We start from the raw sequence: 72089 nt of genomic DNA on the forward strand, positions 1-72089 counted from the left end.
GGTAAGTGCCCTGCCCCCTCACCACTGCACCTCCCTTTCCACAGATGTCCCTCCCCCTACGGCCCCATTTACCTTCCCTTTTTATTCCTTTTTTGGCAACGAATGCACCGGGTACACTTCTGTCCCTGGCGCGTCCACTCCCAATCTGTGACACACCGCCATGGAAAGGGAGAAGAAACTACGTTCCATGGTGGCAATTATTTTGGTTTACTTTAATTTTAATGGCCACCATGGAAAGGCAGAAGGGACTACGGGTAGTCCCTTCTGCCATTTCATGGTGGCTATTTTCTTTGTTTACCTTTTTTTTCTTAAACCTTTAATGTATTGACAATTTGGAGAGTATATCAGAGAGCTTATGGAATCATACAAATATAAGCATACACAGATAATCATAGAGTTTCATAACAGTGGACTAGCCACAGCCTTTGTGTTCAACGTCAACAGTAATACATCTATTATTCATTGCAGTCCATTCTCATACTAATCTGCAGTTGCAGCTTCAGCCAAGTAGGAGCGATACTCAGACCAAATATCGCTGGGTATAGATGGTGGTGGCAGTGTGCTCACATATTGGTCCTTGTTTTCCTGACCCCAAGTCAGTGCTCGTATCCATTCCTTCTCCCCTGTTTTTTTTTAAATCGTTCCACTTCAAGATGATGGTTCTTTTGGCTCACATGGAACCCATATTTACAAATGATCTGTACCTTTTGCACTGTAGATCTGACCATATACCAAACAGCGCTGCATGTGTGTTCGTTCAAGTGGGGAGTTCACCACCCTGGACAGGGTATTTAAGATTTTGCCCCAAAAATCTCTTAAGTGGCTGCCCTCTCAGAACATATGTAAGTGGTCAGCTGGGGCGTGTTGGCCTCTGGTGCAGACATGCTCCATAGATTGGAACATTTCAGTTAGTCTGGCAGGTGTATAGTACAATCTACTTAATATTTTTAATTGCATGAATTTAAACCTAAAATTTAGGGATACCCTCCTGGTGTGGGTGCACATGTGTAACCACTGGACATCCGTGAGTTCCATACCCATTTCTTTTGACCAACAAATGCGTGCTTGTGGAATTGGGGGAACCATTTTGTCCAATACCACTTTATAAAGGGTAGAGAGGATGTATCTGCAATCCCCGGAGTTGGCTATGTACGCCAGTACGGCGTCTCAGGGGGTTCACTGCTGTATCCTGGCCATCTGGCTGCCATTGTTGAATGGACCCTGTAGTATTGGAGCAGCTCCCCTCTGGTATCCTCATGCCCAGGGTTCCATGTAGTAGGTGTAATGAATTTCCCATCAGTGAATAAATCCGCCAGTGCTCCATAGCCCAACCCCTCCCATCTCGATTGCACCGCTAAATCCCACGTTGGTCCTAGTTCAGGGAACTTCGACAATGGGAGCTATCGATAGGGCGAAGGGCGGTCAGCTCATGTAAGGGCAACTATTGCCCTTCAGGCTTTCATCGTTGATGCGACTGGGTCGTATGGGCAGTTGTCTCTGTAGTGTTCATCCAGTAGTATGTCTTAAGGTCTGAGTATCCCGCTGCTAACATTTCTAACTTGACATGGGGTGGGGGCTGCTCCATCAAATACTAAAATGTGGCAAATTGTGCCTGGGAAGCTATCCAATATAGTTTCCGGTGTGGAGCTGAGAATCCTCCCTTCTCATATGGGAAAGTCATCGCCGCCCATTTATCCCAGACCACTGCTGAGTGCCACAAATATTGTGCAAATAGTACCTTCATCTTGGCAAAGTAAAACTTCCCCGGCCATATTGGGACATTTATAAACATGTACAACATCTTGGGTAGTTGTGTCATTTTGACCAGGGAGAGTTTAGCAACGGCGGAGAGTGGGAGAGATTTCCATCTATTGAGTTTGTTTTCCATGTAAGACATGGTTGCGTCATAATTGTCATGAAGCAAGGAGGTGCGTGCTCTGGATACCACCACCCCTATAAATTTAAAGTGGTCGGCAGACCACCAGAGAGGGAAGATACTGTGACTTTCATGAGTATTATCTGTAGGTGGGAAAATCTCTGATTTGGAAAAGTTAATGGTGAAACCGGAGAATTCCCCAATGTGTTTAATGTCCTGAAGCATAGGGTCCAGATTGATATGAGGGTCTCTAACATAGAACATCACATCGTCAGCATTAGAGAGATTATTTCGGGAGGGCTAGCAAAGCAGACACCATGTCGCCCATGGTGCTCTCTGATAAAATCCGCCATGGGTTCAATGGCAAGAGTGAAAATGATAGGGGAAAGAGGACAACCCTGTCGGGTGTCTCTTCCCAGTCGGAACTGTTCAGATGTGCAAGAGTTCACTAGTACTCTGCCCAATGGCTGTGCATATAGTCATTTAATGCGCTGTATCATGGCTGGACCAATCCCCATCTTCTCCAACACCACTAGCAAATATTCCCATAACACCAAATTACAAAGTGATTCCTCCCATACCGAAAGGAGGTTGGGGGCCACCACTGTCGCATATTCCTGATAGAACTCTGAAGTGAGACCATCTGGGCCTGGAGCTTTCCCCTTGGGTAAACTGACAATTACATCCATGATTTCTTCTAGCGTGATGAGGTCCTCGAGTTTTTCCCTGGTCTGGGCATTAAGGGGTGATAATGGGATATTATCTAACAAATGAATGGCCTTTTTTCCCACGTGGCGGTTCTGCAGTGTATAAGGTTTGGTAAAAGTCACGGAATGTCTCAACCACTTTTGTATCTGTCAATTTAGTGTTACCCTGTTCATCCAGAATACAGACCACATGGGCTGCCCTCTCTCTGTCTAAACAAGCCTCGCCAATGTTCTACCTGGTATGACCCTTCCCCGTAGCTTCTGGACACCTGTGGGCAGGAAAAGTAACGAATTTCCCTCAGAGCGTGTGCCTTGATTTTTTCCAATTCCGTTCATATTTGTAACAGCATCTGGGGATCTGGGGAATGGGAATATTCAGTCTCGAGCTTTTAAGTGCAGTTTCAGATTTCTCCAGGTCCCTCCTCATGCTTTTGAGAGCACCAGCTTCCCTTGATATCACCATAACCCTAATGTAGACCTTAACGGCCTGCCATCTAAAACCCAGGGAGGTGGAATCAGCCGCACTAAAGGCAATAAGGTCTCAATATAAGCCTTAATCTCTGCTCGGATCTCTATATCGTTTAATGCTGCTGATTTAAAACTCCAAGCGCAACATGTGTTCCTGTTGCCTAGTTTCAATGAAAGTGTCATCATGGGGTGGTCCGACAATGTGTGAGGTTTAATGCTGACATGTAGTACTTTCCCCACTAGGAAGCTGGATATCTGGAACATATCGATCTGGGAGGACATATCATGCACTGAGGATTAAAAGGTATATTCCCTCGTCTGTGAGTGTGTTGTGCACCATGTGTCGCACAAGGCTAATGATTGTATAAGGGACAGCAGTCAGCGGGCAGTTCTGGGTTGGGGTCTAGATGCAACATTTGTTCTGTCAAGTGCACGATCTAGCAGCAGATTCATGTCCCCTCCCCATAATATATGTATTCCTCAGTACCGGATATGATCACTCCAATAAGGTAAAAAAACTTAGGGGAGTCAATGTTGGGGCAGTGTGTGTTTGCAAGCACGAGTTTGGTTCCTTCCAGGATAAGGTGAACCACCACATATCTCCCCCCAAGATCGATGTGTACTTTTTTTTTTCAAATAATTTTAGGGTCTTGCGTATGAGTATCGTGACTTTTCTGGACTGCGAGGAGTAGGAGGTAAAGTACCTATGCTTCCCCCATATAGGGGCGATATTGGGGCATATACCTGCTTTAGCATGGGAGTAACACATTTGCCCCTGTGTCTCTGTACATAGGGCATCACCTTACGTGTTATAGTAAAATCCCCAGGCCATGAATATTCCAACACATTATTTTCAGTTGTTGTGCCATAACATATGTGTTATCCAATAATGTACACTGTGTTTATAAATAGTCCAGCCTGCTATACAACATAAAAACATCCTGCCTGAGCAATCAATTGTCAATATTTTAAATGTTTCCTCCCCTCAACTAGCCTGAACTGTGAAACTGGCACAGAGCCAAACTACAAGACTCATTATAGCACAAGAGCATCCCCCCCCCCACTCCCACTGCCACCCACAACCCTACAGTGTACAGAATCCCCCCTCGGCTCCCTTCATAAACCCCCACTTCCAACTGGGCCCAAGGGGGCATACTTCTCTCAATTCACACAAAGAAACTGCAATGGGGCTCACAGTTGCCGCACAGCACTTAACATTGGACTAGGGATGTCACATCTGTTATGTATAGAGTGATGAGGCAGCGGATATGCATATTTTACTACTATCAACTCATATTAAACCTGGGATTATCGACAGGAACACTGGGCAATGGACTCTTTCAGTGGGGTATATTCCCCCTGACAGGATCAATGATGGGACTGTTTATGGGGATCTGAGCTTCGATAAACTTCACTGCTTCACTCGGAACTGTGAAAAAATAGAGTTTTCTACAGAACTGGAGCTTTGGTCGTGCTGGAAACAACATAGCATATTGTACATTGCGGTCTCGAAGCATTTTCTTTACACCAATAAACTGTTGGCGCTCCTGTTCCACACAGATTGAGATATCCGGGAACAAGCGGATGATTTGGGATGCTAGTCTCAGTTCTTTCTTCTCTCGAGCCAATCGCAGCAGATGATCCCTGTCTCGATAACTCAATATTTTCATGAGGATGGGTCTGGGAAAGTCCCCTGGTTTGGGTCTGGGGGCCAGAGTATGGTGGGCTTGTTCCAAAGCTAATAAGGGGGAAAGTTTTGGGTGCCCCAGAAGGTCCTTGAGCAGGTTTTCCACAGCCAATTTCATGCTTCCGGTTAGGACATTCTCCGGGACCCAGACTATTCGAATGTTATTCCATCGAAAGCGTGATTCTGGATCATCGCATTTGTTTTTTAGATGTTTCATGTCTCTGGTGAGGGTAATCACAGTATCCTGGAGGGCATGTACATTGTCTTCAGTGGCCTCTATCCTTGCCTGTGCCTCAGTGATCCGGGCACCCTTCTGAACCAATTGGGAGCGCATGGACTCCACATTTGCCATTATGTCGTCAAGCTTTTCGTGCACTTAGGCAAATCCTTTCGCCATTGCTTTCGTCATGCTTGTCAGATCTGGTGAAGGGCCCGGGGTCGGAGGGGGCAGATCGAGCTGGGCTTGACTTTGGTTGCCCCTGCTCGCCCCAGGGAGTGGATCTTGTGAATTTGTCCATAGCACCAGATTTTTTTTCCCCTGCCTGTTCCTTTTGTCATGATGATTTATAGGGATCCAGTTCCCGGGTTTATGCAACCAGTATGGTCAGGGGCAGTGTTTGTTCTCAGGCCGAGGGGTAGCTGGTCTCCTCTCCCACTATGGGGGAGCAACTCTGTTGTGAAAGTTGTTCTCTGGGACGTCTCAGAGGTCCCAAAGGCAGGTAGGTTGCCAGCCCAGCGGTGCCCCCAGTTATAGTATCCCTGCCTCACTCCTTTTAGTATTGGAATGTGCGTAAGGGGGCAGGGGAGTCAAATGGCATCCAGCGTGATCCCTGCTCCAGCCGCCAGGTCACACAAGTGTGTTGCTGTATGTCTGCAATACTCCACCTAGGGCCTGCTGCATGCGTGGGTCAGGGGGGTTGCTATTCCCACCTGTACGAATGCTTCAGGTCTAGGAACGTTCTGTCAGCTCTGAAAGTATAGTCTATTCTTTTATATTGAGGGAACCCACCTTCCCGTTGGATGTCTGTGTGTAGCACTGGGGCACGGCTGTGAGAGTTTGGACCCCACACAGTTCCATGCAGTCATGCGGTCCCTCCTGCCCTGTTGCTGCCAGAATACAATGACCAGGGGCCCCAGGGGGCTTTCCAGGGTAGCTAAAGTCGCTCAAGGGTATGCTCTGTGTGGTAGGGGTGGTGCTCCTCACCTCAGATTGACGTTATGTAGATAAGGCTTCCACTCCCTCACCGCCAGTCAGGTCACTGCCGTTCAGCTGTTGCAGCAAATCTTTCCCCACTCCTGGGCCGGGGCAAAGGCAAAACGTTGGGGAGATGGGCGGGCCTGCCTCACCAGTCAAAACCGAGGGGCAGGGCCAGGAATGACCATACGGCCCGGCAGGGACCCCTGGATGCAGGTTGCTTTACCCCGTAGGTGCTTGTAGGCGGGCAGCGGGGGCTGCCCCGGCCACTCAATCAGTGCAGCATGGGACGCAGATCAAGGTGTGCTGCGTGGGTCTTCCTTTTCTCATGTGTAACGGCCGCCTCCAGCAGTTGGTCATCCCTGCAGCAGCCCGGGCAGCTAGAGGCTTGTAATGCTGACCATATATGCACTAGCGTAGCAGAGGCAATTTTGTTTCCTTGCAGCTAAAAATACCTGCGGATTGTGCCCCTCATTTAAAGATATCTGCGCCCGCGTGCAGAGCACTTGGGCTAGGCAGCCATTTTCCTTGGCTGCTCAACAGCACCACCCTTGTTTAACTTTGTTTAACTGATTTAAATCGCTGCTATGAAAAGGGAGAACAGACTTTGTTTCCTGATCCGTGATAGGTATTTGTTTTTTTCTTTATTTTTCTGTTGTGAAACACCAGAGCATCTCGCAAGAGAAAAAACATTATTTACACCCCGGTCTAACGTGGCGGGGGACTCATACCAATAAGCCCCTGGCCGGGAGGAGTATTACCTGATGCGGTAATGCCCCCCACCCCGGCTCGAGACTTTTTGCTTAAATAAGGAGACACATCACATTGAACACACAGTTGCTTCCAGGATGTACACATTTAGAGATTCGCCTTGTTTATGTCATCTGTTTATTTCCCCCTAAGAGTAAATATACATGTATCTGCCTATGGGCCCCATTCAAATGGGAGCAGGTAATACGGCTGAGCGATCCTGATGGATGGTGCATTTGGGCCATTGCTGGCACTCTTCCAGATTCTGATGGTTCACTGCCTGCTCCAGCGAAAGGCGCAGGAACTTGCCATCCACTTGGGTTTCCGTGTCTTTCATCACAGCCTGCAATGAGTCACAATTGATCTATGCAATATTTGCATGTGAAAGTTGAAATTTTGCAATGGAGTTTACAATCAATAATGACACCTTTTTTTTTAGTTTTGACATGTGTAATGTTTTATTTAAACTGTAATTGCATCATTTACATAAATAAATAAATTGTGGTTATTGCAAACATGACAGCTTTCCTTGCTGTGTTCGTTTCAATTTACTGCTTCTACTTTTTTGGGCAGATTCTGCAGAAAATCCAGTTATTATGTGGAGATCAGAATACTCACCGACTACCAGCTTGAGTGGGGGCCACAGGGTGAGGGACCTCTACACAACAACTTTGGTGTCCTGCATAGGGACAGCATGCAGCACACAGCAGCTCCTCTGTACCTTTATCAGAATGGAGTGGACGGGGTGAAAAGCATGATAATGCTTTCCCGTGTGGTTTTCCAACAAATCCGCCCCACACAGAACGAGTCTGTATATCTAATGTTAACTTTCTTGGTCGAACAACTTTCATACATCTCTTTGAAAAATGAATAGTTGTTCTTTTAGTCATGCATGATCCTATCCATGGTTGCCAGTTGTTTATAGGTACATCTATGTCTCAAGCGTTCTTTTCTATGTGTAGAATCTGTAGAGCTCTAATCTGTCTCGATGCTAGGTTTGTGTTTTTTACCTCAGTGGCCTGTACCTCCTTCCCGGGCAGTCCATACACTTGGTTTAACATTTTAAAGAGCCCAGTAGTGTTTGCAATTTTCCAATAGTCCTACGAATCACAAGTCATTGAGGCATTGGTGCACATTGTTGAGGATCCTGATATCCATACCAATAGCATTAACTGAAATAATTCTATTTTAAACCCTGCTGCAATCCCACAACGAACAATGAACAGGCATCTCTTCCAACAGTCACATTTTGTCCACCTCTTTTCCTAAACTTTGAATACGTCCCGCACCTTTGAACACACAACAGATGCCAACGCCATCACGAAAGAAACATATGGGTCTGTATGCACCACGTTTTCAGTATAGTCCATAACAAATGAACAAATGCTCTGCTACAAAGTTCATACAATTCATGAAGATAGATAATAAACACGTTATTGATGGTTGCCCCTGCTTACATGTCTTTCTTGGCCATCAAGTTTATCAGCATCGAGTTCTGCCTCAGGCATTCATTGGTCCAGAGTGTCTTATAAGGCTCAGCCCATTCATCTAGCATCCCCCTAGCTTCATAGATGAACATATCACTGGTATCCTCTTTTACTACGCCCACGTGCATGTACAGAGCAGCTTCATGGTGAAAAGACACCCTGGCCATTGTCTTTCTGATGGTGCTTTACCCTCTCCTGTGTCTTTGTTGCAATGGCGTCTTTCAGAGATATGATGCGCTGTAAATGGAAGATACTGTTTAATGATACCCATCACACCATCGAATGCATGGCTTGCTTTAATCTCGTGGAAGCTGTTTCGTGTCGTTTCCCAGGCATCTCCTATCACTTTAGAGGGACATGCTTTTCCGCAAAGTTACTTTATAAATGACCGCAGCTCAATTGCCTCTCCTAATGTCACACTCGGGCAAGTGCAGAACAACACTGCGTCCTGTTCTAACCTATGTTTCATATAGCCCTTGAAAAATATATCATCAAGTGGTATAAACTGGTTGTGTGCATAACTTTGAAATTATGCCTTCTTAAAGTGTGGCACAGCCTTCACCGTTCCCCTTTGACCTGTGCACGGCCTGGGGTCAAGGCCACCTATCACTTTTAACAAAGGTATCCTGTGGTATCTCCTCACCCAGTTGAGGAACCTTTTTCAGCTAAGAACTTGACCTTAAAGTTTTAACTCTGATAATATTCAACAGAAACTTCGGAACACAGAGGAACAGGAAAACCTTTGAATTTAATATGATGCATGACATTGTGACACTGCAAACTGCATTAAATATGGGTTGGGGGTTTAAATCACACAGCTCAACCTAAACTCCTTTCATTCTGACTGCCACCAGGGTTGGCTTTAGGTTTGGGTGACCTGGGCGGTTGCCCGGGGTGCTGCGTTAGCCCCCTGCCATGCTAGCTTGGGGGAGTCTTTCAAGGGCCCCCCTGAGCTGGTGTGGTTATGTTATGTTATGTTATAGCAATTTCTAAAGCGCACCACCACCCAATCGTATCTTGGTGCAAAGAGGCAGGCAAACCATAACCACAACACTCCTAAGCCTAAAACAGATGTTTTAACTGCCTTTCCAAAGGCCAGGTGATTGGATCCTTTTTTTATGGCCAGCGGGAGCTCATTCCGTAGCTTAGCAGCTGCTATGGAAAAAGTTTGCCCTCCAATGCGCACATGGTGGAAGGAAGGAGCACACAGCAGATCGGCTGAGGCAGAGCGCAGACAGCGCATAGGGCAGTACAGAGTGAACTTTGTGCAGAGGCATTCCGCAGCCGGGTCATGCAGCGCCCGATGGACGTTGCATAACGCTTTAAACCTGATGTGTTGGGTCACCGGGAACCAATGAAGGGCCCGAAGCACCGGTGAAATATGAGTCCCATAAGGCGTGCCTTTTGCAACACGAGCTGCAAGGTTTTATAACTATTGCAGATGCTGAACCAGCTCCTTCGGTTGAGCCAGATAGAGAGAGTTACAGTAATCCAGCCCAGTAAGTACCGTAGCCACCACAACCGGGGGACGGAGAGCAGCGGGGATCATGGGGAGCACCTTTTTCAGTACTTTAACTGAAAATGATCGGCTTGGCAGACAGCTGCTACTTGGGTGTCCATTGATAAGGAGGCAGACAGGACTACACCCAAGTTTTTTTACTTCACCGCCAGAGCTGGGCGAGGGCCAAGAGAGTAGGGCCAGAAAGAAGACACCCAAACTGAAGGATCAGGGGGACAGCCCACCAACAGCACTTCACTCTTGTCTCTGTTCAGTTTAAGCCAATTGTGGTTCATCCAGTACCCCATGGCCGCCAGGTACCTCCGAAGGCACAACAACTCCTCAACCTGATCAAGATCTAAACGGATCAGGATCTGGGTGTCATCGGCATACGAATAGCACCTGACGCCGAAGGAGTGAATGAGACACACAAGTGGCAAGATGTAAATATTAAATAGAATCAGAGACAGCGTGGTGGGTGTAGGCACCCTATTGAAAGGAAATGCGCCCCGTTCTCGTGATGGCGCCGGGCATGCCAGCACAGGAGCGGGGCACTTTTCATTACAATAGGGCACTGATGCTAAACCTGCATCAGGGTAGCTTTTGAAAGGTTGCCCCAGGCTGGTTTAGCATCGACACCCTATTGAAGTGATTAGCTCCCTGCTCCAGCATGGGAGCAGTGCGGTTTTCATTACACTTGGGCACCGATGCTGAACAAGCATGGGGCAGTCTTACAAAGGCTGCCCCATGCTGATTTAGGAGGCTGCCCCATGCTGGTTTAGCATTGGTGCCCTACTGAAGTGATGAACTCCCCGCTCACCGATCAAGCATGGGAGCGGGGAGTTAATCACTTAAATAGAGTGCCGCTGCTAGGCGCCCCCCCTTGTGTCACCCCCGGTTTGGCCAGAGCTAAGGCCGGCACTTACTGCAAGCCTAACTTCAAACACCTTACACCTTGATTGGAAACAACAGAACTGGGCCTCTCCTGCCATCATGCAAGACAACCACATAATCAGTCGCGCCGCTCACGGGTAGGGTCATGCTTATGTATATGCAGGGCGAATAACAGAAGTTCAATTTGACCATCATTAGCTCCAGTTTGTGGGTCATTTCCTTGAGGGGCAGATGAATGCTGAATTTGACTTCTGTGAAAACACACACAGACACAGACACACACTGGAAAATGGTTTTAAATTGAATGGACATTCGCACTAAACTTATAGTTCTCATTGTCCCAAGCAACAGCGCTTCCTCCTGAGGTCTACAAGGCTATTAGCACATGGTGGAAATAGTAATAAAGTTTTTGAAATTGTGGGGGTGGAGTAAACATGTTAGTTTAATAGCGAGTAAAGCACACAAAATCTGAAATGTGTTATTAAATGTAATGTGGTTTTATTTTGTGATATTTAAAAAACTTAGCTGTCTTGATAAAGCAGGCATTTAATTATAAAGTTAATATAAGAATTTCCAGTGGTTTCAGGAAATGTGGCATGTGGGCACAATGTAGATACGCACATGAACAGACAACTACATTCAAAGATGCGAATGAGAAAATGTGGTTAACCAAACAGGGGATTCATTGTAAAACGAAATGTGTTGTCTATGGTATCATTTGTGTTTGCAAAAAGAGTTATATTGGGAGTACTAAGAGAGAGTTAAGAGTACGTATCTGAGAACCCTTGGCTAAGATTGGTAGCCAGGACACTTCCCTGCCTTCCCTGCCTTTAGCGGAGCATTGGCAGACCTGTTATCAAATGAACAACAAGTCTGAAATCAGGTTCATAGGTTTGATGCATGTAACGCTTAACAAAAGAGGAGGAGATAGACTCAAGGCCTTAAGGCAGTATGAAGCGCGTATGATATGCTTTTTCAATTCAACATTGACTGGCATTAATAGTGATAAGGAAATGGTGTCATTCCTGTAGAGTAATCCATTAATGACCTTTTTACCTTATTATATCATCAGTCTTCCTTACTATGTTATAGTTATAGAATGCACTTCTTCAGAGACCTATGAGTAAATTTTAGGTATGTGGGGGAAATGACTAATTCCATGTGCTCGGGTTAGTTATACCCGTAAGTGCACGTATATTGGAATCATTAACGGACCGCCATAATGTACTTAAATGTACTTAAATTGACCTGCTATTGACACTAAGACGTCCATTATGATCGTGATAGAGTAATTAAGCATTCATCAAGACCAACTGAAACAAAAATACTTACCGTGGAACAATAAAAATATATAATGATACGATATCATTTATATCCTCATTACACATCACAACACGCATCAATTACATGTTTTAAACATAGCAATACGTTTGACACTAGGATCACTGTAGAAACAATAGAACTTCTGTAATGGCAGCCGTTTTGACCAGCAAAACGCTGTCAGGTTGTACGGGAGTCACTATGACAACGCGTGACCACGTTGCCATGGTAGCCGCGAACAGCCAACGCGATGTTAACATGAACTAACAGGGTAAGCTCGCACTTTCTACGCATTGGTGTATACAGATACCCATGTACTGAATGGGATGGGCACTGAAGGCCCATTCTCATAGATGCAATTTTCTTTTAAAAGAATCGCGAATTACACTTTATGTATACGCATGGATTTCACTCTTAAAATGATTGTTAGAAGTATCGCTTTCTCTCATTTACCATTATCATTTTGTCCACATTTAGTAGTACACTAGATCAGCATTTGATTTTGGCCAGCCACGGACGTAGCCCTTATAACAAGAACGCTATGATGGGATATTAATCTCATCACGTTGAGGATATTTTTGACGGTTAAGTTGTTTAGAGAACACTCAATAACACATTCTAGACTAGGACGGAATCACGCTACAGAATGTACAATTTATAACCATATATTGGACTAAAATTGGTGCTTAGCGTGCCATGTACACATGTTTTGTTGCAGAATATTGAACTGTGGGGATTGGTCCCAGTGATTTGGCATGCTGACAACGTTCTTATGGACTGTACCGTTACAACAATGGGTAAGCTAAAAATCCTCCAACAATTGGGATGCTTTACTATAGACCCATTAACAGTGGAACTACCGTTTCTTTTTCTTTCTCTTTTTGTGTTTTTGATTATTATTATTATTTTTCTTGAGTATATACAATGATTTATTCTCTTGATACCATTGAATCCCTCCCTTCACCAACCTTTCTTTCTCTGTCTTTTTGGTTTTTTGATATTACATGAAATATGATGGTGTCATGGCTGTCTGGTATATTAACGTTGGATTTTCTGTATGAAATGTGTTTGTTTACATTGATTGGGACTATCATATGATTTTTGTATCTATATATGTCTGCCCAGTTTTGACAAATAACCATGCTTGTACCTATCTGTAATATGCCATTTACTGATACCATGCCTGTAACTAAGCTCATGCAAGTAACAGCGCCTCAATGCCCCTGGGCTGCTTGCGCGCTATACAAATTTAAATAAATAAATAAAATAAAGGCTCATAGAAAGCCGAAACACGTGTCAAAGAAGAGGGCTAACGGTATAATGTTTGGTGATCTATTAAAGCAACAGTTACAATTATCCACTGGCACAGAGTCCTGGAATTATCTCATTTTTACAATAATTATAAAGTTGGTTGAACTGAAATAGTTTTAGCATGACCTTGTATTAGGTACAAGGTTAAAGCGAGTGGGTTTTCCTTAAGCAAGTGAAAGCATTCTTCCATGTTTTAGCTTTCACTTTCTGCTGATTCCCTGGTTGTTTCTGAAGTCAGAATAGTCAGTAATGTTAACATAGCAGTAGTTATTGATTACATTCTGATTGGCTGAGAGGAGGTCAATAACGATTTCTATGTGATAATACACATTATAAAATGCAAACATGTTTCCTCCTTTACCGTGTTTGCCCATCACACCCAGTGATATGAAATCTGGATATTCTCCTCCATGAATAAAGCTTCTGTTTCAGGGGTACTGAGGAAGGGACCCGTGACATCCTAAAAGCTAGCTGATAAAAAATAAGACTGTCTAATAGGGGTGTTTGCCCTGCAGGATCAAGTGTTTTTTTGCAAACATTGAACATCATTCCGAGTATGGTGGTAAATCTGTCATTTTCTGTTGAATTTCAACCAAACTCTTTTACGGTTACTGCCAACCGGGCCTCTGTTTTTAGCAAGGGATTACGAGTGGGGCAAAAGTGGTGTAATTCCCCACTTTGAAGTCCGTAGGACTCTATTGGGACTCTGGTGGCCTTACCATAAGCGGTAATTCCACCTGTGCTAAATGCACCGATTTTTGGCCTTGAAGTGCCACTCCACCATGTTGCTGGAAGTGAACCCTGCACTTCAATCTCAAACCCATAATTCAGTGGTTAAAGGTGCAGTATTTTTACCGGTTTAGGACGAAATTACCTAAGTAGAAAAGTCCTACCACCAAAAGTCTGACCCCCATATAATCGCATATGTATATGTGGGGTGATAAAGTTAATAGAAATGTATAGGTGTAAGGTGGGGGGGCTGTGTTGCGTCTCCCCCCACATATATATATGCGAAAAAATGAATAAAATAAAACCGGACTTTTGGTGGTCAGACTTTTCAACTGCCTCATTACGACCCCGGCGCTAAACCATGGTCCATGCCGGGGTCCGCCATGATGAATGGCGGAATTACCGGCCCATTCCAAGGTTGGCGGGGCGGTAATTCCCCATTCACCATGGGCCCTTCCTCATTCCCATTTTTGGCCCATAGGGCTCAATGGGAATGGGGAAGGTGCTAATTACGGCACCGTAAATTACGGTGCCGTAATTAGCTCCTAGGTCCCTTTGCGGGTTGGTTTTTTAATGCCTGCTAAAAGCAGGCGTTAAAGTGCAACCCGCAAAGGGACCTCGTAATCAGGCGTGAAGGGTTTAACGGCACCGACACCTTTTACGGCGCCCTTAACCCCTTAACGCCTGGGTTGTAATGAGGCCCATTTCACACAGATCCTTCTTACCACACCACTGAACCTGTAGGAAGGCCCAGTATCCTGTTCTGTTGCATTATAATTATTTTAGAGAATCAAACTGTTACCAAGGGACACTTTGTCCATGTTTTGTCACTGCACTCCTTTCGTGCCCAGCCTTCTTATCTGGTTGCATCCTTCCTCCGCCCCCTTACGTGTGCCAAAGGGCTATCTTCACAGTGGCCTAATTGGAAGACAAGCCTCTGTACAGCAGCCTGGACCTTGACTGATGTATAGAAAAAGAATTTACAGCTTCAACCCATCCACCACCCCTCCTCCCCCCCCCACATCTTTTGAAGCTCACGCTGAGAACCATGCAAATCAGAGGAGAATTTGAGAGCATGCAAAGCAAATTCCGCTTAGGAAGATGAAAATCGGGTTCAGGCTGGTGAAATGTCACAATTATAATGAGCATCGCTAAATCCCATGATGCGCGGTGACTGAAAATAATGACATGCCCTCCGCCAAGTGACAGGCCTGCGAAATAATATGTAAATCTAAGAAGCAACTTTGCCAGACAGTGCAGAATCGCCTTTTTCCGGTTGCAATGAATTGTATTACACCCCTCTGTACTCCGGGAAACAGTGCAGGGCCTTGGAATTAGGAAATTTGGAGTCCAAGCAGGCAGCTTCTCGTCCGTAGATCCAGAGCTCATGGAATTGGGGAGTTATCCTATGGCCCAGTTTAGGATTGTTTTTCTGTGAGGAGTGGTCTTGAGAGGTGGTTTTCTCATGCGCCTCATTACAAGTTTGGTGGTAAATTGGCTGTAGATCCTTTGAATTACTGCCAAATCTGTTTACCATTTTCACCATTGGGTCCAGTGCACTTATCACAGGATTAGAAGGGGTGGAAGGTCGTACTCAGTATTTACCGCAAGTAGCGGTAACAGAATGAATGCCACTTTTTTACCACACCGCTGAACTTGTAAAGAAGCCTAATATGGCCAACAACATGTATGGGTATTGTTTCCAGATTGGGCCACCATTATTCATGTGGGTACATTCCATTAGCCAGGATGTTACTCTTCCCAGACAACCCAGTATTACATTATGAATGTTGCTCTGCGCAGACTGCATTATTCACCAATATGTTGTCATCTCGCCTGTAAATCTCACTCTGCTCCCACCACCACCACCATACCTAGACCGATAACCCCTATATATAAGTGTTTGGACTTTTGGAACACAATATTTAACTATTTATTTTGTTTTTTGCATTTATTTACAGCGCACATAACCCGTAGCGGAAATATAACGCGCTTTTTTTTTCCAAGACCCATGCGTTGCCACAGAGCTATCCTGCCGTCCCGATTTATCTGTTGATTGAATGTATTGCAAAAGCACTGCATGCTGGCATTCAGCCACCTCAGTGGGATCTGCATAGGTGTATATTAGGCAGTCAATGGGCAGAAAAGAAGGATGAGAAGCCACGGGGAGTCCACAGTTAGCCCAACTAGGCTTAACATGTCAGCCCGCTGGATCATCCTCTTGGTGCATGAAGACCTGGTAGGGTAGATAGTAGGCTATGGGCAGAAAACCGCAAAGACCCACATTTGTCGAAGGGAAGCTGTGGGGCTGGTTTTTGACATCTGGCCCAAATATGCTGGATTGTGTCTGGATGCTGGATGCTGATGACTGGACTCCTGGTATTATCCCGAAACCCACTGATGCTAGGAAGACTCGTGCATGACTTGTGAATGAGTTAGCAAATGCTCCCTGCAACACTGCAAGATTAAAATCTCATGTTCTTATCTCTAAGTAGGGTTATTTGAGCCTGAAAATAGGAAGAAATATTGCAATCATTTCTTTACACGACCTTTCCAAAATGTCCACCATCAGAAAAGAACCAACTCTGACTTTGAGACCCTTGTTTTAGTACCCCAGCAAAGACAGAATCTGGCATTCCTCTTGAACCAAACCCAAGGAGCTGACAGTGGGTGCCACGAGACCCTGTGTCACTCATTTAATTGGGAGATTTGGAGCACTCTACATACTGAGAAAACCGCTTCCGAGTACATGGATGGAAGAAAAGAAAAGGATGGGCAGGTCTTGTATGTGGAGATAGGGAGACCAAGTTGACTGGGGCAAAATGCCAATTTATATTAATTAAAATTACACAGATATATGATTTAGGTTCTTGTATCTTGCATTGGCATGGCTCTAATTAAGCTGATGGGCACTGAGGGTTGCACTAAAGTAACAGGGCTTTTAAGGCGTTTCAAAGCAGCAATAGTTTCTTTTTCCTTGTGGTTTACTGCCTTCCACAATTTGTGGACTAATTGTGCAATCTCCCTAGTGCCAGATTCGATTTCTTCTGGCTTGAAGGGCTTGATAACTACTGACCTGAGGTCCCGCGATGGGTTGTAGGTTAGGATGAGGCCAGACAGGGATAGAGGACCACCGTCCCAAATGTCACAGTGTCTTGAGACCTACTCTTTCTTAACGGCGAGCCACAGTACGCACTTTAATTCTGGGGTAACATTGCTGAATTTCTTTAGCTCGCTGATTACTAGGAACTCTCTGTGATAGATGCGTTAAAGTTCATTTATGAGGATCATGGGTAGGCTGATGCAAAGGTTATTGAAGTACTCAAAGTATGAGAGGACCACAACTCTCACCTTCTCATTCTTGTCTCAGAAGTCAAATAGGTGTGTTACTTTCCACAGCAACTGCAGCTGAAAATGCCTGACTCTTGTCACAGCATCTATATGAGGGATGAAGGTTAGGTTTGGCTCGAAGATGGTGGCCACTTACCTAGTATTCCCAGTCTGTGTGAGGGGTGGTGGACCCATAGATGAAGGCCAGAGAAAGATGGGGTGCCACGTTCTTCTGCTCTTCGCTCTTCAGCCAACTCAGGCCTTTTCTCTTGAGGTTGCCAGGTACAAGCCACTTTTTAGAGTCTCTGACTTGCCCTCTGCCCTATTTGCTCCCATACTCACACAGTGTACTTTAACCAACGGGTTCACAATGTACTTGATCAAATCGATAAAAGTAACATCTTTCCAATCCACAGATAGCGATGAGAATGAAGCACAAACATAGAGAGTTATGCTCAGGTTTGGGTTCCTAGTCCCCTACTGTGTATTCCTTAGGCCCCGAGAATGCAGCGCATCACTAGAAGTATGTGACCCATCCGTTAAGTAATATTAGCACATGGAAATCGCTATTGACATCCTCTCAGCCAATCAGAATGTTTACAGTGCAGTCCATAACTCCTGGAAAGATTTTGTTTCGACAAGACAATTCCTCTCTTTGAGCATCTTTTTTTTGGCTGCAACATGCTATTTAACACAGCAAAGAGAAAACATTGTCAAATGGTTTAATTTTCTAAAAGCGAAACAGTTTATTTTTACACGACACATAATGCATGCTCATGTTAACCCTATTCTACTACAACCAAGTTGCAATTAAAATGCTTAACAAATGCAGACAATCGTGTTATTTAAATACTACAGAATAAAACCACATTTAATCTACCAAATCAGTTTGTCTACAATTTTTGTATTCACCACAAGACCTCCAAAACATGTATTGCTGCTACCACCATGTGCTTATAGCCTTATAGGCCTCGGGAGGGGTCATTATCACTTGAGATAATGACCCTTCCCCAACTTATGGCTCTCGACTTTGAGGCTATATTGTACATCAACTTTGCCAACTTCACCTCTTAAGCACCCTCCCCTGCCACCCCCCACACGCACCTTCGCTCCTTCTGGAAGCAACTTTAATAAGTTGAGGGCCACCTTGTTTACTGTGGCCCGTTGGTAAAATATATAGGGATCCAAATTACAAGGCGTTGATGTCCTTCTTGCTAGTGCCATGCTCTGAGTTTTCACATGCAGAATCAGCGCATCTAATTTGAGAAGGGGATGCAATCCTGCTTTCCTGTGATTACAAATGGAATGACTGACATGAGGTCGATGATTGTTGAACTGTCAATGCTAAGGTACCTTAGAGTATTCCGAGCTGATCTTTCTAGAATGTATATGCAGGAATCTGCACAGGCAGCAAAGGAGGTTGTGTATTTTCTCCCTGTTGTGTGCACCCTTTCTTGAGGTTTTATGCTTTTAACAGTCCATACACACAATTTCCACCATTATTCCTGAAAGGATATTCATGGCAAACTCATGTTCACTACAAAATGTGCTGGGGTAGGTGGGGTGCTAGCATTGGCTGTTATTTAAAGAAAAAAGTGAAGAGTGGGTTCTGCCATCATAAGAGAAGCAGCCATCCACATTCATCTTTACACAACTCCCTAAGCACCCAAGTGGGCCACCCGACCCCTCTGTTCCCCCTCAGTATAAACAAACCTGATGGCAGAGGGCAAGTCAGAGACTCTTACATGTGGCAAGTACTGGCAAACTGAAGAGAAATAGCCTGAATAAGCGGAACAGTAGAATGGTAGAATTTTCCAAAATGGCATCCACATATTTGCTCATCTGAAAGATAGAGAGGTTTTGAGTCCAGTCATCAATGACCCAGAGAGCTATATCAGCATCTCCTGCTGTCGGGATAACCCAGTGGCCTGACTGGAAGCTCAGACCAAGAGGTTATGATATGTTATAATAATGTATAAAGTGTTGAGGAGTTGAGGATATTAAAGCCTTAATGAACTGGATAAACAGAATAGATGCTGTAATGATTAATGAAGGTGTGGCTAAAAGGATCAGAATCAATGTAATGATGAGGTGAAACAATGTAGATGGTTTTCTTCAGTTTGTTAAATCTAACAAAATGTGTTTGATGTCACAAGTAATCAGGGAGTCTTCTCCAATGGAGGATGGAAGAGCAACCAGGCTGGCAGGGGTACCAATCACAGAGGCACTAATGGTCAGCACCACCATCAGAAGCCACACTGGGTAGAATGGACTTGCCACTCTGGCTGGTGGCTGACGATTCTCCGAAGTAGAGCAGCAAGAACAGGGAATGGTGAGGCTCTTGTCACCTGGGGGTGAATTGTCCCTGGACCTTCTACCTGGTAGGCTGTGCCTTGGTGGCTGGGAAAGACACTCTGCGAGTGAGTCTCTGTGCCCTCGCTCTCCACATTTGTAACAGTCAGTTGTTTCACCTCTCCAGTAGGGCATGCCGGAAGTGGCAAAGCTGAAGGCCATACCACCTCTTAAATTCTCTTCATAATATCATGAAGTTATGGTCAACTGTGACTTATAGCCCTGGGTTGTTATTATGACCAAATGTTGATGCATCTATTGCTCACTACGTGTTCTATTTTCTCTATTTCTTAATGTTGTTTGACTTTTAGTGTTCATTTTTAAAAATGTCAACATTGTATCACCTTGGACCAAGGTCTTTGGGTTCACTGTTTTTTGATAATCTAATTTAAATACTTGTCTGTTTTCTCCACCAATTAGTAATGTCTCTTTTTCAACTCAATATGTTCAACAAAATTTGTTTTGTAAGAAATGTTCTATTACATTTATTTTAAGAACAAGGTCTGTTTTCAGCTATAAAGGCTTAAAATTATTGTGATATCTGTTTTTGGATACACACCAGTCAAAATTAGTCAAACTAATTACAAATTCGTTTCAGCACAGTGGATACTATTGATATATATATATATATATATTTCCTTTGAATGGCCCAAATCGCCTTTTTGCCTTAGGGGCTCTCCCTACCATATTGTCTGTGTATCAAACCTATGGATGTATGACAGAAATGTAAGAAAGAGGGAGTCCAGGCATTCTCTCATCCTTTAAAATCTGCTTGACAACTGAAGCAACATTATCCTAATGTGATCCATGTACTACCTGCCAGACTGGAACTAGGTGGAAGAAAGAGACACTATAAACGAAAGGAGGGAAATCAGGTGTAGATGAGCATAGCGGGGGGTTTTAACCTGACATATATAAACCTTCTTTGCACAAAGTTCGTTTTTTTCAATGTTGAACACTGAACACTGTCTGTGAAGCACTTGTCACTTTTTGGTAGTGTTGTATGGTAATTTTTATGTTTTTATATGAAATTGCTATTTATATTAAAATGTGTTTTTAACAGAATTAACGTTGAAGTCAGGTTGCATTCTCCTAGCACTTCTACTCTCTGTTCATCAGTGTGAGAATCCCATTAACATCCAGCTAATCGTATGTTTACAATCTAAAATAGCGTGGGGGCCTCTTTTTTGTTGAAAGAAGAAAGAGACACATAATTGTGTCTTAGCTCACCATCCACCATTCACACCTTGAAACACTTGTATATAAGCGCGTTATAAATGCCATATCATATCATCCATTCATTGACTGGTTTGGGGGTTTGGAGTTAGATTGTTGTCAAAGGCGCTGAAGTCCCTGACCCAATCCATCAAATTGTGAAAGGATAATGAGTAAACAAAAAGGGGGCATGCAAGTAAATACTGAACCCAGACACCAGTGGGTCTGATGCACTTAGTAGATGCTACAGTGACTGATAGACTTCTTTTGGCACTAAAAGAGGTGAAGGTGGACTCTTTAGGTTCACTGGCTGTAAAGCATAAGGCCTACATTCATCATCATTTTGATGGCCTTTTAAACAACTGACAGATATATATCATTTTGAGTCCACAAAGTAAATACAAAGGTGAAATTCACAAGCAGTCTACTAGAAGACAACAAACTATTTATGTCTTCAAAGTTGAGCACCGTCACAGTCCTAAACCTAAGGATCCTGCACTGGTTTCAGCCTTGTCCAATTGGGGACTGGTTTTCTTCAGGACTGGAAACAAGAATTTAAATTGGGCACCACGGTATTTGTTCTTGTATGTGAAAATGACTCCTAGTGACCCTTGGGCAAAAACACACAAAGAAAATCCGTGTTTAAGGGAAAATTAAATAGAATGTATAAACATCAACCTAAAATAAATGGGATACTCACAATTTCAAGGCTGTTCTGAAAGAATTGTGCCTTGTGAGTATTGGAAAGTACCTAAAACATATCCCATAAAGTAGGGTTTAAAAGCCAGAGTGAACTATTAAACCATGAAAAAGTTAAAATAAGTGTTCCAAAAATAGATTCACTTACAAAATAAAGCACAGTCGTCCACGGAATTTATGGCAGAGTGCTGGTCTCAAAGGGTCAGCATGGTGGCACTAGATGGTAAATCTGTGGAAACATAATCAAATAGAGCATATGAGGAAAATATGCTCAATGCTCTTCTGACAGACTGATGTCGTTATGTTCGCATAGCTACAGGTGATGAAAAACAGAAAGCAATAGGTCCTGTCGCACTAACCTCGAAGCCGTAAGGTTATCGGCACGATAAGGGGAGGCAGGATGCTTGGTCATGGAGTGCCCCGCAACGCATGGATCTCATCATGAATATCTCAGTAGCAATGAGAAACAGCCCTGCGGCAGTGGCAACTAAGTAAAACATTGGAGCAAAGGACAATGGGGTGCAAGTCTGTTTCCTATCAACCCATGTGCATTAGGCTGTGGGGTTGCCCATGGATACCCAGAGGCGGCTCCAATTAGGCAACATGGATGAATGACTGTATGGTACTACTGCGGTGTTGCCCATAGATACCAAGAAGCAGCTCCAGCAAGACAACATAAATGAAAGACTGTGTCGTGTCTAGGCAACCAGCACGATTTAGCATATGGTATGGCACAAAAGTAACAAGATGCCACTCCAGTTAAAAGCTGGTCCATCTGGAAGGGAAAGAGTCAACATGACTCGGTACAGAAATTGTGGGATCCCCTTGTTGAGGAGCACTGGGAGTGTGCAGGGAGAGCAGGGGCACACACAAATGACGTCAAGGTCAGAGATCATGCAAGTTGTCCCAGGCAGTGATGAACTCCCTGCCTGCCTATTGGAAGAACAGGACCTAAATGCCACACAGTGGGGACCATTCCTCTCTGTCATTAAGACCACATATGTTGCTCTGTAAGGTAAACATATAAAATGGTTCTCTCTTGGCTAACAGAGTTTCTTTCTTGTTGGTGTCCATAGTCTCAATTTTATCGATGTTCCACCAACATAAATAATCCTGGCTATGTATATGTTCCAGAAAGTGTGTCACCAGCAGGACTGTGCTGCCATAACATGGCCTTTGAATAAACATTTCCCGCAGAGAATATATAAAGATCTTCAAATTTGGCCATATAGAGTATGGGCAGATTCAGGGCAAAGGAAGCCCCCATCGCTGTCCCCTTGATTTGTAAAAAGCATTTTTCTTTGAATCTGAAAATGTTTTTGTTGAGTGCCATTTACAAGAGAGCTTAGATGAAATTGGTTGGGACCATGTGCAGAGTGGGTCTGTTATCCAGATAGTCACTACAGACTCTGATCATCTCTCCCTGAGGTATGTTTGAATATAATGAGATACCAATTCAATACAGGTGACACTCAAACCGAGTCCCCTCAATCAGGTCTATTGCACAGACCTACTGATTTCCACTGTTTGGGGACACCACGACAATGTTACACTATAGTCATACAAAGAAATCAGTCTCTATTATTTATGTTTTTATATATACACACACATGATGGTGCAAAATGGCTTATTTATAAATATAAAAACCACAGACATATTTTTTTAAAAAATCAACCATATATGGTATCAAAATTTCAATTTTTTATTTTAAATATACACAATTTCATACAAAACATTTCTATGTAAAAAATGTCACAACCCTAAAACCAGGTTAGAAAAGATGATCACACATAACACATACATTCATAGTACAAGACACACATTACACATTTGGTTGTAAAACCCAACAACACTAAACATCAAAAAAATCCTTTAAAACGTTTGTTGCGTTTTACATATGGCCCAATATGTTTCTGTCCAATGACTTATTAATGTCTGACATTCATCAGGGGATTCTCTTTTTGGTCTCAATTCTGTGAAAAACCGACCACATCCTGGTAGGCGTAGTTCTTGATTGAGATTCTTTATGAAACTCTTCAATGGACCATGTTCACAAGCTCCATTAATGGAATATGCAATATCCAATCCGTACACATCGGACTTCAACGACTCCTCACACAGCCTACACATGGGCACCGGGTAGATACACTCTTAAAGCACATAAGGTACTTCATGCTTCAGCGCTAAATAACCACGTGAAGAAACATATTTTCTTTAGGTTCCCAACTTCTTAACAGAATTTTTCTGTCCTGTTCCTTAAGAAATCGGCATGTACAACTTTCCGTGTCCACATGAAAAACTTCTACTCGCTGCTGCCACAAAATGCTATATGAATTGGATATTGCATATTCCATTAATGGAGCTTGTGGACATGATCAATTGAAGAGTTTCATAAAAAATCTCAATTAAGAACTACCTCTGCCAGGATACAAGTGGTCTGTTTTTCACAGAATGTCCGACATTAATAGGTCATTGGACAGAAACATGTTGGGTTATATGTAGAATGCAACAAACAATTTTAAAGGTTTTTATATATGTTTAGTGTTGGATTTTACATCCAAATGTGTAATGTGTGTCTTGTACTATGCATTTATGTGTATGTGTGATCGTCTTTTCTAACCTGGTTTTAGGGTTGTGAAATGTTTAACATAGAAAGGTTTTGTATGAAATTGTGTATCTTCAAAAAAAAAATTACATTTTCATACCAAATATGGTTGTTTTTTTAAAAAATATGTCTGTGGTTTTATAAATAAGCAATTTTGACACCTGACACCATTATGTGTGTGTATATAAAAACAAAAATAATAGAGTCTGATTTCCTTGTATGAATATAAATATAATGAGATGACATCTAGGGTAATGAGCAAATGAAATTCAGGATTGAATTGAAGACCTTTGAAAAAAAAATGTATATTTTCATACCAGATATTGTTGTTTTTTTTTAAAAATATGTCTGTGGTTTTATAAATAAGCAATTTTGACACCATCATGTGTGTGTATATAAAAACAAAAATAATAGAGTCTGATTTCCTTGTATGAATATGAATATAATGAGATGAAATCTAGGGTAATGAGAAAATTAAATTCAGGATTGAATTGAAGACCTTCGATTTCTGTGATGACATCCCTGGTGTCTGCTAGGAAAGTAGGGGTATTCATGGCTATTGGTCCCAGAAAAAACTCTATATATTTTCCAATGGGTTCCAATATGGATCCACATAACAACACAATTAATCTCCCTGGAGGATTGGTGAGATCCTTGTGTATTTTAGGCAAAATGTAAAAGAGAGGTGTCTCCAGTGATTTAGGGTTAAGAAATGCAAATTCTTGTTTTGGTTGCAAACCCTTGTTCCAGGCCTAAGTTGGTGATACTAAGTATTTCCTGGGTGAACATAGCCTATGGCTCTCCAGAGAGGGTTTGATAACAGTTGGAGTAATTAAGAATCTTGAACACCTCTTCATCATATTTATAAGCAGTCATGACTACTATTGTTCCGCCCTTGTCTGCACTTTTTATGACAATATTGTTGTCTTCTTTTAATGATTTAAGGATCACTTGTTTTTTCTTTCTAATATTCTGGTTTCTGTTGTGGCTCACCTTTTTAAATATGGAATCCAGTCCTTTGAGTATGGTTTTTTGAAGGTCAATACTTCCTTTGAAACCATATTGGTTTTGGGAGTAAAAGTGGAGAGCAAATGGAACGGAGTAAATCCAGTCTCTGGTGACTGTTCACTTACATCTTGTAAAAAGTTCTTCAGTCTCACTTTTCTGAGAAATTGCCTAATTTCAATGTCTGCATTTCTTCCATGGGTGCAAAGGAGAGTCCTAAATTCAACACCTCCAGTTCTTCATGGGTGAGCACTCTATCCGAGATGTTGAAGATGGCTGAGCTTTCTACTATCTCTTGTGTGCTCTTCTCCTGGCGTGTAATGTCCTCATGGGTTCTTGTATGTCTGGGATCGGTAATGATGGTTGGAGTACCAGGGGAGTGGGGTAATCTTTCCTCACCCTCTGTCTGTATCTGCCCCTGCCTAAAAAAGGACCTCTATGGCATCTCCTTCTGTTTCTGCCCCTCCTCCAAAATTGGTCTGGTTCATATTCGGAACCTGAGGACGAGTCTGAGAATGTGACCTTTTGCAGGGCCATCCAGCCTGCATTGTTAAATTGCTGGGCTGGCCAATAAGTTTGTCCTTTATAGTCTGCTGCCAGCTATAGATATATTTTCTTTGCTGAATGCTGCTAAACCATTTTTTTTAATGTTTTCCATTTTTCTATTGGTCAGAATTTTCACAAATTCATCTTGCTGTTTTTGAATAACCTCTAGTTTGTCCTTGGCGTTTTGAATTGTGTTCTCTCCAATAAAGGTAGCTTCTGCCTCGTCTAGTTTAGCCGTGATTTTATCACTCGCCTTAATGACTGTGTTGATAGTTAACAACATCCGGTCTCGACTGCATTCAGTACCATGTTAGCAAAATTAAGTTTACATTCTTCATCATCCAAGAATAAACAGGGTTCATTCCTGACTAGCAGTCCTGATGGAATTATATTCCCCCGAAAATATTTCTTGAGGAGGTGGCTATGCATAAGTGTCCTAAAATGTTTATTTTTTAATTTGAGTAAAGCGTCACTGGACATTTTTTGGCCCTTATTTTTCTCTATGTTCAAGATGTCAAAGAAGGAAGGGCCGCTAATGGCTAAAGCTATCTGAACTTCTAGCACTCTGCCATAAATTCCGTGGGTGAAAGCGCTTTATTTTGTAAGTGAAGCCATTTTTGGCACACTCATTTTAACTTTTCCATGGTTTAATAGTTCACTCTGGCTTTTAAACCTAAGACATTCTTTGTAAAAGTACACTGGAAAGTCCCTAAAACACTGATTTTCTTCATGTGTTTTTGCCCTAGGGTCACCAGGAGTAATTTTCTCCAACAAGAAAAGATACTGTGGTGCCCAACTGAAATTCTTGTTTCCAGTCCTGAAGGAAACCAGTCCCCAAAGGGACAAGGTTGAAACTAGTGCAGGGCCTTTAGGTTTAGTACTTTGATGAAGCTCAACTTTGAATAGATATATAGTTTATTGTCCCTACTAGTAGACTGTGTGTGAATACAAAACTTGTATTTCCTTTTTGTATTCACTTTGTGGACTCACAACAATATATATCTGTCGGTTGTTTAAATGCCCAGCACTTTGAGTCTGGCACGATAAGAACCAGATTCATATTGGTCACTGTATTGTTGTGTTTATTGTATGCTGTTCTCTTTGTGATGATACAAGAGGAAGCACATGTCTTTTATATACTGTCTTTGTTAAAATTGGGACCATTGTTGCTAAATATGTACTGTTGTACACATGTATGAAAGTTGGTGATATAGGGGAATGCCCTAATCATTTGGGCTTTTCGAACAAAGAAACAATGTTTTTGTTCATTATGAGTTGTGTTATTTATTCAATGTGTGTCAACCTCAGCTATAATTCTGTGTAAGTACTACTTTACGATATGCCATGTGTTGGGAAGGGGGTGACCTCGTGCCACCCCCTAAGTGCTTTTGTTACGCTCACCTGGCTCCCACAAGGGCGTTGGTAGGACCCGGACAGCTGCAGTCTCCACCCACGTGATGCGTAGTGCAGCGATGACTGACTGGATCTGCCCTCCTAATCTTGTCTGCTTAACCCGTTGAAATATTCTCCTGCAAGTGGAGGGATGGATTTAGCCACTTGTGGATTCAAGTGATGTCACCCCCAAAGTCCTCCCCAACTAATCATCTCCGAAATGCCCTCACAGCAATCTCACCTTATATTCTTGAAAGATGAGCTCTCCATCCTGCGTGGATTTGCAGGGGCGTGTCGATTGCAGTTACTTCACGGGTTTGAAGGCTCAGGAGAGATCCGAAGAGTATTGACTCTGAGGTTCCTGGTGAGGACCAGTAAGTATTAAGTTCATAGAGTTCAGTATGTCCAATGTTCACTCTTGTTCCCCCCTTCCTTTCTTGTCTTGCAGCTGGCTTGTGAAAAGATGCTCTTTTGGCAGCTGGTGGCGCTCAGGTAAGAATCTGTATTACCCGGCACTGTCCGGTAAATGTTGCACGTGGAAAACATGTTGTTTTGTCTCTCTTTACAGATGCGGCACGTGAAAATATGGAGAGTCACAAAAGGATGCCTCCGGTGGTAAATCAGGTAGGTGTATGGTGGTAAGAATTATATTTGTTGGTTCCCTCGGCTCACCTTGTGGTTTTCTTTTGTCTCCTAGGTGCCGAAGTTCGGCGAAGAAATGATGGAGGCAGCACCGACCCGAAGGATGCTGTGAAGACTGGTGAGTATGGCGCGGCGCTGCAGCTGGAGGTGCGGCGTGTGCAGAAATGATGTTCTTTACAGGTCCGGAGACGAGATGGATCCAGAATCAGGTGTGGAATAGAAATAAGTTTGTTTTCTAACCTTGTCCCTTTCTTTCCTCTTTATTTCAGGAGCTCCGGATTCAAGGCGGGCGTGGCAGAATACTGGATGCAGGCTGCAGGCACAGTGAGCCTTACGCTGCTGGATGCAGAATAACGCGAAGCGTGTGTTGCTGGTCGGGCGTGGTTTAAATAGCCGCAAAAATATTCCCAGGTAAGAAGCCCCTAGAACCACACCCGAGTAAAAAATAGTCGCTGTAGAAAAATAGTCCCTTTCAGGCTTCATGTTGGATTGGAGTCATTTGCAGCATGGTCTGCCTGAGGTAAGTAATGACTATGAGCCTGGTGCCTTAGGCGCCAGGACTGATTTCTACTATGAGTCTGGCGCCTAAGGCGCCAGGACTGAACTCAGATAGCCCCTAGCCGGGGCTGCTGAGGTTTTACTACATGTCTAGATGCCTGCTCCCGGGGCTGATGGGCTTGGTCCGGATGCCTGGGGGTAGGCATCATGACAGCTTTAGAGTAAGGCAAGAGGCATTTAAAGCACTATGATTGGCCAACGGGGACAGGGGGCAGTGGTAGGACCCCACACCAATATAATAAACCCACATAGTATAGCCCAAGCCACGAACAAGACTGCCATTTTGTATAGATGTTAGTGCATGTTAGTGCATTCTGTGTAGATGTTAGTAACCATAGTTTGGAGACAAGGCCTATGTGGCGATTGTGGCATTTCATGCACTAGGCCCTAATTGTGAGACGAGGGAAATCTCAAGCCATGCCCAGCTCCGCGAGGACAGCCCACACCCCCAATCGCTATAAAACTCGTTCATTGCTTTAACAGTGTTGCAAAGATGTTTTTCTATCTGTAAGAAATGTCCCCTGAAAGGCCGTGATCATAGACCGACTCCTGGTGTGCATGTTATCTCACACAGGCCAAGCATGGCACGGCCAATCCCCAGGCGACCACGAGTTATAGCCCATATAACTGACTAAACCTTAAGATCCCTGAATTCCATGGCACCAGGTGCTCTTTGACCACCAACCCCAAAGTAACAAGTCCTGAAATGTTCCAAGAGGACAGACAGTGCACGTCTTTGAGCGACAATGTTATGATTTGTATTGCGAGATGTGGGAGTGATAAATTATAGTTCAAAATTAGGGTGGAGACTTTGTAGACAGATGGCGTGGAAGGGAGTGAGTGAAATGTGTGTTTGGAGGTTAGAGTGCCCCAGTACCTCCTTTGAGCCACTCTTGAAGCCTGCCAGGTGCACAGTAGAATGATAAAGTAGCATTGTGTTGCGAGTGTAGTTAATTTGTTCTTTGACCTTAGACAGTGAGAAGAAGATGATCTCTGCGGCACCCACGTGATGGAAGATGGACGACTGGGGTTGAACCAATGACCTGGCATCCCTTATGGGGCAGGTGGTTCCTGTATAGGCGCACACCAATCAGCCGCGCAGGTTTTGACTGTACATGTTTACGTCATTGATGATGATGAGTTTCTTTATAACATTCTGCTTGTATAATTTTTCGGCAGAACGTTCTTAGCAGCAGAGTTCTTTGCTGTTGCTCTCATCTGTGTATCAGATTAAAACTTGTTATACTTACAAGATCAACTTGGGCCTTTCTTCCCTAGTGGGTTGTATTCTCCCATTGCATTCAGGTACTTGCCTTCACATGCCCAATGCTGGCACCCTACTGTTGTAAGGCGCTCTGGTGCTGTCGAGCTAGGTCACGCTATAAGTAATAAAATAAAATAAAATAAATATGAAACAAATACAAAACCTTAAATTAAGCAAAAAGGGTGATTATTGATTTATTTTCACCATCCTGAATGGAACTCTACATGTACAAGAATGAAAAGTAATGGCAGCCTAAAAAAAATCCCCTTTGTTTTGAAACTGCATTTTCAAGACACAACAACAAAAGTGTTTGAAAATGTCAGCTACCTGTAGTGTTTGTTTCACAGACTGGGAGTTGGGCATTGTGCACAGCTTCTAGATGGCTTAAACCCTAGGGGAGATATCCTTTCTTCCAGCAGGCACAAGTGGGAGCAGCAGGAAACACCCACATTTCCTGGATGCTGGGAGATTGAGGACAAACTAAAGGCCTGTATGGCAGGTGGAAAGTATCATGTCTAGGCAAGCATCTCTCTTGTCCAAGATCAGTGTGACCACCCACCAACCTCATTCAGAAACTGGGTTGTACAAGGGGACCCCATGACCACTACTCATAGGCTGGGCAGAAGAGTAAAAGAGATTGTCCTGGAAGCCTCAACATACAGTAAACAAACATGTCCCAGGTAAACCCTCTTGCGTACCAAACTGTGTAGTACATCATCTATTTCACTTTTCCTTTGGGAGAGAAACGGGCCTCAAGATGACAGAGAAATTTGCAAATTAAGGGATATTTCATCATATGGTGTGCAGTCAATATTTATATCTTTGGAGCAAGCACTGTAGTTTAATACACTATATATAAAGTTGACTTTTTGTGAAGTGCCCATTTAAAAGAATCACTTCTAAGTTATCCCAATTGTGCCAGTCAAAGGAAATATGGGCCGTTTAAGTATAGTGATTTGACCAGGATTGCATAGATAGGTCAATTTCTCTCTGTTTTCTGCTTCTCTTTTTCCATCTCTCTTGCGGTCTCTGCCACACCTGTGCGACCTCTCCCCTGCCCTCTGTCCATAATTGTCTGCTTGTCTTAGAGAGGTAGGCTCTTAACAACACCCCCTAGGGCAGCCTCTGCCCAGGCAGCCATTGGCTAAGGGCCCTAAGGCAAAGCACAGCTCCTGAAGAAGCAGCTCCAGTACGTGTTTGCCCGTGTTCACCTGGGAATCCTGCCACCGCCAACGAGCAGCTACTGATAAAATAAGTATGGTCTGGGTGGGGAGTACAGCAATTACTGTATTCCAGAATAGCCCTACCATTTTAGTTATCTACCTAATATAGCACACTAATGCTAGCCAGCTAGCAAGTAATATCCTAATCACTGCTGTGTACCAATTCATAGGTGTTCCCATTTAATGCTATCTCCAATTTAGGCTTATTCCCACTTCCCGCACCACACCTTGATAGAATTATGAAGTTCAGCTATGCATCATATTTAGAGTGAATTGTGAAGTTCAGCTATGCGTCACACCTAGATAGAATTGTGAAGTTAAGCCATGCATCACACCTAAATAGAATTGTGAAGATTAACCATGCATTTCACTAGATTTTGTGGTGATTAGTCATGCATCACAACAGATAGGATGTATAGATTAGCCACATAGAAGAACTTAGCGAGTAGCCAATGTACTAACCACCTCACTCTTCCTCAAACACACAATCCAAACAATACACACACCCACTGGGCTAGCCAAACTACACCCTAACACACACCCAACACAAGTAACACACACTTAAAACAACCAAACACAGACACTGGACCGTACCCGTACAGATACAACAAGCCAGTGCGCACAACCCTAAATAGCAGCAGATTACACACAAAACACACAGACACACCCCGACACAACAGACAGCCACTCAGAAAACATCCCAGGCATTGGACCTTACCCATATGGATACAACAAGCCAGTGCACTCAACCTACCATCTGCAAGCCAACACACACAGACGCCAGTTTCTCCTTGTTCTGGACCTATCCTATCACTCTTCCCTCACTGACCAACCCCGTCTTCTTTCTTGCAGAGCCACGTGAGCGCCTGGAGACTGCCCTTAGGTGATAGCGGTGCGCAGTATAAATTAAAATAACATAACATAACATAACAAGTGCGGACGACAGGTTTTCTGTTTGGACAGTTTACAATTTTGCAGGTTTCAGGCCACCCATACTCCCACTGCATCTCTAGTTTTGCACCAACATGCAATTCCTTGTAGGCAAGAGATATACAAGGTACACTGTCCAAGTAGATGCTTGCGTGCAGTTCTTTTAATGGTCAGTAGGTAGCCATGCCACTTTAATTTACTCTGTGAATGTAACAGAGAATACGGTGATGCTTGGCCCAGCTCTATTTGGGCACTTCTGTCACAAAGGCCATCGAGCCAGGCCAGAGGCAGGCTCCAGCCGGCTCAGGCTCCCTCACTTCTAGATGGACAGCTCAGTGCTAGGACTGACTGAGCATTTCACACTGAACACATGACCCAACTCAAGTGGTTTTTAATCTCTCTTTGGGTTTTTCATGTGTGACACCTGCGCTTACGATATTGCTAGATAGTATCATCATATTGTTTATTCATAATAGATGATGTGAATGCAAATTGCATTCTCTACAATAACTACACATATAACAAAGTATGGAAATGCACAGATGTTTGCGGGTTCAAGAAAGGGGTTTTGTTTCATATTAAGAAGATGTTTTCAGGGGGTTGCAACACATTTTTGTACATATGTGAACAGTGCTCCGAGAAAATAACAGTGAACTCAGAAGGTGACGTTTTCACACGAAGGTGTTAATGGCCGCCCCTCACAACTCTAATAACTGAGGCATTCGTTCACTGCTTTGTCTGCCGAACCGCTGCCAAATTAAAGGCGTATTGCAATCCAATCAGAACGTGAGTGCGACCCCTGTTTTCTCTATTTATTCATGTTAATGTGGGTCACGTTCTAGCATTTTCAGCGGTCGGGGGCTGAAAACCTCCAGGCCCACCATGATGGCGTCACTGAAAAAAATAAATCTGTAATTCCTGATTATACCTCAGACAAGCTGAATCTGAGGGGTGCATGGGAGAGGGATTTATATGTGGTCTTTGATGGTGCAGAGCGGAAGGCCATATGTTATCAGACGTAAAGGCATTTATGCATGCCTGCTTAACGTGCATTCATTGTGCATTTTGCACAGAGTTTACTTAAGTGGAGTTCTTAATTCGTCTCTTGAATACTCTTCGCAATGACCTTATGTTTCCGCTGGCTACTTTTCAACATATGTCACGGGAGGATAGCTTAGCGCCGCAACGTGCTCGCCTTGGAAGCAAGAAGACACGAAGCAACACAGGTTCGTTCCCCGGATCCGCACTTAGAAACCTCTGTATATTTAAGGGCGTTATAAATGCAAAAAAAAATAAATATGGTGTGGGATTGGCCTTCCGTCAATGCGGACTAGGCTATTTGTCTGAGATCACCAAGTGGGGGTGGAACTTTGTTTCATATTTGCAAATCCGTATATTTGTTGTGCCTTTGCCGCAAAGTATTGCATTGCGATCCGCTATGCATATTTACTTTTAAGAGCTTCTGTTGGGTACAGGACATGCGGTTTCCAGCATGGTGTTTACCTTTTACGAAGATTAATTAGTGCCAAGCAATGCATCTGGCCAGCAAGGTTTGCATTCAAGCACGATTCGTAATGGTAATGGGACAAACCGAAGAAAAGAGCTATTGTATATTGTTTGGCCTAACTGTCTGGAGATAAGACACCGCAGCATTGCCATTCTGTGCAGACATCTAAACACCAGCCATCATCGCTTAGAGCGGAGTAGAAACATCTAAGCGTGGCAAAGGGCGAGTGCTCTCATGGAGGTGCCGCACGATCACTGCCATTGCAAATGCACCTCGATTCAGGGCCCCACAAAGGCATGGTTAGTTTGTATGGGTGCCAGTCGAGCGTGCAGCAGCAGACTCCAGGAGGAAGGAACTACAGGCCTCTAATCTTGAAGCAAAGCAGACTGCGCAGGAAGATGTGAGCCGGCTTCTCAGCTAAATATTTGCATAGCTGAGCAATGCTATCAAAACCGCAGCAGCATGACTTCACCAGGGGCTCAGATCTGTGCAGAACACGCAGGCTATTAATCCGAAACCTTCCAAAGCTGTGTGGGGAGCGCTGTCAGGTCCATTGATATTCTAGCGAAGAAGGGTTTGAATTCAAGGAAATGGATGCCAGGCTCAGATATGCTTTTTATGATAACTCATTTTTCATTTTACAAGTAGATGTGAAGCAGCAAGACATTTACAATGTGTCTGGCCCAGAATCTCGAACCACTCATACACATTCCACCCCTCATCCACCAGCTGCTGTAGCCCTCACCCACAAAAGTGCCAACTTTGGTGCCCGTTTATATTCCACGTGAAATAGCATGTCTCATTCGGGACTTTGTTATGTCCTGGCCTGCCGCCAGGCGGACCAAGGCTGGAGGCACCCAGCAGACACAGAGACGGCGGTAACGCAGTCGGGTTCAAGGCAGGGGTCACCACTCTTATGTCAGGGATCACCCGACATGACATCAAGGCTGGTGGCACCCAGCAGACATCTCAGGACCGGGGGCACCTGGTCAGCCCGTGAGCACACAGGCTCCTCCATGGCGTGGGGGCACCCAGGTCAGCACCAAGGACGGCGCCGGTGTTGCCCAGCAGGGGCACCGGCATCTGCATGCACAGTTTCCCAGCAGTGGCTCTGCAGGCCCATGCCAGTAGGGTTGCTACCCAGGGGCTCTACTGGCATAGGGTGGGGAGGCCATCGTGGACAGCATTGCCTGTCAGGTGCACTGTCCTGATGGAGGGCTCTGCAGGGCAGGCCCTCAGCAAGCTACGCAGCGCTAGGATGACACACCACAACAGAGTCAGTTAGTTTCAAGACTGACGAGCGGGAAGCTGCTCATTCTTTCATTAGTTCAGTCACATGGTCACTGACACGTGACCTCAGCATGAGCCCTGGGAGATACCATGCTCCCAGGAGGGGTGACACACCTCAGACTTGATAGTTGGCAAGCTGTCTGTGCAATTTTGATAACATTGTGCATTAGAAAGTATTCTCATATGAACCAAAATTAATGCATGAAAATACCACGTTGTATGGAAGTTGCGTGTAGTCTTTACCAGCATACATCCACAGCTGAACTCTGTATTTCTACATTTCCGGTTTCATAGAGGAAACACCCCGGAAATGCCAAAGGAAGCTCCTTGAATTCTCTGCGGCCTAAAAGGGCCAAAACAGCCCCTAATTGTCCTGCTACATCCTAAACTCCCCCAGGAGTGGAAAAATCTGCCCGAGCAGCATTCCCCCCTGCAGTTTTTGAAAATGTATTTACATATCCACGTGTAGTGCCCGTCTACTGTTTCTCCCCTCTTTCCTGACTGCTATGCCCCTCTGACTTATGTGCTCCCCCACTGTGTTTCTGGCACCACCATTTCAACCCTGATCGCTGCAACTTCTTCAGCTTGCTCCCAAGTGCCCTCCTCCCCTTCCCATGTCGTGCCCTAAGATGTCGAGTCAGCCAACTCTATGATCATCTGGCCATCCTGCGACCCTCTACCTACCTGACCAGCTGGCTTCCTTCATCGTCCAACATAACCGTGCATCTGCCAGCTGCATGTCCAAGAGACGAAAGGCCAGATATTCAGATGAATTTCGCCATCTACACCGATGGTATGGGGCGACCACTACTTGATACCATTCTACATCTCATCTCAAACCTGCCTACCGGCCAGAAAAGATGTTCTTCATACCAGCAAGAAAAGAAACTGGAAGAACCTAGACCTAAAGGCCCTAACAAATCTTCTAGATGCAACCCTCCCAAGTGAAACAGAACCCACCGAATCAACCGTAGACACACCAGACGACAAACTCAACAGCTGGATCACCAAGGCCCTTGACCAACTGGCACCATTTAAAGCTACACAAAAAAACTGCCAGCAAAGTGGTTCACAGAAGAACTGAAAGATCTAATAAAAACAACCTCAAAATGGAAAACAAATTGAGAGACAATACACCCGACAAGACAAAATAAAATACCAAAGACAACTCAAACTATACAAAGCAGTCCGCAAAGCAAAAAAGTACAACTACGCCACAAGAATAGAATCTGCACCGCGGAAGTACTTGAAAGTACTGTTTGCTGTCTCTGCCTGCTGCTCGAGTTTCTGCTGCTACTGCCAATTGCATTATCAGCGTTTTCTGACAGCGTTTTCCTGGGACTCGACCAGCTTCATCGGCTGGAGGAATTATTTTGCAGTGACACTCGCTTGCATCTACCGCTTTAAGAAAAGCTCCTGACTGAAGTTGATCCCGCCCCCTCAATCTGTGGGTGGGCGGTATAAATATTGCTGCTCCTGCGCATTCGCGCGCGCACCGCGGAAGTACTTGAAAGTACTGTTTGCTGTCTCTGCCTGCTGCTCGAGTTTCTGCTGCTACTGCCAATTGCATTATCAGCGTTTTCTGACAGCGTTTTCCTGGGACTCGACCAGCTTCATCGGCTGGAGGAATTATTTTGCAGTGACACTCGCTTGCATCTACCGCTTTAAGAAAAGTAAGCTTAAGCAACTTTATTCCGACCTGAACTACCCTAAGACACAGAAAGACACTGAAAGACACGGAAAGTCACGGAGACTTGCCTTGCCTTGCACCCTACCATTGCATATCTATCTCACACAGTGTCCCTTTTTTGTGTCTCTAGGCTCCTGACTGAAGTTGATCCCGCCCCCTCAATCTGTGGGTGGGCGGTATAAATATTGCTGCTCCTGCGCATTCGCGTGCGCACCGCGGAAGTACTTGAAAGTACTGTTTGCTGTTCGCGGCGCGCGGCGAAGCGCCGGAGCGTCCCTAATTTGGTTTCTACTTTCGGGGAATCACCATAAGTAAGTCGGCTTTTCAATTATTCAAGCCCGAAAGATTTGTAAAAACAATCTTATTCCTTTGGGCGTATTAGTTCCTTACCCATCAAACATGAGACACATGTACACATTAAGCACTGGAATGCCACTGCTTCCTAATGTTTGGAGAATCGAACGCGAACATGAACAAACAAAAACGAGTGAAACCTCCGCTAATACCAACACTGCTCCTAGCATTGCTCCTGCATGCTCTACACCCAGATTAGTACCTGGGAGCAGAACGCGTGCTAACAAGAAGGTTCCTGTTGGTAACACACCAGATATTCGATCCTTTTGTTTTCCTGCTGTTCCCACTAGTACTGGTACTGCTTTTCAAACATCCATACCGATTGTCAACACTATTAGTGGTTTGTTTGATGATAAAATCAATGAAGGTTTTGATGAAGACGCTGTGATAGAAATAACAGGATGTGACATCTCCTTATCAGACAGTACCGTTTTGAGAGGGGAATCTAGACCTCATACCAGCGTTGCTATGGGTAGCTGTTCTTCTCCCTCCCATAATGATGTGCCAATGATAATTGACTTAGTAGACTCCAAGATTGATACTTCCAATCACGTGTTAGAAGAAAAATTATCTTTTTCACCTAACATCTCTGCAATTACCTACCAGAATCAATGTGTGTCATCCTCCTCATTTATAAATCCTACACCCCGTAGGCAAACTGAATCACAAAGTCATCCAGTGCAAGAGGGCGTGTCTAGGGCAGTCATCATATCGTTTGAAGCTATGCAAACGACAATGAACATCCTGCTTAAACTATTTGACACTTTGAATGATAAGATAAAGACCCAAACTGATTTACTTAACTTAGTGGTATCTTGGCAAACCAAACAAGATGCTGCACTTGTAATGCATAATGTCGTAACAACCACTGATCCAAAAGCAATAAAACACCCAACAATGGCTGCTAAGGCTGCATCATCTGTTTCTGAAGTGAATGCTAAACTTTGCCCTGATACTAGTTTATGGACTTCAGTACTCCCCTGCTTTCCAAACATCATCGTTGACCAAGTTAGTAATGCTACAGTAGACTTGGTCCTACTGGATAAACAAGGGAATAAGACCCTTCCAAATACAGAAGATAGTGATGTTTACACTATCTTTTCTAAAAAGGAACATCCTACAAAGCTAATAAGCCCTAAAAAATTACCAAACAGAGCGATTAAAAAAATCTAAAAACATCAAGGGCTCCAAACAGCCAATGACTGCCGCTTCTAAGCAGTTCATTAAACAACTTAAAGTACCTAATACAAGTGCTCAAGCAGCTTCTTCTGCTGTAGCAAAAAAATATCAGTTATTAGCACAAACTCGCAAACAACAAACTATTGTTGCTTCACTTTTCAAACAGAAAGCAACTCATTACGAGCCTCTTGACGAATTAATTAAGGCAGTAGATTCTCACGCAAGTTTGCACAAAGAAACCACACCAAAAGCAGCCCCAGCGTCTTCAACAGCTGAACAGTTGAGTCACCTGGCAAATAACTCAATGAACAATGCTGTAATTCGCCGCGATGAGATTAGGAAAGCAGTGGACGCTTACATGGCTCAATGCCCAGCTCAAAGAAACCTCACAACCCCTGCATTCACAAACACACCCATTTTGTCCTTGACATCTTGTGAGTCTCAAGCTATGAGTGATCGTCCAGATAAGGGTGGTGTTGGAAAATCTACAAACACTAATTCCAAAAATACCAAATCCCCATGTTCTGGTGCTCACATGGATGGCAAGCTCTCTGCCTCCAACTGTAAGGAAAAACATGAATCGGAAATAGCTCAAATGGTTAAAGCACTTCTGCCAACAAAAAATAATGGTGAAACAGGTACTCGGACTTCGATATTATCGAACCACAACACGTCTACTTTTCAAGAAACATTACAACCCAAACCCAGTCATCCCAATCTAGGATCACTGGTATAGAGTTGTCGTCCAAATCCATACCCTCAATACACACTAAACCGTCAAAGTATTTTAGAAATATTCTTTGACATAGATTCCTTGAACGATGTAACTAGTTATGACATTGAACAAGTTGAATTCATATTGTCTAAACAACAGAGCATAGTCAGACTATGGTTTCGATCAAGAGTAATCAAAAATTTAGTTTGGCAGGCAAGGGAGGTCCTATTTTCCATGGGCTTTCTGGTAATGTGTGAATCGCAAATAGAGACCGAGTACAGTCCCTCTGCCAAAGAAAATGTTAAAAAGAATGTTACTTGGTGCAGTGATGTTGACAATCATGAGTCGAACCGTGCCATAAGTCAGAAATGTAAATGCCATTGTAAAATCAATGGAAGTTAACTAGAGCAAGAGAACGGGAAAACTGTTATATCCCTTGTTTCCTGGAACACACGTGGTTTTGGTCATCTATTAGGAAACAATGATAAATCACTTTTGGAGTTTGATATCGTAATGTTACAGGAAACCTGGATTACAAAACACATTTTATGGGACAATCATGAACTCCATACCACGTTAGCTCTTAAAAATCAAAGAGGCCGTCCCATGTGTGGCTTGTTGACTGCCATCAAAAGCAGTGCAAACATAACCATTATATACAAATATTCTCCGAATCCTTTTTCTCAATTAACTATTGCATCTATCAACTCCGTTTTGTATGCTCTGGTTAACCTTTATTGGAATCCTCTTAAAATTGATGATTCAGAATTTGTTTTTGCTGTTTCAACATTACTGGATTATTTAACTGCTGTACCTAAAATATCACATACTATTGTAGCAGGCGATTTAAATCTTCACTGTGTTACAAAATTGAAAGTATCTGAGCAAAATCGGAGAATCCTATGGAACCATCTCATGAAATCAAGAGGTTTCCTGATGATGAATGGGTTAGGACCTAACGATCAACCTCCACAAAACACATGGTCGCAAGGAGGTAGCAGTGGAATCATTGACTATATTTACGTTAATGATACACTATCCTTGCTCTCACCTGAATTTAAAATTACTCAAACTCAAAATAGCGATCATAACTTGCTATGCTTGCAATGGATGGTACCTTATTGACAACTACCGATCAGTGAAATAAAATGGGATCATTCTTTAACGACAAATAACGGTGTCAATAGAGTACGGTGGACAACAGACACCATCACTCAATTCGGTATGATGTTGGAATCTGCCTTTGACAGCACTCATAGTAGCATCGTTCCGAGCTCAGCGTATTATGACATTCTACAAAAGATGACTCAAACTTACAACAAGCCGAGATTCTATAAGACGCGATTCCATGTGTTCGATGGTAAAATCAAGGATAAGAAAACATCTTTTAGGAAAGCAAAGCGAGAAGCTATGCTTCTACCAATATGTGTTCGCTTCCAAAAACTCAAACAGTTAAAAACGAACTACAAAAATTGGATTCGGCACCATAAAGCTCAGATGCTACAAACAGATGGAGAACACATGTTGGAACTTATAAAAGATAAGAACACCTCGGACATATGGAAAGCCATAAATGATTCATCCTTAATTTCACAACACTGTAAACAAATTCAACAGGTCTCTGAATCCACATGGGTCGAATACTTCCAGAAAATTCTTGCGTCTCCTAATCAAGATACCCAAGTATTCACCCAAACTAAGGCCAATCCTTTTTTTCTTAAAATAGAGAGAACTGATATTCTGTATTACATTCAAACAATAAGCGCTTCAAGAGCACCAGGGCCTGATAGGTTGTCTAATTACATCTTCAAACAAAACCCAGAATTGTGGTCTAATATTCTACTCTCTTTATTTCAGCAAATCAATTATTCTCAAATCTTACCTAGCTCCTGGAAACACTCCATCATAGTTCCATTGTACAAAAAAGGCAACCGAGAGAAACCTGAAAGTTATAGACCCATTGCGCTGCTTGATGCGCCGGGCAAAATATACTCCAGGATTGTTCTAAAAGAACTGAACACATGGATGAATTTAGTTAACATGCGTGACCCTTTCCAAACTGGGTTTGTTTCAGGTCTTGGCACGACTCCGAACATGCTTGTCCTCAATCTGCTAAGAACCAAATATATTAATCGTAACCAAAGTCTTTATATGGCATTTGTGGACTTTCGTGGTGCCTTTGATTCTGTTGACAGAAGTCTGTTATTTTGTAAACTTAGAAGGTACGGTTGTCCTCATTCACTATTACGAATTATTGAAGAACTTCATTCGGATACAACGATTCAGATTAGATTATCCACAGAAGGATTATTGTCCAGGCGAATAAAATCGGAAAGAGGCGTTAAACAAGGTTGCATCTTAGCCTCAACGCTCTTCAATCTGTTCCTTTTAGATCTAGGAACGGATTTTGAGGAAATAGAAAGTGATGCTCCTAAATTAGGATCCCAAAGAATCCAATGGATCCTCTATGCTGATGATTTAGTATTGGTATCCCAAACTCCTAGAGGCCTCCAGAACTTGATTCAATGTCTTGAAAACTATAGCAGAGCGAATAATTTGATAATTAACACAGAAAAAACGCAGGTGTTGATCTGTCAAAAAAACAATGCTAAGGAAAAATTTAAACGATGTAAATGGATACTAAACAATGAAAACCTTTGCTTAGTTAACACTTACAAATATCTAGGTTTACACTTTGCTGGAAGCCCGATGCCTCTGCTACAACCGTCCATCCTAAAAGCAAAAATTCAATCTTTAGCCTCACAAGCCTCTATTATCCTGCGAAAATATGGGAAATTCACAACTAATCATGTGTTGCTTTTTTATAAACAAAAAGTAATTCCCATAATAGCTTATGGGGCCGATTCACAATTACCACAATCAAGAAAATATTGGGATAAGTATGAAGGCACATTTTGGAAGTCGGTATTCAAATTACCAAATTGCACACCGATGGCACTGTTGAGACTAGAAATGGGCTCTAATTCGATTTATTGTCATGTCCTATGGAAAATGTGTTGTTTTTTTAGAAAGTGTCTGATAGGTGTCTCCCAGAAAAATGTGTTGAACACTATTGCGCACTACTTGCTAACTTCTGCTGACAGATTTCCAAAAGTTTGGCTCCAATATGTGATTAACATACTTACCGAAGCTAATATTTCCTTGCAAATGCTAATTTCAAATCCAACTAAAGCGAAGAAAACATTGTTCTTATATGATTGGATTTTGACCCAAGATCTGTGTAAAAACCTAGTTGATTTTTCTTGGACTATTTTTCATCCCAAAAAATTGGGTATAATGGAAAAGTATTTACAAAAATGTCCTTCACATTTTGTACGAGCCCAGATGCTAAGAATGCGCTTAAATCTTCATCCTACATATGAAATTCTGTCCAGACGCGATAAGAACCTAAGCAAATGGTGTCGGTTTTGTAATGATAATAACTGTATTGAAACCCTTAAACACCTAGTAGTGTCATGTTCTGCATTAGAGACACTACGGCAAATATATTTTAAAAATTCTCTACAGCTTTATTGCTTTCACACTGAGGAAGAAATTTGGGGCCTAGTAATTAATAGTGAACGCTCAGCGATTTTAACTGCTTTAGTTAAATTTATATCTACTATCCTCTATTAATATGGAATGTTGTAAGTATAAAGATGTGTAATATATTTTTCTTTGTTCATGTGTTGAAGATGAAATGTAATGAATTTTAAATTGTTATGTATTGACAGACTCAAAATAATCCTTCCTCTATCTTTCTTTCTTATGTTGTTTTATATTAAATATTTGAAAGGTTGAATATCAGCCAAACAAATAAAATAAAAATAAAAAAAAAAAAGAATCTGCAAAATATCCATAGAAAAGACTATTCAAAATCATCAAAGAGATAAAAAAAACTTCTTCCTGCAAGAATTCCATCATCCTGACACAAGCACTTTGTGACAACAACTAACCACCTGAGATCAAAAATAGACACAATTCATGAGACCATCAACACAGTCTGGGAAAATACAACCATGACTGCTAGACCACAGAAACCGGGCAAATTGCAGATAAACAGCAAAACTCACCTGCCTAGAACCAATCACAGAAGAAACCTTTGCCACACTGATCATTGACACCAACCTTGCAGGATACCCAAGGTACACCTGCCCCCCTGACATCTTCAAAGGAATCCTCAACCACAGAACCCCGGCGAAACACTTCCGTAACCTAATGAATCTATCACTCAAAAGAGGAATAGTACCGGTCTCCTTCAAATCAGCAAATATTCAACCACTGATAAAAAAGGAATTTGAAAGCACAGAAGACCCGAGCATCTATAAACCGATATCCAACCTGCCCTACCCAGCAAAGATCCTGTCAAACCACGTCTACAAAATCCTTCTTAAATACGTCGAAACAAATGGAATACTTGACCGGTCACAAGTTGGCTTCAGACCAATGAGAGGAACAGAATCAGCACTCCTACCGACATGGGACGACCTGAAAATAAACGCAGACGATGATGCCCAATTGGCCCTCATGCTATTGGACATATCAGCGGCATTTGACACAATCAGCCATGCAACACTAATACAAATATTGATTGAATGTGGCATACAGGAATTTGCACTAAAGTGGCTGACCTCATTCCTAACAAACCGAACCGAAAAAACATGAAAATCATTCGAACACACAAACTTACCGCCTATAACTAGGCAGACCACACACAACTGATTGTGAAATCAAACAGAACCCAGGAACAAAATAACAGCTATTTTGACAAAAATGGCAATAGAATGTATGTTACATTTTTTTTTTTTTACAAAAATAACAGCCTCAACAACTGCCTCGCAGACATCTACAATTGGATGACAATGAACAACCTTAAGCTGAACCCGGCAAAAGCGGAAACAATGCTCTCACTCGCATGGATTCGACGGAGGGAACCCACAACTGGACTAGCCGACCGGAATGGGAATGGAACCAGAGATTACTGACATAGTAAGTAACCCAGCAATACTTATGGACAATGGACTATCCCTGGAACCGCAAGTCAAGGCAATCGCCAACAAATGCTTCCTCCTACGACTGCTCAGAGTATTACTCTCCTGCTTTCCTTCCCTCACAGAACCCAAATAATCATATCCCTGATAATCACAATAATTGGCTGCGCAAACAGCCTCCACTTAGGAATGCCGGAAAGACTCACCAAGAAACCCCAAAGGCAGGGATGTCATCTAGGTGTTGCCAGGGGTCACAACTGCAACCCCTGATGTCTCCCTTGCTACCACTGTGGTCTCCCTTGCTACCCCTATTTTTAAATAACTTTTTTGTGTAATTATCTTTTTTTAATGCAAGGTCCTGGGCTGTGGCCAGCGCCATGTGGCTCTTTGCTTATGGAGTGGCTGGCTTTCTTGTTCAGGCCTCTTAAAAAATATATCAGGGTTTCCACAAGTCTAACACTTTCAGCAGTGACCCTAAATAAGAAAGAATAGGAATACCAAATAATTTGTGTTTCTGGACTTCTATGGAATAATTGCTAGACTCATGAAAGGTTTATTTCAGGCACACTTCAGAAGGTGAGTGACTGATTTAGTCTGCTCTTAAACACCTCAACTCAGCCTTTCATCCTTGTGAGGTCGATAAATGATTACCAACACAGGTTGGGTGATATTGTATGTATATTTGTTCTATATAAAGCGTGTAAGCATAAGTGCTATATAATAACATGGTGTCCAGTCAAAATGTCGAAAACATTTGGTCGAATGACAAAAATGTCAAAAAAATCATGTCGAAAAATCATTTTTCTAATGCTTTAAAATTAAAAAGGGAGGTTGGGGGAACCCCCCATTTCAAACAGAAAACAAACTAAAAAAGACATTCGAATTTATTTTTTCCGACATTATTTTTCGACATTTTGACTTTCGACCAAATGTTATTCGAAATAGTGAGTATAAACCTAATAACACATCATTATCATTTGGCCATGAACGTCTGCCTGCATTCACAGGAATTTGGTAATATGGGCCTATACACACTCATCTTAAAGATACATAAGGCAAGCCATTCTTGTATAAAATGTATATCACATTATAGTATATCATAACAATATTTTTCGTAGTGTACTTAGGAGCTATGTGATGCCACGTCCTGTTTTGTCAAGGGGTGAAAGGTCGTGTTCCATCGCTTCCCGTGACATCACTTTGGGGTGGGGTCAAATGGTATCACTTCCTGTGATGTCATCAGAGGTTAAGGGTTGTGTGTTGTCACTTCCACTACCCCTGGCATTTTGGTGAAATTACATCCCTGTCCAAAGGGTGCAAAATACTGCAACCAGGATCCTATCAAGACTAAACAGAAGAGACCACATCACTACAGCACTGAAAAGCCAACACTGGTTACCAGTAAAAAAAAGTGCATCAAATTCAAAGCACTCTGCATCGCCCACAAAGCTTTGCACATTCCTCTAAAACAAGATTAGCTGATATCTCCTAGGAAGGGACCTTAGATCCAGTCACGATTTACAAATAGGGGCAAAACACTACGAAAAAAGAACATTCGGCGAAATAGCATTCTCACCTCTAATTGATAACCTCTGGAACACCATGCCCAAAGAAATTAGAACCACAGAAAGACACATCACCTTCAGCATCCCATTAAGACTAAACAGAAGAGACCACATCACTCCAGCTCTGAAAAGCCAACACTGGTTACCAGTAAAAGAGCACATCAAATTCAAAGCACTCTGCATCGCCCACAAAGCCTTGCACAGACAAGGGGCTGAATTCCTCCAAGACAAGATTAGCTGGTATTGCCCAGAAAGGGACCTAAGATCCAGCAAAGGCTTACAAATAGAGGCAAAACACTACGAAAAAAGAACATTCGTCGGAACAGCGTTCTTACGTGTAATTGCTAACATCTGGAACACCACGCCCTAAGAAATTAGAACCACATAAGACCACATCACCTTCAGAAAATGGCTCACAACCTGGCTATTCAACTTACAATGACATCCTCAAAGGACACCAGCAACAGACAAACAACTAGAGTGGAGACGAGATGGGGCAAAGAACCACAACCAACAAAAGGGCAAGAAACAGTTAAGCGTCAACCAAAGAGCCACGCCAGAGGCTCCAACTAACCGACAGACTTACTAACTCTTTACCCCCTTCCTGCTCCTCCAACATAACTGACGCCATGGGCTAGCCACACCCACACATAAACAAACCAAGAATCAATTCTATGTTCACACCCAGCATCTTTAGATGCTGAGGCACACCTAGAGTGAACTAAACACATAGTCCATAAAACCATCAGCAACACAGCTACGGCCACCTGTGACTCTGGGTCCCTTATGGACCCTATCTAACCAATACTCACAACCAAACCCACCACAACCAAACTACCACACACCTGAGGCACCAAATCTTACTCATATGGTAACAACACGGCCCCCGCACAAACTCCCAAATGCAACACTCACAGATGCCAGTTCCTCCTGGTTCAAAGTCTATCCTCTCGCCCTATCCTCACTAACCTCCCAACCCCCCCTAACCCCATGCAGAGACTGCCATACAACATAACATAATGTAACATAACATGATGAGCTGAAGATTCTAGTGGATAGTGTTGTGAAGGAGGAGCCATTCCTCATGAGAGGGGGTCGACTGTGGTAAGAACACAGCACTGCAGCATGATGATTTGGAAGCCCATGCTGGTGTCATGCAGTGCTGTGGCAACCACCCCACTCAGCATGGCCAACAAAGAACTATATCGCAAATGTGTTTCAATGTACATTAAATGTACAAATGCGCAGATGGCATTTGCCATTGACACATGCAAACAGCTAATGAAATATGATGTATTGTATCGGACATATTGTGTGAGTAGCACTGTTTAAAAGCCCAAATGATGACTTCATGTCCATGAGTAGACCCACTCCTACACCAAAAGAAATTCTCCTGTTGCATGATGATGTTGACGGTTCAATTGGGAAGCAAATGAACATACTGTTAAACCAACAAACTAAGAGTAAGTCCCCTGAAATTAGTACTGTCTCTCAGCCGACATGTAGTCAACAGCTAACGTAAAGTGCCCAGGCAGTGTAACGGCATGCATGTCACCACCATCATAGTAAGGGGCTGGGATCACTATGGACTGTGTGGATCCTGCATGCAAGGATCATATGCACTCACCAGATGTGTGATGCAAAGTGTCCTCATTATGGAAGCCTTCACCAATCAACATTTGTGTCTGTATGCACTGCTCATTGTCAAATGTTCCAAACAATTTCATGGTGGCAGAAGAATAGAATCATGACAACACTTGCAATCTTTGCATGCAACACTACAAAGTCACTGTTGTGCCAGACCCATCAAAATGTCAACGTCCTGCTTAACCCTTTGAGGAGAAGGCCCTCTGCCAAATGTACAGTAAGGTTGACATCTCGGAGCTTGAGGGTGGTGGAAGGAGTAGCGAAGGGAAAGGTTGTCCATCATCTGCCATTCTTGATGTGGAACAGGGGAGGTGGGAAAAGTGAAAATTATTGCCATAATCAATCACAGTAGTAACCTCAACAATGTTCATGTTACAAATGTATTTAAAGCCACATGTACAGTGTAAGCAGGTCTCAATGGTTGCCATGTAACTTACGAAATCTTCACTCAGACCAACTGCTGATAGTCAAAAGCCTGTCCCTATCATTGTACCCAAGTCATATCCCAAACCGTGAACCAGACCAAGCAAAATAATGGTTTCATGTATGAAGGTTGGCATATAGCCAGCACAAGCCAACTAGAAAATGACATCACATCCCCTACAAGAAATAAGGGACGTTGTTGGGCATGCATCAGCTCATGCCAACATCTGTCCAGGGGTGAGACCATAATACCCAAAAGGGAGATGGTGATATGATGAATGCACCACCAAATCGGCATATGCTTCTGCAGGAAGAATGTGCTCCACAGGATTGGCAGCTGAATGGTCATTGGATGCTTTGCCGCATGTCCTGATGTGGAATGCACATTATCCGCTCTTCCTTGTCTAAGGCACACCCATTTCATCAACCCTACCACTGTTTGCATGGAACAAGATGCTCCATATTTTGCACAGTCAAATGTTCTTGACAGGAACGCTAAAATATCACCATCCATGTGAATCATTCTCACTCCCTCTAAGGAACACTGAGTGGAACAGCAATATTACAGGCAGAGGTGGCTCTGATATAAGGACAGGAAGGGGAGGAAATATCTGCTGTAACAGTGTTCACCATGTACTGTACAGACTAACGTTGTACTCTCACTCAGAGAGGACCGGGATAGCCGCTTAATGAGGATGATGCGAAGGAGAATAATGAGTAAGAGGACCTCATTCAGGAGCTTGGACATACTATCAGGGAAGCGACACCTGATCCAACTACCCACCCACATGCAACCACAAACAAATCCCCATAATACACTGGCTGGCAAATGGAGGTGTGGCCCATAGTGACCCAACTATCACCACCATCTTTACCACCATTATCATCACAGTGGGTACCCTCAACATCCAGCAGCTGAGGGCAGTGGACATCCTGCGTGCGGTGGATGTGACCGGTGATACCATCCCTCGTGCGGTGCTGTCTCTTCCCCCGCCAGGCATGTAGATTGCTGCTCCTTCAGGTACACTGCGATCTATCACTCCCAGGGACAGGCAGCCTCAATGCCCCTCTCACTGCCTAAATCCCTTGCTCCTGCCCCCAACGGATGACAGTGCCTTGGAAACCATCAGTGAGAGACTGTCAACCATGGAGGCAGGTGTGTCGTGGGTAGACACAAATGGAACTGAAATTTTCGATGCATTTGCCTTTATTGAGCCGATCCTGGGTCAGGGGCACCCTGGATGCTGTTCATCAGGAGTTGAGGGCTGCCAACCAGTTGAGGAAATAGTTGATTGAGGATGTACAGGTGCCTGTAGGGAGGCAGCAGCAACTGGAGAGGCCCAGAGGATCATCTTTATCTGTAAAGCGTGTTGATTACTTCTTCCTACAAGCATGAGGCCATTCAAGGTGTCACGGTTCCATGTAATAATGTCGCCACATAAATCTCGCCATGCAAAAATATGGCCGAAAAATTGCCATTTTTTGTGGCGACATTATTGCATGGAACATGCGAGGGACACCTTTGCAACCCCCAAATGTATTTATTTTTTTTACATTTTTTTTTTGGCCCCTTTCCCCATATATATGGTCACCCAAATAATATCGCCACGACATTTTTGCGGCGATATTATTTACGGCGACCATATATATGGCGATATTATTCCCTGATACCGGTGTCACACCATTGCTGTTGACCAGGCCGTCATGCCTGCCCATCATGCCCATCATGCCCACCAGCACTATCCTCCATCTCATCCTCCTTCTCTTCAGACGTAGGCATATTGAGCTTGATGGCAATGCTATGCAGCATGCACCAAAGGCCCCCTCGATGGTATTGTTGGTTCATGTGTGTTTTGCATTGTACTTCTGAGGAGTTTGTCCACACTTGAAGTTGTATTTTGATACATTGATATTATCATTAATACATCTAATTAATGTATATACCTTATCTCTTGGAATGTTTTTAGTAGAAATGTGTGCCCCCAGTTTATTCGATCTAGTATGTTATTCAGGATTCTTCCATATTCCTGCACTGTACCCTTTCTGCCTGGAGTTGACTGTCTGGTGTAGTGGGCCCATTAGTCAAGGACGGCTTCGGCATTCAGAGTGCCTATCAAGGGGAAGGTAGGGCAGCGAGAACCATTCATGTACTGTCATTGCTAATGCATCTATTCTATGCAATTTGGCAAGGACATGCATTTCAGTGGTTGTAGGCATGCTATGTGAATTTGCAAATGTCTTTCTGCAGTGTGCAGAGAACAGTGGAGACATATGTGATTGCAGGAGCAGGCCGTTAGCGGCACTTCAGCCCACATCAACATGTACATTGTATTGTGTGACACACAGAAAGGCCAGTGAAGTGGATTATGAGTTCCAATGACATTCACAGACTAAATGATTGGTGTGGTGTGTCAAGGTATTTTCATGCAGTAATATGTGTTGGATCAGCATGATATGTCCCCATACCTCAGTGTGCTCTCACCCAGATGTGTTCACAGTGTGATATGTTTCAGGGAAACATGAGTGGTAAGACTGTGATGACATGCATTTCTGGGGTTGCTTGGTCTGAGGTTTATACAGAGCAGCGATGTTCTACATTGTTCTAATCCATCCATGAGGCATGGCAGATTCTTTAGTGGCAGGGACATGGGGCGTGATTCATGGAACGTTTTCCTATGGGATTACACCATTATAATACGCTTCCATGAATCAGGCCCATGGAGTTATTGAGCCATGGAATCTCTCACACATCTGAAGACTAGGCCAGTGTCAGTGTCACAGACTATTTGCACATATATGGTGTGCTGAAGGTGCCTGTTACACAAAACCTGCTCACCATGGTGGGGCAACCTGCTATGTCATAAAACAGAGATTTAGTGCCATGGATAACAACAGGGACAAGAGGAAATTGTCATCCTGCAAAAAATAAGAGAGAATACATTATTGACACCAAAAATATGCCATATTATAATGTTGATTTTCAATTATTGCAATTTAGATGTCCAGAAACACTAAACTAATAAATACATAAACCATTTTGTGAAGAAAAGATTCCATGTAATTCTTCTACAATCATAGCTTTTGGGATAAATTACTGTCAATGTTGTATGTAGGAAGGTGAATGACACAACAAGATTGATGATTACATGCATTCCGATTTTTTGAAAATATTATTAATTGTAAAGCAATTATCATTGATGTTATTAAATGAAAACAAAATATTATTATTCACCAATCATTATTATCATTCAATGATGTAACATGTTTTACAGCTCACCCACCTCACTGGTCGCAATGGAAGGAGAGTATATTACCGAACGAAAGTACCTGCATCCCCATGTATATAATGTTTTTTAGTTCCTATTATGATGTTGGAAGAGAATTACAGCACATAATTATAGAACATAAAAAAGAGAATAGATAATGTGATAAGATTCTACATTCTAATTATTATCAATATGAAATATAATCAATAAAAAGAAATTATGAGTTGAACCTGACCTTATACACCTGTAGTATAGTTGCATAGAATGTTGAATAGGAAAAATATAACTTGAAAGGGAAGTGAGCTTGATGTTGATTCCAGATTAGTTGTCGATGTTGAAGCTTATTTTGATTGATTGATAATTTATTTCTATCGCGCTCGTACACAAGTGTTTCAGAGCGCGACAAGGCAAGGGAGGGGAACAGGGGAGAACAAAACAGCGATCTTACTAGGCCCAGTGACATTGAGAATGCGCAAGTGCATGGGAGAGGGGGAGGGGGAAAGTGCATGGAAGGAGGGAGAAGTGGAAAGTGCGAAGCAGAGGAGAAACAGATAAATAACAATAAATAAATAATAAAGGCAACAAACAGTGGTAATGCAGCCAGCAATTTGCAAGTGCTAGGTTTAAGGCAGCAGACAGGGTAGGTCTGATAAGTGCAGGAAGAAAAAGGGGGGGCTGCATGGGCACAGATACAGACCCCAGTGCAAGGGGTGGCCCGGAGGCAGTGCAGGAGGGTGGCAGGGTGAGCAGGTACCTGGGCCCGAAGGACAGAGGGTGGCCAGGTGCACAGTGTCAAGAGAGAACAGATCAGCAGGGGGGAGGAGGAGCGAAGGCAGAGATCTACGCCCAGCTTGTTTCTTTGAAAAACAACTGACCCTAAGGGAGTTGGAGGTAGAGGAGCAAATTGTTCCTTTATTCAATTTATATATTCTTTACAATTGTCAATAGAAAAGATATATGTACTTCATCTTTCTGCCTCCATTCCCAACTGTATCATTTGCCATGAGCTAGGATTGATCTAACTTTCTTGCAGATGGGAATGGAGAGCACTATCAAACTATAGTCGTATCTTGATGTCAACTAATAATTCTCTCTATCAAGACCTTAATCAAATGCTAATTGGCTGTAGTTCAAGTTCCTTTATGGCCTATAAATCAAGAATGGTACTAATTTTAGTGAGCTTGATGTTGACTCGTGCAACCTGAATATACGTCCTGGTTATGTTAAGAAAAAAGTGTTTGAACGGCAAGACAATAGTGGAACTAACCAATTATTTCACTTATAAAGAATATGCTAAATTCTCTCATAAAAGAGATGGATGCTGCTCCTATCTAGCATTCTTCCCTTGTAACATCTCATGCTTGCATTACATGCGATTTAAATTGAACCAATTGCATACATTATAAAGGACCCTATTTTGGGAGCAACCAAGGATCAGTCGTATGACTATGATGTGAAGATTCCCAGATTGTGTTGAACCAATAGAAACATGGAAGCATTTAATTTTGGAATGCTATTTTTTCAGAGATGCAAGAACAACACTGTTAATGCGATTTGTGAATATCATTTATGCAGACTGTATGGAATCTTTATGGAATCGCATGATGTTGGGGCAAGGAAGAGCCTTAATTTTTGCTTTAGTTGTATTTTTAAAGCTAATTGAAAAATAACTCTCCTCATTGTAAATATTAGACTGTAAATAGAATTCTGATTGATGCATTTTAGTATCTACCAGTATTTCTTGTAACTATTTTGTTTATGTCCTTTCTAGCAAATAGCGAAATGTGTTATCTTTTGGAATATTGTATTGCAAAATTTAGTTTCTTTAAACCCTATTTTAAATGATAATTTTATTCTAATGTGAATATATTTTTTGTAAAGGTTTATATTAACCATAAACAAAAAAACAAAACAAAAAAATAGAAAAGATATATTAGTTAAAAAATAGACAATTTAATACACTATAAATTAGTTTACGTGCATGTCAGTTGGACTCACCATTTAGATATTTGAGGTGACTGTCATCTCGGCAGACGTAACGGTCTGGACTTCCATCAGTGTGGTCTATGTAAGGACAGACATTGTAATCATCACATTTTGAAAAATAACCAACTTTCAGACACTGCCATTAAAGTTTTTTTTATAGAAAGGCTCATATTGCAGTGAACTTTTTGTGCATCCCAAAAGTAGGGATTTATTCAAGGACAAATGATAAAATTTAAATACATGTCTGAATTGTAACATGATAGAAAAATTGTCAATATAATATCTATACCAATATTACACAAAAACTCCAATCCATTCATCTCACCAAGTATTGGCACACAAGTTCAATATATTGTGTGCTAATTATTTTGAAATATATATGTACACAAATGTGTATGTATGTACATGCATTAATCTTTCAATGTTCACTACTCACCTGACTATGTGCTGAACTACAGTTTGAATAGCATTGGGAAGTAATTTGCGAAGGATTCTGGGGTGACGCTTTTTTGTGAACTTTGATGGTTCGTACATATCTTCTGAGAAGTGCATGCTACAGACGCGGAATCAATTGGCCCTCACATCCTCAGAGAACTCCTTGGTTCTGCTGCCAATCTTGGATACTGGAAATCCACAATTGAACAACCATGTTCTTATCAATGACAGATCTTTTGGGAAAATATGCATAACTGTACCCAGAGTTTTGACATAGCTGATATTAGGATACCCCAAAACTATACATGAAGACATTGTTTGATAGTGCGGAAGATCTAGAAAAAAAATATTAAAACATTGAAGCAGTGATGTATAACAGTGATTAATTCAACCCACAAAAAGCTTGTAACAACAAAGTGCTCTGCAGTTTGGTAACTTCCCTGTAACCTAGTCTGACCTATATAAACAAATCAGGAATACTGATTATTCTTTTTTCACCTCGTATGGGGGTATTAAACCTTCCTGTTATCTACAATTCATACAAATTTGCAGTATCACACAAAACAAAGGACAGGTAAAAGGGTCAGTTTTTCACATATTTCTGTTATATCTGTTATTGTGTTCCCTATCACTCACCCTGGTTGGAAGAACAATCTGTCCCTACATGGTGTTATCGCCCTGGGTTGTGCTGGTGTAACGCCTATCTAAAAGGGATAGAAGAATTCTAGCCCTAGTACTACAATGAGGGGGTTACAACTTAAAAGTCATAAAAGTACAATAGGGAATAGTAGTTCCCATATGTGTGTGATGGAATAGTCAAGCAGTTCACTTGGGAATTATTTATAAATGATATAGTACCTTCTAGTTTTTATTCACCCTCCGAGAGGTGTGCTTGTCTTTTCCATACAGTGAATTACATAAAACATTGTAAAAAGAGACGGTCCAAAGGGTTTGCCTCTCTAGTACAGTATTTGCCTTGGTACTTAGTGAGTCAATAAATTATTGTTCATTATTATCAGAAGATCATAGTACTTCTTACAGTATTGCTAAAATCACAATTCCAATAGGCATAATTAATGTAAATAAGACCTATTGTCCTTTATCGCTTAGGCTCTGGTCAGTGATCATGGGTATTTTTTATACAAGTGTCTCTCTTGGTTCAGAGCCATCTGTTAAGTATCGGGTCGACCGGTTTCAATGACTTCTTTTCTTGCGTCATCTTCGTCAGGACCGACTTCTTGGATTTGTAGCAGTCAGTCAGTACACCCATTCGGTTGGTGGGCGCTCAGCTCGATCTTCTTGTTCTTTTGCACATATGAAATATACTCCTTGTTCTTGTCAGGGGTATCTATTTTGATCTATCTGGCATATGTTTTCTCCTTTTTCTTTTCTTTTCACCCGTTGTTGGTGGAAAGTAGTTTAAGCGCAGGGTGAAACTAATTACCGCCGCGGATGGACAAGACTGCAGTGAGGCACTGTTTGGAATCTCGCACTGCTTGTTAACCGAAGGCACAACCCAGGGCGAAAACACCATGAAGGGACAGATTGTTCTTTCGACCAGTTTGAGTGATAGGAACACAATAACAGATGTAACAGAAATATGTGAAAAACTGACCCTTTTACCTGTCCTTTGTTTTGTGTGATACCACCTAGTCTGACCTGCCAGGCGTACAAAGTACTTTTAAGTCAATGGTCAGTCAAACGAAGAAATGTATTACTGGTATATTGATCATCCTTTGAGCCACCAATGGAAAAGAGTGTTGACAAGTTATTGAGATACATGAGCATAAAAATCGGATGGAAATAGAGTAAAAAGCACTATAAAAGTACCAAGTTGAACATGAGGACACTGTAATAACCAAGAGTTCAATTACCTGTGATAGAAAAAAACAACAAGGCGATTCAGCAACTAGGATAACAAGCGGTGCGATGATGATATTTGTAGTAGACAGGAGAGATGTTTTCTTGCTAGGTTTTTAGGAGTTTATAAACGATTATAAAAGTGGGTGTGTATGTGAATTTGCCATGTGAACGAACTGCCCCAAATTTCAAAGAAGAATGTGGGCACCTACAACCAACTATTGCCAGTGCATGCTCTCTTGTGAGAACTGCATTTGATAAGGGCATGGGTGGATAGGGATGAAGTAAGTGGAACAGCCCAGGGCCTCATGAATGGTCACATACATATATTGATCACAAGGACTGGTTTTTCAAATGGGAATATTGTGATGAATCCAATGGCGTCATCACAGGTTCTTCGACGGTATCATCCTCCCATGTGGCCAGGTAACGGCGGCCGCTACCGTTTGAATATTGTAAAACTGAAGAAACAGAAATAATGAGAAGATTGTTTAAGATTGAAAAGGACAGAAAGTAAACACGATCCCAATAACATAGCATGGAATGCAAATGTGGGGAACGTTTGAAACGAACATTGAAGCAGAGAGATATACCGAATCTAGGAGGGTATATTGCATTTTGAGTATAAAGAAGAAACTGAGAGAAATCAAGATAAGTCCTGCTAAGAGTATATCAGGCAAGTGAAGTGCAAGAGAAGTCCTGTCAAAGGAGTATACTAGGCAGATAAAGTGTAAGAGAAATCCTGGCAGGACAGTATACCAGGAAGTGGCAGGAGAGTACACCAGACAAATAGAAGTGCATAAAGAGTCTGGGCAGGCGAGTATACCAGGCAAATTGCAAACCTATAAATAATGCCAAGACAAAAATGTGTTTGTTGAACAAAGAAGGAGCATTTATTAAAGTAAGACTTATAAGGCTAAACAGCTTTATACCTAACAGGATTGTTGTGGGTCAAGAAGGACACAAAGAACTCTTAGACCAAGAGACAAAGTTATACCATTGAAGAATCCAAGGGAAGCCCCCTAAGGAACCAATGTCTTTTCATCTTGGAGAACATTTAAGTTTGAACTATTTTATTTTTATTTATGAACACTTTTTGCAGAACCAGGTTAAAGATAGTTCCCTTTTCACTTTGTTATTTTGTTCATAGTGTGAGGGTCAGGATAGAATGTTTGGACAAGCGGATAGCCTTTTATTTCTGACATCCAGACACAGACGGTTCCTTCATTTTTGGTTTTAGGTATGGAAACTCCTCCTAGTGCAGGGACAGAAGGCATTTTCCCAACCCATTTCAGTTAAATAAAAGTCTTTAAACAAAAACATGACAACTTTGTATCTGGCTCTCATTTCTGACACCTCACAGTATGGAGACACCAGTCTGCAGTGGCCATGTGGAAAATTGTCCCCATGCGAAAGACCCCTTTGTGGAGTACATGGTATTCAGCACCTTTTGCGTTCCCATTCACCCAGCTCCCTTGCAAGCATACAGTCACAGGTGTGGACTGCCATTGATACCAGAGGGTAGATGGATGTGGATGAGCTGAGCACAAAAGGCCCGGAACCTAGTCAAAGGATTCAGAGATATGTTGATTGCAGGAACGGGGTCTTCAAAGAGGAGTATGGAGACATCGGGTCTGCCGTGGCCACATGGACGATGATCCCCATGCGAAAGACCCCTTTGTGGTGTACATGGTATTCGGCACCATGTGGGTTTCCATTCACCCAGCTCCCTTGTGAGCGCACGGTCACAGGTGTGAAATGCCATTGATACCGGAGGGGGTGAATGTGGATGAGGCGAGTGCAAAAAGCCTGGAACCTATTCAAAGGACACAGAGGGCCTCATTACAACATGTGCAGAATGGGTTTATTGGCACCGGTAATGGTACTGGCGCCGTTAAACCCACTCCGCACTATTACGAGGTCCCCTCGCTGGACCGCTCTGGCCATCTGGTTTTTCCAGATGTTCATAGTGGGTCCTGTGAGGGGACCAGGGAGCTAACAACGGGCCCGTTCGTAATGGGCCCATTGTTGGCTTCCTCCCCATTCCCATTGAGCCCTATGGGAGCTCGAATGGGAATGGGGAAGGACCGGGCTTGGGTTCCCTGAAGGAGGAAATACCGGGCCCTCCATACTCGGAATGGCTCGGTATTTCCCCATTAAGGGAAACCGGACCTGGAGACGATTTTGGAGGCACATCGATCGCAGGTACACCACGTGGAAACATCTTCCATGTGACTAGGATCGGCATGCTATGATTGATCGTGGCAACTTTCAGTAGATTCCACATCTTTTCGGATTCTTTCTCTCAACCATTTCCTCTTCTGTGCACTCCGGCTCGTACAGGTAGGGCTGAATTGTGGCCATAATTCTAGAGTATTGGAGAAGTATAAAATCAACTGTGTGAGAAAAATAAAAAAAATAGGAATTCGGATAAAGTCATGACATTAGGTTTTCATTTAAAATGCAATGTAAAGAAAATTATGAAAATAAACGGACATGTTACAAAAAAAAGTGCAAAGACAAGGGGAACAGGCCAAAACTTTGAAATTTCACACTGGCACATGTAAAAAAGAAGTCATGTAAATATACAATATTAATATGGTTTGGTAAAGAAATGTGTACATTATATAAAAAAAATTAAATAGAAAGCAATTACAGAGTTATTTCATTTGAGGTAGTGTTAGTACCTGTTCTCAGTACGTCATACTTGCTAAATGGCTGAACAGCGCAAAAAGAAGTCATCGAAGAAGAAACTCCAATGTTGTCTGATCAGAAAGACTTTCAGGCCGATTCATGGAAATAATGTGCGCGGAAAAACCAGCGCACGCGTGCGAAAACGTGCGATTCGCAGTGGTACAGAAAAAATCGCAGAAAATCGCACGGAAAACAGTGCACATCCATTCATGGAAGCACGGGCACGCGCGAAATGTGGGATGTGCGCTGAGAAAGTGCGCGGCGCACGCTGGCGCACGCTGGCGCACAGGTCATCGAACGCCGTGCGATAAGGCCACAGCGAATTCGCACATAGCGCGGCGCACAGAACAAAAGTAGGCGTAACACGGGGCGTCACACGCAGAATGGGGAACAACTCGTGAAAATGTGGGCGTCACGGGGGAAGTACAGGAGGCAAGTGCGCAGAACGGCCACACGCTCGCCTACAACATGTATTCATGGAATCGAATAGGGAAAAACAGCGCACGGCCAAAGACGCGCACAGGCCCATACATGTCCGCCACACGAAAGCAGGCGGTAGCGTCCCAATACATGTGCGCCAAAATGTGCACTTAAAAAATACCGTATACACAGCTCAGCGATTGTGCCTGGGGGAGCGTGTGCGTGCATTTCAGGGGTGCGCGCGAAGTCATACACGCGTTTTGGCTGGGTGCATGTATCTCAGGGGTGCGCGAGAAGTTCTACACGCGTATTGGCTGGGTGCGTGTATTCCAGGGGTGCGCGAGAAGTATTACACGCGTTTTGGCTGGGTGCGTGTATTCCAGGGGTGCTAGAGAATTTCTACACGCGTATTGGCTGGGTGCGTGTATACCAGGGGTGCGCGAGAAGTATTACACGCGTTTTGGCTGGGTGCGTGTATTCCAGGGGTGCGCGAGAAGTTTTACACGCGTATTGGCTGGGTGCGTGTATCTCAGGGGTGCACGAGAAGTTCTACACGCGTATTGGCTGGGTGCGTGTATTCCAGGGGTGCGCGAGAAGTTTCACACGCGTTTTGGCTGGGTGCGTGTATCTCAGGGGTGCGCGAGAAGTTCTACACGCGTATTGGCTGGGTGCGTGTATTCCAGGGGTGCGCGAGAAGTTTTACACGCGTATTGGCTGGGTGCGTGTATCTCAGGGGTGCGCGAGAAGTTCTACACGCGTATTGGCTGGGTACGCGAATCCATTGGACCAAAGGCCCTTACAGCGCAGGCGCGTCTGTGACGTGAGCTGCACGTCCTAGTATCAGCACTTGTAATAGGTCCTTAGCACGTATACGCGGAAGTGACGTTGGACGTGTGGTCCGGTTTAAAAGGTACGTGTAGGACGTCATTTCCTTGTACGTGCTTTTCGTGGAGAGCGAGTGGGTGAAATCTGTACTTCTTGTCGGTTCACACGCGAATTACTTCACAGCGTTTCGAGTTCGTACTCCCTGTTACCTCTGTCAGTTCTTATTTTTGCTCTTTTTCTCTGGACCTGTTTCCTCAGACAGCGTTCACTTCTCCTGTAGTCCTGTCTCCTCAGACAGCGTACAAATCTTCTTTTGGCGGGGGTGTTGCAAACGCGCGCGCACGCGCGTGTTCTTCACGCACTTTTTCCAGGCAGACGGTGAGTTGCGCACCTATTTTCCAACAGTGCTTGCCCCGTGTGTCGCGTACCCCTTCAGAGGTCATTGTAGGCTGCGTGTGACACGCATACGTTCATTATTGTGTTTCTGGGTGCCACAGCTTAGTGCGTGTTTTTGTTTCCACGCACGTGGTCTACGAGGGGTCGCTTGCACGTCATTTTCTGTTATTGGGGTGCCTGTGCTTTGTGTGACCCGTCATCTTTCCCCAGGGGTTCCATTCAGCCTTGCAAGTGCACTAGGGTACGAATACCATCTAGTACCCTACCCCTTTGACCCCCAATTGCCCAGGACAATACTTTCCTGCTACTCCCATACGCACAGCTACATCAGTGCCATGTCTGGGAGGCGAGCAAGAGGTAAGGGTGGCAAAGGTGGCCGACCCTCAAGAGGTGGGCGTGGTGGGCGCGGTAGGGGACGTGGCCGGGATTTGCAGGCTACCCCTAGCACCCCACGTGTGGAGGACCAGTCAGGGAGACCCATGCCCCCCCCCCCATGGTTGAGGAAAACGTGGCTGACACCATCGATGCTCAGCCCTTGTTGGACCCGTCCATTGTGGCACCTGACCTGGCACAGGCTGACTCTGAGACTGATTTCCAGGTCCACAAGTCTAGGCCACGGGTGGCCGTGCCAGTCAGTGTCACCAGGCCACGTGTATCAGGGGCAGCCATGTCATCTGCTGCCCCAAGTAGGCGGGGTGGGAAGGCTGCAGGGGCAGCTGCAGCTCCGTCCACCCCAGCTCTGACTTTCCCAGCCAGGACAGTGTTGGTCCCAGTCCGTCAGTCTGAGGTTCCCCCTGCCACTATCACACTCGAGCTAATGCCTGCAGGAAGTCAGATGGTCAGTGTGCCATTGCACACTACGACACAGTCCACCGGTGCTCCTGCCCCGAGTGGCCAGAGCGGCATATGCCACTCACAGTCCCCACCACCTTACAAGAGGAAGAGGAAGAGTGCACGTGCACTACAGGCTGATGCCCCAGACACGGCTACACAGTCCGGCACGCCGAGGAAGCCTAGCTTCAATGATGCCGAACTGAATCAACTTGTGCAGTATGTGTCCGATCATGACGCCGAAATGTTGAGCACTCCAGGGTCTAGGATCACACCTGCTCGCCGTCAGGCACACTGGCAGGCCGTCGCGGACAGCATAAGTTCCCTTGGGTTTATGAGGCGCACAGCTACTGAGTGCTACAAGCGATGGAATGACCTGAAGCGCAGGGCAAAGAGTAAGCTGGCCTCAAGTCATGCCGCAACTCTGGTGACTGGAGGTGGGTCTCCAGTAGAGGACATTGAGCTCACTCCACATGAGAATGTCGCTGGGACCTACGTCACAGAGGAGCAGATCCAAGGTGTGGGAGAACTTCCAGATTACGAGGCATTGTCCGGTGAGTGCACATGCATGTGTGTGTGATCCATGTGTACGTTGCATGTGGGAGGGGTCCAGGGTGGGTGCCAGGTCAGGGTGTGTGTGCCTGAGTGGTTTGGGTCACCCATGTGCTTCATCCAATGCATTTTGCCCCCCGGGATTTGGGTATTGCAGTGTCCCTTCTGGCCACAGCAGGCATTTGCCACTATATTGCGCCAGTTGACCTTGAAGTGGCAACATGCAACAACATTGTTCCGTATTTCGCTGTGCACGTTCTGGCTGATTGTAGGAATACCCCCAGTTCTATTGCACATCACTCTGCCCTATTCTCACAAATATGACATGCCTATGGTACATGCCAACTGTGGGATGGCACTGCTAGCCAGCATGCATCTGATGTGTTGCCCTTCCATCTTGGTGTCATCAGTGTCTGACATTTACCTCCCCTTCCAACTCAGTGACAGTGCATGCATGGGAGGGACATAGTCATGTGGGACATGTGTCTATCAAGTACTTTTCCTGTCACTTGTCTGGCCTATTTGTGTGCCATGGTGCTAATGCCTGTTTCCATTTTCTGTCTTTCATGTTTTTTCAGAGGATGACGCACTTGATGCTGTTGAGGTGAGGAGATGGTGCTCACCCAGGAGGGATCTCTGACACGTCCGAGCACGAGTGGGGGACGTGGTGTGTTGGTGGGTGAGAACCCACTCTTGCTGCAGGGCATTCTCTCCAGGGCTGTATATGGGTGCACCTCCCCAGAACTCTTTTCAAGTGTTGATTCGGATGAGACCCATGTGGATTCGCAGGTATGTGTTCATGGAAGGGATACTGTTCTGTCTGACCCACCTGCACCTGGGGTAGAGCCCACAATGGGGATGTCAGTGTTGGTAGGTGCGCCTGTGGTGGTTACGGATGCAGGGCCACACTCCGCAATATCTGATCCTGTTACTGGGCCAGCAGATCAGAGGGGAAATGCAGTCCTGCAGCCTCAGGCAGTGCCGACACAGCGAGGCGCAGTTCGCCTTGCCCCAGACAGGTGTGGTGCCCGCCAACGCGGTGGCCGTCCGCCACCTGGCAATACCGTATGGGAGCAATCCATATATGGTATGGCCAACCAACAGGCAGCATCATCAGAAATGATTGCTCAAGCCATGGACAGGGTGGCCACTTCCATTGTCCCCCCAGAAAGGCAGAGGGAGCTACTGGAGCAGGCAACAGCCTCCATTTGCCAATCAGTAAGGGAGGACATGTTGGCGTCCAACAGGGACAGACAGGCGGCCCTGGACAATCTGAGGGAATCAATTTCTCTAGATGCCCAGGGACAGAGGGAAGCCCTGAGGGGAGAGGTCCAGCACCTCAGGCAGACTCTACCGGACCTTGAGGCTTCCCCTGTCACCAGGACAGAACAGCTGCTGGAGCGCGTCACCCGTACGCTCTCGGCAGAGATGCAGGCAACTCGTGCGGAGGTCCGGGCAACACGTCGGGTGTTGCATGGGGATCTCCGCACCATATCCCTCCAGAACGAGGCCTTCAACACCCGCATGCTTGCTGCAATGGAGGGCCACACCAGGGCTTTGCGTGGGCTGCCTCCCATAGCACTACCACCTCCTGTGGCAGCAGCAGAGGTCGAGGAGAGCGAATCCAGCAGTGATTCTCCCACGAATTAGTAGCCGTGCAGGCCATTAGCCCATGGAGGTGTTTTATTTTCGCAACATTCACCCAGGTGGCTGTTGGTGAGCATCCTGTCCTCGGACCTCCTGGGTGGCCTCCCCCACCCCCCCTGGCCCCCACATGGCCATTTTTGATTTTTGCTTTTGGATTTTTGAGGTGCAGTGTGTTGCCTTGTGTGGCTCCCGTGGGCATCCACTGTGTTCCGTTGGGCACATGCAGGCTTGTCCTGAGTTTGGGTTAGATGCTTGGGTTTGTGAGACACACACCCCTCCTGCTTCCCGTTTCCATGGGCTTGCAAAGGGTGTGCCCAAGTGACAGTGAATTACACAATGACGTTGGACTCCCATGAGCTATGTGGCCAGTCTGTAGTCAATACCGTGTATACATTCCTAGTGCATATTGTAGTGGTATTGTACACTGCATGGTGTATTGATGTGTGCTTGTGCTTCCATGTCTCCCTCCTAATTTGCAGGGTCAGTCCTCATGTCTTCACAAGCCCGTCTACTTTGGAGATGGAGTTCATGTTGTAAGCAGTGCACTCGCAGATGTGGCTGGCACCAACACTGTACAGTAAGAGGTGGTCGATGTGCTGGCATTATCAGGTTGTAGGTCAACGTATCCTTTAGTATTTGGTCATGTTTGTTGTTATTTCTACATGTATGTGGGCATATTGTGTGTGGGCAGTTTCCATTCGGGACACTGTACTTCGTGGCACTTGTGTAATGTTTGGGGTATGAATTTGTTTGCTCTCACATTGCATGACATGCCATGGTGGAGATGAGTGTGGGCCTGCTGGCAGGTGCCCCACAGTGCTGGGGGTGGGGGTGGTGGGAGAAATGGGTGGGGGCCTGGTGGAGGGTGCCCCTGCACTGCTGGGGGGTGGGGGTGGTGGGGTACATGAGTTAGACATGGGTGGGGGCCTGCTGGCAGGTGCCCCACAGTGCTTGGGGTGGGGGTGGTGGGAGACATGGGTGGGGGCCTGGTGGAGGGTGCCCCTGCACTGCTGCGGGGTGGGGGTGGTGGGGTACATGAGTTGGACATGGGTGGGGGCCAGCTGGCAGGTGCCCCACAGTGCTGGGGGTGGGGGTGGTGGGAGACATGGGTGGGGGCCTGGTGGAGGGTGCCCCTGCACTGCTGGGGGGTGGGGGTGGTGGGGTACATGAGTTGGACATGGGTGGGGGCCTGCTGGCAGGTGCCCCACAGTGCTGGGGGTGGGGGTGGTGGGGTACATGAGTTGGACATGGGTGGGGGCCTGCTGGCAGGTGCCCCACAGTGCTGGGGGGTGGGGGTGGTGGGGAACATGAGTTGGTGATTATTTGTGCAAGGAGACATGTGCCTTTGCTGGGGGGCATGCCCATGTTGGGTGGGCTGCCTGCGGGACATGACCAGGGATGCAGGGTAGTCCCCTGTGGTGTGGGCTGCCTGCAGGGGCCGTGGAGGGTGCACAGGGAACACCTGGGAGGACCCACACTGGCAAATCACATGTAGGACTCCCCGGCACCCCTGCAATACACGTACCCTGCTGAAATCGCGTGTAAAACTATCTGCGCACCCCTGGTATACACGCACACGCTCCCCCAGGCCAGATCGCGTGTAAAACCACCCGCGAGCCCCTGAGATACACGCGCCCAGGCCAATCGCGTGTGGAGCTTCTCGCGCACCCCTGAATTACACGCACACGCTCCCCCAGGCCCGATCGCGTGTGAAACCACCCGCGAGCCCCTGAAATACACGCGCCCAGGCCAATCGCGTGTGGAACTCCTCGCGCACCCCTGAAATACACGCACGCAGCCCAATCGCGTGTGAAACCACCCGCGAGCCCCTGAAATACACGCACGCAGCCCAATCGCGTGTGGAACTTCTCGCGCACCCCTGTATTGCACGCACACACTCCCCCAGGCCCGATCGCGTGTGAAACCACCCGCGAGCCCCTGAAATACACGCGCCCAGGCCAATCGCGTGTGGAACTTCCCGCGCACCCCTGAAATACACGTACGCAGCCCAATCGCGTGTGAAACCACTCGCGAGCCCCTGAAATACACGCGCCCAGGCCAAGCGCGTGTGGAACTTCCCGCGCACCCCTGAAATACACGCACGCAGCCCAATCGCGTGTGGAACTTCCCGCGCACCCCTGAAATACACGCACGCAGCCCAATCGCGTGTGGAACTTCTCACGCACCCCTGAATTACACGCACACGCTCCCCTAGGCCCGATCGTGTGTGTAACCACCCGCGCACCCCTGAAATACACGCACGCAGCCCAATCGCGTGTGGAACTTCTCGCGCACACCTGAAATACACGCACGCAGCCCAATCGCGTGTGGAACTTCCCACGCACCCCTGAAATACACGCACGCAGCCCAATCGCGTGTGGAACTTCCCGCGCACCCCTGAAATACACGCACGCAGCCCAATCGCGTGTGGAACTTCCCGCGCACCCCTGAAATACACGCACGCAGCCCAATCGCGTGTGAAACCACCCGCGAGCCCCTGAAATACACGCGCCTAGGCCAATCGCGTGTGGAACTTCTCGCGCACCCCTGAATTACACGCACACGCTCCCCTAGGCCCGATCGCGTGTGAAACCACCTGCGCACCCCTGAAATACACGCACGCAGCCCAATCGCGTGTGGATCTTCCCGCGCACCCCTGAAATACACGCACGCAGCCCATTCGCGTGTGGAACTTCTCGCGCACCCCTGAAATACACGCGCCCAGGCCAATCGCGTGTGAAACCACCCGCGAGCCCCTGAAATACACGCGCCTAGGCCAATCGCGTGTGGAACTTCTCGCGCACCCCTGAATTACACGCACACGCTCCCCTAGGCCCGATCGCGTGTGAAACCACCCGCGCACCCCTGAAATACACGCACGCAGCCCAATCGCGTGTGGATCTTCCCGCGCACCCCTGAAATACACGCACGCAGCCCAATCGCGTGTGGAACTTCTCGCGCACCCCTGAAATACACGCGCACAGGCCAATCGCGTGTGAAACCACCCGCGAGCCCCTGAAATACACGCGCCCAGGCCAATCGCGTGTGGAACTTCTCGCGCACCCCTGAATTACACGCACACGCTCCCCCAGGCCCGATCGCGTGTGTAACCACCCGCGAGCCCCTGAAATACACGCACCCAGGCCAATCGTGTGTGGAACTTCTCGCGCACCCCTGTATTACACGCACACGCTCCCCCAGGTCGCGTGTGTTACTTCTCGCACTGGTACAGGGTTGGTGCAGCCCTTTGCGATGGTTTTGCGATCTTGATGGCTTTTCCTTGCGCGAGGGCGTTCTTGGGGGCGTAACTGGCGCTGCTGCAGGGTCGCTGCGATACTCTGCGCCACGGCTTGTTTTGGAGGATTTATCCATGAATACGATGTGCGCTGAAATGGATTTTATCGCACGCGGCTGGCGCAGACATTCGCACGGGAACACTCTGCGCCAGCCGCGTGCGATACTTTTGACTGTATTTCCATGAATCGGCCTCTTAGTTGATACTTATCGAAGAAAGAGGTGTCTTGACATTTACATGGAGACACGTCAATAGATTGTGCACAGAGGACATTCAAATGAGACATGCATTGGCGTTGTGCCAAGGGCCATAAGTGTCTAATGATGTCAGGTTAAGGGGCCGGTGATCTGATTTACTGCCCCGAGGGCACTCTAACTTAGGGCGGTAGATCAACAGATAAGATAAGCCCAAGATGGCGGTTTCCGACCCGTGAGTTTTGCATGTGTAAATGTGAGAAATCCAAAGGTAAGATGCACTGGAAAAAAAATTCAGATTGATCAATATACGCTCAAAAATACATGCCGATCCATTGGGCCAATAACATCCTGAAAGAACTTCTCCTTCAAAAAAAAAACAGAGTGTTTGTATAGATGCAATCCTGAGCGTTCTTATAAATAAAAAGAATGAGAGTATGTGTGAACAAAAAGCCAAAGCACTTGTATAAACAAAATCTTTAGGCGCATCTGGCCTTGTCCGGAAGACATGTCAAGTTGTCATTGTAGTCCATCAGAACATTGTTTAAGTCTTTAATTAAAGCACTGAGTAGAGGAAGAGGTTGTGAGATTCAGTTACATCACCATACCAGGGTGGTTCATAACTAAAACATGAAGCTAAGAGAGGAGTTCCGATGCAATCCCTATAACATCCATAATCTCTCTGCTGGGCATGAAAGCATCCCTGGTGAAAATGTATTGCATAATAGTATCCTTGTAATCCTTCTATATTACAAAGTATACTAGCTCTGCTTAGAAACGACTGTACAGATGTACTACGTCTCAGCCACTTTGAAACTGATGATAACTACATCCTCCTCCAACCCCAAGAACATGACCTGACAAGGCCACACTGACATGGCAGATTTGCTTCCTGTTAAACAATAACCACTAAGAGAAGTATCTTCCCAGCCTCTGATCTATCTTGCACATCACCTTTAGAGTACCTCCAGGTTTGGGCCTATCATCAAGGCTATATAACCTTTCCATGCCCTTCCCAAGCCCACATGCTGAACTGCTACCACATATTCTGGCAATGCTCAGGTTTACGTACTACAACAGTTAGTTACAGGATGGTTCTGGGCAAGGTCATGAAATCAAACCGCCAGAGCTACATATAGATGTGGATGCCTGAGAACTGTCTGTTTCATTGTTCGAAAATTGAGATTCTAGTTGTAAGCCAGGTTACCCTCATCCCTTTCCTTTGTCAGTGGCTGACTACCTTAATACCTTATCTGACCTTGCAGCAAAGAATGTCCAACCTCGGAGTGACCTTTGACACTGACCTCTGATTCAAACCTCAAGTAAATGCTGCCCTTAAATTCTCCAACGTGCTCCCGATACTCTCTGTCTTTCTTCGGGCGCACAATGTTGTGATGTGCTTTGCAGTTGAAATGTTGAAATGTTGAAATGGGTCTGCTGAAGTGGCGTGTCAGTAGGTTACCCTTCATGAGAGCATGAACAAACTTCAGATGCTTCAAAAGCTTGCAGTCTGTCTCACATGTGACCAGAATAGGCACAAGCACATGCACAACCAAAGGGCCATGAAATTGCTACAGTGGTGCCCAGTAAAACATCACACAGAAGTCAAGGCCTTCTTCCTAATACAAAAGGTTCTCCGTCACCTCAACAAAATTTTACCTTTTTACCAGATGCATATGGTCACTTTTACAAACTAAATAAATAGAAACAAGGCTCCAAAGTGTAGAAACCTCTGTTCAGTCCTACTGCTATGCCTCGAACCTGATGCTCTAAAGTTCTAGGGAGTGGTGAAAACCCCCTAGTTCCTCTTAGCCTACCGTCCCTAACCAACTGGCTTATCCCTGGCCCTCTTTACATGTGTGCCACTGTTTGTCACATGTCGTATCCACCTTCCTACAGTCTCTCGCTCAATATACTTTCATAAACAATCTGAAGTGACTCCCTGGTGCTGGGTTTGTTATATCATTACAGTACATTAGGATAAGAGTAAATTGCACAGGGGGTGAGCATTCCAACAACATTGGCTTGAATTCCTCTGTCAGAAACACACACAATGCAAATGACTGTCTGATTTTTGTGAATTAAGGTACGTTTTGATGACTGTGTGAAAGCTTGAAAAAAGTGGTCTTGGACTGCCATTGTTATTGGATTGCACAAAATTCCAATCTGTGATTTCCATTAGTAATGCTTTTCAAAACCTGATAAGTAAAAAGATGCCCCTCTCTGGCAGAAGCAAACTAAGTATAATGCAATCATGTGGAGTGCTGTTCCACCCCTGCCTATTGTTAGCATGGCAACCTTGATGAGAAATGTCGGCAATCTCCCCTTAAAAGTACAACAAATCAGCTTACAATGCAAGACTGACACTTCAAAATCAGAACAGCCATGATCTGAAGCACTGGTACGTCTACATTTAAACAGTTGCAGTTCGTTTGAGAAATGGTTCTACTGCTCTAAGAAGAATCCGTGAGGCTATATTGAGTGCTACATAAAACTATTAATCAGAAGTAAACTAAATACTCAATAAAAGCATTGTGGCCGTGTTGATGGTAACAAGTATGAGGATAATTCATTGCCGCTGTTATTCAAGCCCATGATAAACACATGAAATATCTCTTCAGCAGGCACCTTAACCTCCCCAGCTATCTCACCAGGACTGGAAGTGGGACGTGAAGGTTAAACCTAACTCTCTATGGCTGATATTAACTGAGCCACATTTCCCAAAATGCAAAATGACAGTGGATGTCTAGTAGGGCTGGGTCAGTGTCACTCACATGTAAGGCACACATGATTTGAGATTGCCCCTCAATAGTCTGAATACGTGAAAAGGCTGTGCTATAGGGGAATAAGGATTTTCCTGTAAGAAAAAGGGTGTGTGCTTCTGTTAGGCCCATAGGGCAGCACTGTTAGTCACTGGTTAGCCAGGGGAATGGAGCAGTACAGGAACCAACTGAGCTGATCATACTATGGACTGAAGTGGCCCACAGCAATTCATGTGTATAATGGCAAACATTACATACCCTCAGTTATGAGGAGGGTTTAGACACTGTACCAATTCACTTCTTTGGCTCACTGGTGATCCTACTAAGAAATACAGGTATTGTGCCATTAGAAATATAGTACCTCTTCTTGGAAATGCTGATGTTGTTCAAAGTTTGCGTTATGTCTGCCCCAGAGTCTTCATTTTCAGACGGAAAGCTGAGACCTCGCTGCGGAAATTATCAACAAGTGCTTTCAGACATATACACACATTTACTCATATACTGTTTAAAAGAAATATACACAACACAGAGGGCCTCATTACACGGAAGGCGGTAAGGGTTAACGGTCACCGGTAATGGTACCGGTGACCGTTAACCCTTACCGCCTTCACTACAAGGTCCCTTTGCAAAGGGACCAGGGTGCTAATTACGGTACCACAATTTGCAGTACCGTAATTAGCATCTTCCCCATTCCCATTATGCCCTATGGGGCAACAATGGGAATGGGGAAGGGCAATGGGGGAAGGGGGAATTACCGCCCCGCCAACCTTGGAATAGGGCGGTAATTCCCCTTTCCTCCAAGGCGGTACCAGTATTTTACCGGCATGGACCAAGGTGCTAAGAGCACCTTGGTCCACCGCCATCCGTGTAATGAGGCCCAAAGTCTTATTCAAAATGCCATTATAAACCATGCATTTTTATAAGCATTGCTTTCAGGGAGGACACATGCACTGCCCGCTCATCTAAAATATGAATCCATTTAAATATGTGGATTTCATTCTGAAACAGGAAAGTCAAACTAAATGCCCATGCACATTTACTGCTAAATAGGGTACCTCAATGTATTTCTCAACATTGCAAAACAACGAAGAAAATGAAAACAAAAAAGCTGCTGCAACTATACATAATTTAACAAAATACAAACAAGGGGCCTCATTACGACTCTGGCGTTAAGGGTTTAACGTACCGTAAAAGGTGTCGGCGCCGTTAAACCCTTAACGCCTGATTATGACGTCCCTTTGCGGGACCCGACCTTAACGGCTGGTTTTTCCAGCCGTTAAAGTAGGGACCCGCAAAGGGACTTTGGTGCTAATAACGGTACCGCAATTTGCGGTACCGTTATTAGCGCCTTCCCCATTCCCATTGAGCCCTATGGGGCAAAAATGGGAATGGGGAAGGGCCATGGCGGCATGGGGAATTACCAGCCCACCAACCTCGGAATGGGGTGGTAATCCCCCATTCGGCCATGGCGGACACCGGCATGGACTATGGTGCTAATAGCACCATGGACCTCCGCCTGGGTCGTAATGAGGCCCATTGTCTGCCAGAGCAGCACAGCATGCAGCTTAATGCGCCCTCCCCTTTCTAATCACCCACCATACATGTCTCTTAAAGGGCATGGTAAAGATTAAAGCCACCCTCCCACCCAACCAGGGGTCGACTGGGAACGAAAAGAGGCCCCCTGGAGTTCCTTTTCAGAGTGGGCTCCGTATTACACAATTTCAGCAAGTCCAGCACTTTTCGTAGGGGAACGTTTGGAAATAAAATAGGTTCCCATAGAAAAGAGGCCGATGGTGCAAAGGCCTACCGTGAAATCTCCAGAGTTCCCTATAGGCCATTCCACCGCTGCACCCCATTCATTAGCTGCACATACAGCTTCGCCTAACCCTTAACACTGCAGGGCTCGGGAAAGGGCCTTATCTCAGGAAGGCTACGGAAATTAGACACAACAAGCCAGCAGCTGCAAAGTAGCTCAGCGTGATGAGAAGTGAAATCAGATTCAGCAGGTCCAAAGCTTGAATCCCCAGCAGCAAAATAATCAAACAATGTGCCCTTTTCTTTGTGTACCAGGAACGGTTCTCAGTCGAGAAAAAGTAAAGGAACGATGGCTGATGTCTCTGGAACGAAGAGGAACGTTGTAGCCTTTAGTTCGCACCCACTTTGACCTCTGTTAAAACATCCTGAGCTGGATATGCACATTTAGGACTATTATTGTTGCTCATGAACTCTCAGACTTTCGAAGGAGCGCCATCATTTTTGTATGTTTTCCCCCACCGAAGTAACCCTATAAGGGTGTGAACTTTTTCGAGGGGGCATTTGAGGCTGCTCTTTTATATGTGACAGCGAAAACCTTCTGGCTTTGCCAATGCTTGAATTTGAGCTGACCTCTCGAAAGGAGACTAGAACAAAGAACAGGAAGGGGGATGGGAGGCGGCGGTTATGAAAAGGAATGTCTTTAGCTATGCTTAATGGGGATATTAGTTTCTTCCATGAGAGGGCCTGAACAACAAAATGAAATTTTCAAGGTGGTTGATGACAGTGCAGAGATAATGGGTACATATTATGCTAGTTGGGGAAATTAATCTTTTGAGGGGAACGCTGTAGAAAAGTGGAATGGTCCAGATAGGATAAATAAAAAGACAGTTCCTTATCAGCATGCCTGAGAGGGCTTGTGATCACTATTCATAAGTATATTAACTTTCAAGAATCCTTGGCCAATATTGACCCACTGAGCTGCTACATCTAATCAGGGGATGTTATTAATGAAGGAACATTAACAGTATTGATTTTGTATGCAGCAAGCATTAATTCGCATCGTTTTGGCAAGTTGTGTCAGTGCGTGACCTGCAGTAAACAACTCATTAAACTATGCATAGTTGTTTATAAGTTTCTCCAACTTTTCGAAAAGCACTGCCATTCAATGCGCACATTTCGCAGGGATTAAAAGCTATGAACCGTGGATGGACGCACCGCATCAATAACGGGATGATTGGTGATAACGAAGCTTTACTGTTATTCAGGCCTTACTTCTGTTGAGATACATGTGAAGCTTTTTTACTTCTAATACAAATAATGGTGCTCTTATGTAGCACTATGTTCCAGATTCCTTCAGCTTCTAATAGCAGCTGCTATTATTACCCAGTTTAATGGCACTCCATTGATCAAACTCAGGAAGATGAACGGCTGAGTTGGCCCTGCTGTGGTATTAGAATCTGCGGAAGTGCACGTTGCCCTGTGTGAGGCAAGCATTCCACTCATGAGCTATCCACCCTGACTATCTATGATTAGTACCTGGCGAGGGGTGTGTGGCAGGCTCCCAGCCAATGAGGAGGCTCTGAATGGGGTCTTTAACACACGGTAAAGACACCGCTCTGAGCCTCCTCCGAGCGGGAGGCAGCCATCTTCTCTCACTGGACATCAGCTAAGTGCGCTCCTGTGTGTCCCCTTCCCCGTTGTACCCCTTTTCCACATATCCAAGTCTCATCCCCACCTCAATTACCTTGCACTGCCTTGTCCCTCGCCGGCACGTTCCCGTCACAGAAATGGCTGCCATGGAAAGAGAGAAGGGAGTACATCTAGTTCCCTTCTTCCCGATCCATGGCGGCCATCTTGATTTGTAATTTTATCTCAAGCTGAGAAACGGCAAACACACTGTTTCTCAACTTGGTATAAAAACCCTATTAGGGCTTGTGGGATGTATTTACCCATGCATCCGAGCCCTACCTCAAAACTGTGCAGTATTGACATGGAAAACATCATGATGGCCAGAGCTTCCCAGAAAATGCACAGGGAAATGCATGAAGAATAGGCTGCCACTCATTTTTGCCGATGTTATGGGCACAGAAGGACACTGCCTAAAACCACCATTGGACTACCCACACA

Source organism: Ambystoma mexicanum, chromosome 7q, assembly GCF_040938575.1.
Source record: "Ambystoma mexicanum isolate Mex_15411 chromosome 7q, UKY_AmexF1_1, whole genome shotgun sequence".
Classification (NCBI taxonomy): Eukaryota; Metazoa; Chordata; class Amphibia; order Caudata; family Ambystomatidae; genus Ambystoma; species Ambystoma mexicanum.